Source organism: Tamandua tetradactyla, chromosome 6 (genome assembly GCF_023851605.1).
Source record: "Tamandua tetradactyla isolate mTamTet1 chromosome 6, mTamTet1.pri, whole genome shotgun sequence".
In the NCBI taxonomy this organism is placed as follows: Eukaryota; Metazoa; Chordata; class Mammalia; order Pilosa; family Myrmecophagidae; genus Tamandua; species Tamandua tetradactyla.
Window position 1 is genome coordinate 136,617,307 of NC_135332.1, and position 72,089 is coordinate 136,689,395.

At 39.5% G+C, this 72,089-nt stretch overlaps 1 long non-coding RNA gene across 2 annotated transcripts; it reads right to left on the reverse strand.

The window, feature by feature from the left end:
• Positions 1-4,866: 4,866 nt before the first annotated feature.
• On the reverse strand, positions 4,867-57,275 carry LOC143686379 (uncharacterized). 2 transcript variants are annotated; one of them, XR_013177104.1, is made up of 4 exons: positions 57,179-57,275; positions 55,325-55,401; positions 18,197-18,304; positions 4,867-4,951 (listed from the first exon to the last, which is right to left on the reverse strand). It is a non-coding gene; the product is annotated as an uncharacterized LOC143686379 (long non-coding RNA). The 2 variants fall into 2 exon arrangements; XR_013177105.1 differs by lacking the exons at positions 55,325-55,401; positions 57,179-57,275 and adding an exon at positions 19,586-19,796.
• Positions 57,276-72,089: the final 14,814 nt, after the last annotated feature.

The following is a 72,089-nucleotide window of genomic DNA, read 5'->3' on the forward strand; positions in this document are numbered from 1 at the left end:
AGAATCCAACTCCTGTGGCAATGATCATCCAACTTGCAAAAATGTAGGAGGAGTATTTTAGGGTAGAGACCACCATTCTGATTTCCTTAAATTAAGCTGCTCACTTCTGAGACATGGCTCAATTTTGACAATACAAAGAGCACAGTAAGAATGACAGCAGAGAATCCAGGCTGGCTGGAGAGAGATAGAAGCAACACTTGACCATGGTGAACTGAGTCCATTGACTTAGGCCCCTCATTCAGGGGATCCCTGGCCTATTGTGATAAATGGCAGGGAGACAGGGAATCTGGGAGGTGGAACAAGTCAGGAGGCCTTATGCAGCTGGGAGTATGAGTTAAAAAATAATAAGCATGTTTTCCATAAATCACATAAGGAATCACTTATCTTATAATGCATGTATCCATCATATATTAAATTATTCTTTGGTAGGATTATCCTAACTTCTACACACAAGAAACTTGTTAAACCTTTCAAAGTTTCCTCCTTGCAATTCATCTTAACCTGATTTTGATTTTGTAAAAACAAAAATATTACAGGGTTAAGTAAGAAATAGGTAGTTTCAGAACTACCCTATAAGTAAATCAGTGACCTTCAAACTTTATTAATCCTGGTCCATAATAAGAAACACATTTTACATCATGACATAGTATAAAAGTATATGTGTACACACACACAACCTTAGTGAAACAATATTAACTTTAATAAGTGTTGACTGAGGAATGAAGAAATGAATGAAGGGTTCAACCACACAATGATGTATTATACAGCCAGTGATTATATTTACCTAGAATATTCAATAACATGGTACAGTGCTCACAATAAAACAATATAGTGAAAGATAGGAAAACAATTGTGGATATAGTATGCACCCAATTTTTAATTCAACACTATCTTGATAAGTTGACACAATTAATGCAATTTTTCTTTGGAACTCAGGAGGAAAAGGGACATTCTTAAAGCAAACAGGGTCCAAATCCTATTTGCCCTCCACAAAATCAACAGAATGCAGCTTATCAAGGGAAAAGATTAGAACCTCCACACAATTATCTTTTTAAAAGCCACAAATTCCTGCTAAATTCATATTGTATACATAAAAAAATTCATTTTATTCAAAGCATAAAGAATTAACTCATTAGAATAGCAGTAGCAACTATTAAGAATCAGTATTCAGGAATACTCTTAGTGCCTACATTAAAAATGGAAAGGAAAAATATATTCAGAATTTCTGCCATGTAACTAATGAAAAATATTGAATTACTTTACTACCATTCATTCATTCATTTATCCAAGCATGCAGTATTTTTGAGCCAATGTGATATACCACATTCTTTAATAGGGTATAGCAATCCCAAAGACAGAGCCCTCGTCCTCAAGCTGCCCAAACCTAGTGGATGATCCAGGCAAGTAAAGCTTGACATTGAATGTGATGGCCAAGGCACATAAAGTACATAAAGTGCCATGGTCACAGTGAAGCTGTGGGCCTTGAACAAATGGGGGAAATGTTCACAGATTAGTTGACCTGGGCTGAATCTTAAAATTGTGGGGAGTTTGCCAAGGAGACAAAGGAAGAATAGCAGATCCAAAAAGTCCAGAGGTGGGAGAAGATGCTTCCAATCTGGATCTCCCATGTCTCTCAGTACAACTAAACCTCAGAATAATGAATGGATGGGTAGAGAAATGGTAAGAGATGAAGTTGGAGAAGTAAGCTGGAAAAAAAATGGGATGAGCTTTATGCTCTTCTAAAGAGTTTGGGTTGTTCAAGAGCCCATGAAATACTCTGGACCAAGAAGTAATATGAACTCATCTGTGTTTCATTGAAGAAAGAGTATTTTGGGGAAGCTGTATGCAGGGCTAGAGATGAGAAGACTGATTTAGAAGTTGGTTTTACACCTGCAGACTACTAAAGCAGCTCTGCAACAGAATCTGCTTAAAGAGACCCTGTTCTCAGTGAATCAAAGGCCAGTTTATAGGGCCCAATGTCGTAATTTAAAGAGAAATGTGGTTTCTTAAGGTAAATGTGCTCTGCCAGTATTTTGACAGAAAGAGAAGTACTGGCTTCATAGAAATATTTAATCCTCTTTTTCTGCCACTGGGATAAACAAAGAAGGAAAAAAGAAATAGATCTTATGAAAAATAAAATACTAGGCAGATCAAAGGGATGTGCAGAGGATTCAGCAACTGCCACCCTTAAGCAAAAAACAGTAATGAAGAAATGAGTTCTGGCAGCCCAGCCAATGGGATATTAAAGAAATTAATCCAGAAGGGATGTAATGACCCGAAAAAAAAATGATGAGCAAAGACCAGAAGGATTAGAAGAGAGAAAAAGGAAGCAAACAGGTAAGAAGCCATTTGCCTTTCTGCCCTGCCTATCTAAAGGTATCAGATTTAAGCCCTCAGCAAAGAAAGGAAATGTGAAAAAGCAAGCTAAAGAATTGATTCAGCCAAGTAATTTAAATTTCCTATTCTTCTTATTCATTTTTCTAGTTAAGGCAATGAATAGTATTTTAATTTACTATCATAACAGTGGAGCAGAAGCCTTGATCAATCACGATGAAGTTTCAGTAGACTCAGGACCTATTTTCCCATACTTTGTTTTTCCAGCTAAAGATTAGAGTTGCTTTTGAGACTCAGACCTTCAATATAATGTACGTTGATAGTTTTTATTTTTTCTTTCCTAAATGGACTGCAGTGCAATAGGGAATTAAACTGAAATCATTAAATTCTTTCTACTTAGCACTTTAGAGACCATTTCTATCCAGCTGGCCTATGGTTTGTGAATACTGTAATAATAAATTGTTAATACTAAAGTCTTGGGTATTTATCTGATTTTTAAATGATTTTTTCCACCTCAATGAGTCTTTTTTTTCTTTTTATTCTTTGAGTTAGAAATAGAGAAGATGATCTCGGTGGTCTGAGAATGTTTTCCTGACCAAAGACTCTCAAATAAACTTTGAAGTGGCATAGACATTCGTAAGGACAGGTGTAGGATTTGTAGACAGTTCTAAATAACAGCTCCAGAGACCCAAGTTCTCATTTATTAATTGGTTTGTACTTTTTACACACAATTTGATATCTGTTTATGGGGCCTAAAGTGACAATACTCATCATGGGAAATTCAAACTAGCCATTCTAGTTCATATTTTTAAAAGCATCCATTCTTACCCATTGTTTTATCAACCAGGAGAATAAGTTATCAGAAGTTTTGATTATTGAAAAAGCTACAGAATAAAAATCAAAATAAACCCTCATAAAATTTAATTTGATAGTCAATACAGTGCCAAAGAACATGATAAAAAGGTACGTAACAGTGTGACCATTTAGTTTTTTATTTTAATTAAAATATCCTTCCAGTATTCTGGAAATATCTTCCTAATATTCTCAACATTGGTTAAGACTGCAATCTGATTTCTAGAATTTTAGACGTCTCATTGTTGTGTGTCCATCACCCCTACTTGATCCACCTTCTGCACCCCAGTTACTGCCCAGACTGGAGAGAGAAAGAATTTCTACCCATAACCTGCAAATCAAGGTAGGGAAGCATTTGCCAAGGAACCTGCCCTTCTCTAGAAGGGGGCAAAGTGGCACCCTTCAGCAGACACCATCTCCCCGGCGCTTTGTCTCTTGGACTGGCTGTGGTGAAGATTTTCCCAGTTTCCTGGAGAGAGGGGCACTGACTGACCTCTCAGCCAGAGCATACTGCTGGGGAACTAATTATAAGTGCGAAAAAAAAAAGACTTGATTCAGGTCAGTGTTCCCTCAAACACTGTTTACATTTGATTTTAAATCCATACAATGGCCGAATTGACATTTGCAGCTTGCTACCACATTCATTTGCAAGGTTTTATGTTATTTCATTTTCAGGTTAGAAATGTTTGAGAAGGCATTTATCATTTAAGCTCTGGCCTTTGCTCCTAAAGCCTCATATCACAAATTCAATAACAAAAACTGATAATTAAAAGAGAAAAAACAACCAGGACTCAAACACAAAGGGCCACTCCTTCCTTATCAGCCTAGAATGACAGACCTGGTCCTTACAGTGCTCCAAGCCAGGTTCAGGAGTAGGAAGCCTGCTCTACCCATCTGGGTGCATCCACCTACACCTAATGCTTTTAGAACAGGAGGGAAGGAAAAGGCACTATTATCTCACGTAATAATAATCCAAGATAAACTGGGTTAGGCTGCAAAAACAAATAACCCCAATATCTGTGATTTAATCCAAGAAAAGTTCATTGCTCACAGTCATAAAATCCATGGTGGGTCCAGAAACACTCCACAGTAACATTGCCCCATATGGAGACTCAGTAATCCAGGCTGGAAGATGGGCCACCATTTTATAGCTGCACTACTGGAATACAGGACTTCTCTCTTCTATCCAGCAAAAGGAGATAGTGCCCACCAGTCCCACACCAGTAATTTAAAGCTACAACCAGGAAGTAATGTATAGCATGGCTCACCAGCCAGAACTGGTTTCATGACCCTACCTAATAGTAGGGCCCAGAGAGCATAATTTTCCCATGAACTTAGATAAGGAGAACCAAATAGGGATGGATATTAAAAGTCCATACTCAAAAACTTACATAGATATGGACCTTTCCAGTTCATATAATACTTCCAGTGTGGATGACTGTTTGTTTTCTAAAGAGGTATCATTTCTCTTTTTCAATAAATTTTAAACTTCCTCACAAATACTGTTTTAGTCTCCTATCTGATAAAACAAATACCACACAATGGGTTGTCTGAACAACAGGAATTTATTGACTAAGGGTTTCAGAGCCTAGGAGGCTTGTTCCCTCTGAGGGTGGGTATCTTCTGGCTGGTCGGCAATCTTTGGGGTCCCTGGCTGTTGTGTCACATGACAATGCACATGCTGCTGTCGTCTCCTTTCTCTTCCAGGCTCCATTGACTTCCAATTTCTGGCTGCTCCCTGTGGCTCCTTCATCCATGACTTTCTCTATAAGTAATAGGGTTGAGAACAAACCTAATTCAGTTGGGCCACACCTTGACTGAAGTAATATCTTGAAGAGATCTTATTTACGATAGGTTCACGCCTATCAGCAAAACCAAGAATATGTCCAAGCTGAGTTACGCAATTCAGCCCACCACAAATACCTCTCTTTTCCTTTTCTCACTTTCTTGTTATTTGTATTGATGTGCAATTTTTTGTCGTTATTCCTTTGTTGTTGTTGTTTCATTTTTTTTAATTAGGGAAGTTGTGGGCTTACAGAAAGATCATGAAGAAAAGTGGGTGTGAATTTTTCTTCCTACCAAATATTAAATAAATCAGTTGAGACATGAAACCCTGATTTATTTAAGGAAGCATATTTTGATATGTTTAACACTGCTCTGAAAAATGGATTTGGATATACTCCACCATCATGAACTATCACCAAACAAGCATTTTTATGAGAGTGCTATATTACATGCAAATAATAACAAGACTCTGAGACAACAATTATGTTTCCAGAGTTATCGGGAGTAGTAAAAGTTTGCATCAGGACCTTCTACAACCTTATCCAGTACTTTTTCCATCTCCCAAAGATGTCCCCCAAATGAAACATTGATGTGTTCCATTTTACAAATGGAAAACTTGAACCACAGAGAGATTTAAAAACTTGCCAAGATCACACAAATAGTAAGTGGCAGAGCCTGAAATTGAACTCTAGCATTCTGACTGTATATCCAACCCTTAACCACCATAGTATACACCCTGGGTATATATATTTTAAAACTCTATGTTTATTTTTATTAGAGAATTAAAGGACATGAATCTGACAGACAGAAGACACATGTTAGAGAGACTTTTGTTAAAAAGATGTGATTAATTTTCCAAACCAGGGGCCAGCAAACTTTTTCTATAAAGGACCAGGTACTAAATATTTTAGGCTATGCAGTCCCTATGATCTTTTTTGCAATCATACAACTCTGCCATTGCATGAAAGCATCCTTAAATAATATGTGAATTAATGATTGTGGCTAATGGTCCAATAAAACTTTATTTACAAAAACAGGCGGTAGGCCCAGATTTAGCCCATGGGCCTAGGTACTCCCTGCTCTAAGCAATGAGGGCCTTGAAGACTTTTGACTGAGCATTAACATGATCAACTTACAAGTTAGAAAGTTCATGGTGGATGGAAAGTGAGGGGGCAAGATGAGAAAATGGGAACCAGCGGAAATCATCCAGATAAATGATGAGCACCTGGATGGATACAGTGATAGTAAGGAAGTAGAAGAAATGGCTAAGAGTGTTCTTGGGCTGGTACAATTGATGAGATTTGTGATTCGATTGGCTCTGTGGGATGAAGGAGGGGAATAAATCTAGGAGGACCTTGGGTCAATAGTTAAACCAGGTACCTTCTGTAGGAATACAGTAGCAAGAGTAAGGTGATGACAGAGGAAGACATATGTACTTTGGGTTAGAGCAAGTTTGAGGAGTCTGTGGAGACCTTTCAATGGTATGAATGCTCATTAGCATTTAGATCTTCATGTCTGGAGCCTAGGAGAGAAGTCCAGGTAGGAAATGTGGGCTCAGAGTGAACAACATAAAAGTGAATTTTAAGCACAAGATTAAGTGGGGCAGTCCAGGAAGAACTAAAGAAGAGAAGTAAGGAAAGGTCTCAGTAGAGGAGTGGCTCAGAGAACCTTACTTTCCTGCCTTCCTTTGCCCTAAGTGTGATTTTGCTCATCCTTGACCAATGTTTAACATCAGCTCCATGTGAAGTTTTTCTGATCTTCCTCCTACCCTCCAACAGAATTCAGTGATTCCACCTCTGTGTTTCCATTAAATTTTGTTCATACATTTTTCTTAGCAATTCATTCTAGTCATTTGTGAAATTGTCTTCCTTCCTCATTGACTTATATCTTCCTTCCTCACTGTAAAGAAATGTCCACACTCTCCTCATGCATATCCATTCCCTCCATCCCTAAGGAAGTGCCAATAGCAAGAAGGAATGTAATAAATGTGTGTTGAGTGTAAATACATTTGGGAATTTGGCAAATCAAGAATGTTTTTGAAATTTCAATTTCTTGGCTAATTAGGCATGAAACTAGGAAAGTAGTTGAATGACAAATATTAAACTTTGAATCTTCTTCAAAATGTATAATAATGTACAGAGCAGCAGGAATCTTTATTCTCTCTGAACATATAATTATGGTGCTAGAAATGACTAGAAGAATCCTTTGCTCCATTTTCCTCTGCCTCCAGGTAGGTCATATTAAATTATTTCAGACAGATGAAAATCTTGTCTTCTTTTATTTCCAAAGAATCAGACTGTAATTCCTTCATTCTTGTGAAAAACTCAATTCTGACTTTTACTCTAAAGCCCACTGGCTGGATTTTAAGTAGACATAGAGTTAACTGGATGAGAGAGAGAGACAGAGAAACAGGAAGAAAGGGGAGGGGAGTAATTCTATTTAAATTTGACCTTTCTTAAATGATTAAATATGGATTTTTTTTTTTTTTTTGCCTAAAGCATCAAACTCTAGTAATTTATAGTCTTGACCATATCAGGTTTTAGATGATGAAACATGCTGATAAAGGGACTCAATAAGGCGGCTCTTTTAATAACGATAAATGTTCCTTCCAAATCACTCTTTCCTGTGGCTGAAGTTCCATGACATGGGAATTTATACATTCCCTTTCTGTAACCATGAGAATTTTAGATTCCCTAGTCATTTCTGTTGAGAAGAATTAAGAAAAAATAACATGGGCAATACCACTCCTAGATATATACCCAAGAGAAATGGAGACATATGTCCACACAAAAATTGCACACAAATGTTCATAATGGCATTATTCATAATAGCCGAACAAAAGAGTGGAAGCAACCCAAATGTCATCCATCACCTGAAACATTTTGTTTCCATACAATAGAATATTATTTGGCCATAAAAAGGAATGCAGTACTGATACATGCCACAATATGAATGAATCTTGAAAACATTATGTTAAGTGAAGGACACACAAAAGTCCACGTATTGGATGCTTCAATTTATATGAAATACAGATAGACAAATCTATTGAGAAAGAAGGTAGCCTAGCAATTGCAGGGGCTGGGGGTGAGGTGGAGGGACAGTTAGGAAAATGGGAGTGGGGTATCAGTTAAGGGGACCTGGTTTTTTTGTTTTAGGAAAATGAAAAATGTTCCGAAATTGATTGTGGTGATGGATGCACAACTCTGATTATACTAAAAGCCATTTAAACGAACAATTTAAATAGATGAATTATGTGGTATGTAAATTATATCTCAATAAAGCTGTTTTAGGAAAACAGAACATGGGATTGGGAGGCAAAGAGAATAGTGGATGGCTTGAAACTGCTGTGTACCCCAGAAAAGCTATGTCTTTAACCCTGATTCAGTACTGTTGGAAAAGAGCTTTTGATTAAGTTGTTTCCATAGAGATGTGACCCACCCAATTGTGGGTGGGACTTTTTGATTAGGTGGTTTCCATGGAGATGTGTCTCTACCCATTCAAGGTGGTATCTCTTACCGGAGCCCTTTTAGGGGAACCATTTTGGAAAAAATTACAGAACTTATGCAGCCAGAGACCTTTGGCAATGCAGAAGGAAAACAATGGAGAGGGAGAACCAAGATTCCAGAGGGAACCTCTGTCTCAGGTTGGATCTTAGGAAACAGACTCTGAGATGGAGATCAGCAGGCAGGAAGTCTAACCAGGAAGGGAGCTCGGGGTGGGGGAGTAAAGGAAGCAGGACTGGGCAGAGGGAGAACGTGACTGGTGCAGTCATGACAAAGCACCCAACTTTCCCAATGGGGAACCCTTCAGAATTATCCCAAACGTAGGCAAAGGGGCTGGGTCTTTGAATTCCCTCATCAGAGACTGGATAGAGGCAGGGTGCCTGGGGGAAAGGGCAAGATCTTGGTAAATGGCAGGTCCCACCTGGGGCAGAGCTCAGCTGGGAGCCCTTAGCTACTTAAACCCCAGCAGCTGGGGGAATGAATGTCTTTGTTCTAGAATGGGCAGGGATGCATCTGAGTGAGACACTCGGGCATTCACTACACCCTCATTTTAGGAGAATCCACATTTGAAGAAAACAAGACCTTATAGAGAAATGAAGGAGGCAAGTGAAATTGAGAAACATCATAACTACTTTTTACATATACTGAAATGTAACAACAAAAGAACACAAGTACCAATGGTATTTTACACACCTTAAATTAGCAATAATTAGTACTTTATAATTTATGTATTATTTATCCCTTTCAGGATTTCCCTTCTCTAAGTTTTATTTATTTATTTTTATCTATTTTTTAGTTTTATTGACAAACCAAAACAACATACAAATGTGAACATTCTTAACATACAAACATTCCATATATGGTATACAATCAATGGCTCACAATATCATCACATAGTAGTATATTCATCACTGTGATCATTTTTTATAACACCTGCATCACTCCAGAAAAAGAAATAAAAAGAAAAAAGCAAAAACTCAAACATATCATACCCCTACCCTTCCTTCCCATTGACCATTAATATTTCCATCCTCTAAGCTTTAATAAAATACTTTTATTTTCCTTTGTTAGAAGTAAGACAGTAAAAGCATTAATTGAGTACTGCTTAAATCTAGATATTTTGCATATATTTATTATCATTTTCAAGGTTTGTAAGACTCCTTAAGAAAGATACCAAGAGAAGGGATGACTTGCTCCATTCCCACATAAATGGCAAAAATAGGTTCCAAACCCAGCTGACCTTGGAAACGCTGCTTTTTCCAGTCTACTGTGTTGTACTTCATCCTAATGAGCATGGATTTCCTTTCGGTCTCCTTTTCAAATATCCGATGTGCCTCTGATTTTCGTTTACACTACAAGTTATGGAAATCCCTTCCCTAAATCTAACTACAGTCCCCTTAAAAAGAGACGTCAGGAAACTGTACTTAACCTCCTCAGGGTAGCTAGCTGGGTGGTCCTCAGGGAGCCCCTCCACCATTTGCCTGCCTGAGAACCATCTGTGTGCCCGGATGGCGTCTCCCTGACTCTTTCCTCCCTACACTGGTGCACGAAATTCTCAGTTGGCTTTTGATGCTTCATGGCAACAACCTCAATCTATATTTCAGTGTTTTAGTTTATTAAAGCTGCCGGAATGCAATATACCAGAAACAGAACAGCTTTTAAACAGGGAATTTATTAAATTGCAAGTTTACAGTTCCAAAGCTGTGAAAATGCCCAAATTAAGACACCAACAGAGGAAAAGAGCCTGGGGAGGTGCTTAATGCCCAGCCTGCTGGAGGGGAGTCACTGATTTTGCCTGGAAACATTGGGAGGAAATTGGAGGTGGGCATGGAAAAGAGCTGCTGAGGATGGAATGCAGGGTGGAAGGCATGGTGGATGAGCAGGAATGCGAAAGAGACCAGAATCAGGGAAGGCCCACACAATATTCAAGAGGAAACACAAATTGTGAGGCCAGGGGCTCCCCTCTGCCTAGCATAGCCCTGTTGGTATGACAAAATGTCAACCTGACATAAATTGTCACTATTCTACCACCTGATTTAATAAAAGCTTTCTTCTTTCGATGTTTATCCTCAACTCTAAAATAGAAATCAAAGAGAAGATGGAATTTCTCTGATTGAATTTCTCCTTACAGTTCTGTCGTCCTCTGGGCCAAAGCAATTCCATAACACCAATGCGTGGTCACCCTTCAGCTTTCTTTTCTTCAGAAAAGAAATAGAAGTGCTTTGTTTTGACCTCTGCAGCTTGTCAAACTATTTCTTTTTCATTTTAAACTTTTACATGATAGCAAAGGGTTATAAGGAGTTTATAAGCTCTTCCGACTCTGGTTTACAGCTTAGAGAGTCTAAGGGTGCTGTGTCACCAATTCTGTGCTATTTAAAGGGTCATATTTTATATTTTACTGTAAAAATATTTCCTAGGTATGCCTAGCATATGGCACAAACATGGGTGTTTGAGAGTTTCCTGACTGGGCCATCATAATTTTTGGTTTATTGAGCATTTTATTATCCTTAGCCAATAGGAGTTCTGTGTTTCTGGTTGTGCTTGAAGTGGTGGTGAATTTCATAAAACCGGGTTACTTTCTCCAGAAGGTGATGATCAGGTCTCTCCTGGCAGTTCAAGGGTTCCTTTGATGGATGATTTGAATGATGGCTTTTATTCCCCCTTTGCAGGAGGGAGGGGACGTGTTTTACTTCATTCTCCTCACTCCTTCAAAGGGCTTTTAAGTTATTAAGAAATCATCAACTTCTGCATAATTCAGCAGCTGTGACAGATCATTCTCCTGTTAATAAAAGTGACAAGTGTGAGTATTGGAAGGCATTGGGTGTGGGCGAGGAAACAGAAGGAGTCTCCTTGGAACCACTTTGGTCTGCATTCAAGAATAGACGAGGACCCCCATGAGCCATCTCCCTTCCCCAACCCCAGTGTCCATGGTAGAGCAGCAGGGGGTCCATCTGGGTCTTGAAGCCTGGGCAAGGGTGCAGTCTGGTCATGATTTCTGCAGGCCCTGCTCCTGGCACCAGCCGCAGTCAGGGATGGGAGTAGAAAGTATAACCGCCTACCCAGGAGCAAGGGCCCACCTGTTGAAATGGGCGAGTATGTGGAAACATTCTAGTTCTGTTCATTGGATGGTTGCCTTTCCATGGAGCAAATCCCTTCAATATTGAGATAAATCCGGAAAAGTCTTTAAAAAAAAAGCATAGCAGAGTGATCAGTTAAGAACCAAGTATGGTTCTCTATTATCGTTTTATTTCTTTTTCTGTTGTCTTTCTATTTCTTTTTCTAAATCGATGCAAATGTACTAAGAAACAATGAATATGCATCTATGTGATGATATTAAGAATTACTGATTGTATATCTAGAATGGAATGATTTCTAAATGTTGTGTTAGTTAATTTTTTTAATTAATAATAACAAAAAAAAAGAACCAAGTATGGTTATACTGGGGCCAGACAAAACAGACTGCAAATCACAGCTCTGCCAGCTTCTAGTAAGACCACCTTTCTGAGCCTCAACTTCCTCGCCTGTAAACTGGGGTGAATTCTGGTTTACATGTTCATAGGATAGTTGTGAAGATTGAGTGAGAAAATATAAATTAAGCTCTGGCTATTAAGCTCTGGGCACTTGTGCTAGATTCAATAAATGCATTAGCTATTTTCAAATGACTTGGTTTTTCCATTCCTCAGGAAAGAAAGAATTTCTCAGCACAGCTCTTTGGCATCACTTGCAGCACTGTCTGAAACTGAAGGAACATCCCAGCTCCTTGCAGACACCATTGCAAACATGAGGCGGAAATTGGGCAGATTTGAATCTTACTTTTCAGGCATCTAAAACCCATCATTTCCAAGTTCTTCCAAGTTTGTATTTTGCTAACAGACACAGCTCTTTTTCTCTTCCTTAAAAAAGAAAATAAGTCACTGACTGAGTCAATAGACTCTGTGGGTCATGGAAGCAAATTACAAAACAAATACAATGGATTTGAGAAAGTGCTAATATAGTCAGATTTTGAACAAGCTTTGGAAATAGTCCCTATTTCACAGCACCAAGGGTATTTTTCTGAACCATTTCATTGCTTTGAACAACTCCATTATAAAACCAACTAAAAGTGAGAAAATCAAGTTCAGCAGCAACCCCGTCTCGTCAGGACAAAGAAACCATCTTCACCAGGAAGCTGTTTTCAGAAAAATATTCAATATGGAATAATCCAATTTGAATTTTGCCACTCATAGAAGTCTTAGGAAGAGGAACTCGCATAAGAAATTGCAGTGCGCAGAAAGGAAGGTGAGGTGTAGAGGAGAGAAACACAAAAAGCTTTCATTACTTTCTAGCTAGGTAAAAAGTAAAGATTTCTGGAACTTTCATTGTGGGAAATAAAAATCATGAGATCCCATACTCCTGCCATTTTAACCTCTTAAAATAAAACCCACTGAAGAGTTTGCCTTCCCTACTGCCCCTGGTAACTTGTAATCTACTTTCTGCCACTATGAATCTGCATATTATAGTTATTTCATATAAGTGAAATCATACATATTTGTCCTTTTGTGTCAGGCTTATTTCATGTAACATGATGTCTCCAAGGTTCATCTATGTTGTAGCATATATCAAAACCTCATTCACTTTTACGACTGAATAATAATCCATTGTGAGTATGAACCACATTTTATTTATCCATTCATCTTTAGATGGATACTTTGGTTACTTCCATCTTTTAACTACTGTGAATTATGCTGTTATCACCATAAGTATACAAATTGTTGCCTCAACAAAAATATTTATAGTACCCCCTTTCACTCTCAAAAGTATTACAGTTTGGACAATAAATTATATGGCCATCCTATTAGGAAAAATTTGCAAATATCCCATCATTTAGGTTTCTTTTTATTTTTGGAAATACCACCTGAAATTGCATGTTACTTGAGATTTTACCTTCTTTTTTAATTTGATATTAGACTTAAACATTTTTTCCTAGAAGAGGGATTGCCGGACCATTTGGTAATTCTATACTTAATTCTCTGAGGCACCACCTAACTGTTTTTCATAGCAGCAAAAAAAAAAAATTTTAAAAAGACAAACTCAATTTAAAAATGGGCAACGGACTTGAATAGACATTTCTCCAAAAGAGAGAAATGGCCAATAAACACATGAAAAGATGCTCATCATTAGCCATTAGGGAAATGCAAGTTAGACTGGGCATTTGAAAGTTCTGGATTCTTTGTGAGACTTCTAATTAGCCATGGGACACTAGGAAAACTTCTTCCCCTCACTGGGTCCCAATTTCCTCATTCACAAAATGAGAGAGTCAGATTAGATCATCTCTAAGGCTCCTTTCGGCCCTAAAATTCTATGATCTGATGAACCATCTCTTTTCAATTGATTAAAATGAGTGTTAAGAGATTTCCTAAAGTAAACAAACCCGGCATGATTCCAATTTGTTTTGTTGTCCCATTTTTCTTTTCAATCAATTTTCCATCTCACAGCATAAGAGGGATGCAAATTTAACCACATTTGCCTATAATAATTCAGTGCTGTTAATTTTACTCACTTGTGCTACCTTCACCACCATCCATTTCCAAAATTTTACAATCAACCCAGACACAAAGTAAATGTTTCTGAATTGTCATTTAGAGATGATACCTGAAATCTTCCCCATTGAGAATGCCTAACATGTTAGCATTCATAAGTCATTTAGATATAGAAAGTGCAAAAGGAAACAGTCTGTTCGAAAAGTTGACTTAGGTTTAGCCATGTATGGATTCAGCCGCCTTTTGTATTTATTTTTTTATTGCATGGGCGGGTACAGGGAATCGAACCTGGGTCTCCGGCATGGCAGGCAAGAACTCTGCCTGCTGAACAACGAAGGCCCACCTGGATTCAACCACCTTTTATTTTGTTGTCTTGTAACTTGTAATTTAGAAGGATGAAAAAGCAAAGGGAGATTGATAGAAAAAATAAACCCTAGTATTCCCACAACCAATGAAGGGATGAGTCAGGCCCAAACCAGTTCACTGCTGCTGGTGAACGAGTCCCTTAGTGCATGTTCACAGTCTCTCAACATCAAATGACCTCATTTGTTGGCTCAGTGGTTTAAAAGAAGCGTTGTGTTTCCCGTGGTTGTGCTTCAATATGCTCTAATCCACAGGGATTACTGTAGCAGAATGTTTCAACCCAGTGTAAATTTCTGGCACAAGTAATTTTCATCAGAGCAAAACTCACGGTCAATTAATGACTGACAAAAATACTAAAATCTTAAAGTTATACAGTAGGAGCCAAAATCTAATTGTCTCAATGACTTAGTTTTTTTTCTTTTTTTTTAAATCACATTTTTGGAAGTATCTTAACAACAGCACTAAAAAAATTGGAATCCAAAAGAATTTGTGTTTTGATTTTATGTACAGCTGGTGGTCAATGGTAAAGAGAGGGGGCACATGGGGGATAAAAAGCGGTTAAGGTAAAAGAATGATCACAGTATGGAATTTTGATATAGATAAAAGAAAATGGATGGTGAATTGAAAATCTATACACTCCACAGGAAGCAGGTTTGGGAATAGAAGAAGGAACCACAGTTTACCTTCTGTGGAGAAGCAAAATGTAGACATCATCAACGCCCAACATTTATTCAAGGTGATCCCAAAGCTGCCCTTCTAATCTCAGGTTCAGAGTTTGGCAATCTTTCTTTCTGTTTTCTTTTTTTTTTGGTTTGTGATTGTTGTTTTTTTTTATTTTTTAATTAGAGAAATTGTAGATTTACATTAAAATCATGTAAAAATATAGCACTCCCATATATTCACCCACTTCCCCTTTGTTAAAATTGATGAAAGAATATCATAATTGTATAATTAATTATTGTCCATAGTTTACATTAGGATGTAATTTTTTTCCCAATATATTACCCTATTATTAACATCTTGCATTAATGTGGAATATTTGTTATAATTCATGAAAGAACATTTTTATAATTATACTATTAGCTATAGTCCATTGCTTACAATAGGGTTCATTGTGTTGGACAGTCTTATGTTTTATCTTTTAATTTTATTCTAATAACATATACATGACCTAAAATTTCTCCCTTTTAACAACATTTGCCTATAACAATTCAGTGCTGCTAATTTTACTCACAATGTTGTGCTACCATCACCACCATCCATTTCCAAAAATTTTACAATCAACCCAAACACAAATTCTGTACACATGAATCATTGACTCTCCATTCTGTTCTCCAAACCATCCGTTCATTGCCTATATTCTAGATTCTTAACGGTTTGTATTTGCTTATTCTAATTACATAATATCAGGGAGATCATACAATATGGTCCTTTTGTGTCTGGCTTATTCCACCCAACATTATGTCTCCAAGGTTCATCCATGTTGTCACATGAACCAGAAATTCATTCCTTTTTAATGAGAGTTTAGCAATCTTTTGAGAACACTATTATGCATCTATTGTGTGCCAGGAAGGACCAGAACAAAATGAAAACACAAGTCCCCTTGTTCAACAATTATTAAAAATTTCAAGATGAAAAGAGCAGAGCATTTATCAAGGGCAAGCCCTCCTAAGCACAGGGCCCTATGCAACTGCACAGCTTTCATGCCCTGAAGCCAACCCTGTTGCCAGGTATGTCCCCATCAGTGTTAGCTCCTGTACTCTAAAATGAATTAATTGCACATCACCAGAGGCTTGTACCATAATCTCAGCTTTACAGATGGGGACCCTGAAACTCAAGAGAGATGTTGTACTCAAAGTCAATCAACTAATTAGAGCTCAGATCTCCTACCAAGAAACCTAGTGCTTTCCACCACCAAAAACTTAACATGTAGAGGCTAGCAAAACACTCAAAACTACACCTGAACTTCTTTCTAGTCCTCCAAAGATCTGGAGTTCAACAAGATGTCTCCTAAATATGCCCTATGTATTCTAATTGTGCTTTGATTACAGTCTTTTGCTAGATAAGTGATGAACTAAATGAATTAAGAAATAAGTAGATGAAAATGGTATTCATATAAAAACATATTTCAGAAAATTATTTTTATCTTTTTGAAAGCATTGTATCACACTCTGTTTATTCGAGGGGTCTTTATTGCTGGGTGTTTTGAGTTATGCTTGTGGTTTATAAATCTCTGACAAGTTTGAGCCTGATATAGGACAAGAGAAATATCTACAAACATTCATTCAAAGCTATTTTTCTATAAAGGAATGAAGTTCTGAGACGTGCTACAACATGGATGAACCTTGAAGACATCAGGTTGAGTGAAATAAGCCAGGCACTAAAGAAAAAATAGTGTAAGATCTCACTTATATGAAATACCTAGAGTAAGCAAATACATTGCGACAGAGAATGGATTACAAATTACCAGGGGCTGGGAGCAGCAGGTGGGGAAGCAAATGGGGATTACCAAAAGTTTGATGGATACAGAGTTTGTTTACGGTAATGAAAAATTTTGGTAATGCATAGTAGTATTGGTAGCACAATTTTGTGAATATAAATAATATCACTGAATTATACATATGATAGTAGTTAAAATGGGAAGTTGTGTGTTATGAATATATTATCATCATAAATTTTCTTAAAGATATGTGCCAGGCTGGCCACGGTGGCTCAGTGGCAGGGTTCTCGCCTGCCATGTCCAAGACCTGGATTCAATTCCTGGTGCCTGCCCATGTTAAAAAAAATCATATGTAAAGGTCATTGGAAACACTCACATATATATACAGACACACATGGTCCTTTCTCTTCCTTAAAGACCAAACTATCTAATGGGGCACTCCTGGTGCAGTAAGTGCAAGAACAGGGTACAAACAGAGTCAGCATGGAAACAGGGCAATAAATTAATCTGGGAACCTTGGAAAGGTTTCCAAAGGACAAGATGCCTTTGAAAGCGAGTAAAAGGTATTCAGATGAAGGATGATAAGGGAAAATTTTAGAAGTAGGAATGACATTTGCAAAGGTCTGTGAAGCATTAAATGGCAAGTCATGGAGGAAAGAACTTCCTAAATTGCATCATCATTATCATTTATGAGTCTCTCCCTTCTGGACTATGAATTCCTTAAGGACTCTAACCATACTCATTTATCCCAAGGATCTCACAGGTCTACACCCACTGGTGTGTAGGTGTGTATATGCCATGGCCTTCTAAGTCGGAGTACCAGATGGAAAGGAAGAAGTAGTATATGTAGAAATTGGCCCTAGAACAAATAAATTTCCCTTCATTTCTTTCCCTTCCTACTTAGATCCAGAATACTTCTTAGTAAAGATAGGCCATAGATATCTTGGAGAAGGAAAAGAAGGTGATCCTTGTTCTACCTTGAATTCCCTACAGAACAGCTTGGAATAATGATTAACCCCTCACACAAGCCTGAAAGCATCAGTAGGTCTCCAATTTCCCCTGATAAGATAGTCCACATGAAGCAACTTTATTAAAACAAAATTGACAAGGTATTAGTAGTGCTAACGCTTTTTCCTATCTGTTCCTAGATAAATCCTTCAAAGGCAACCCTCCATTTTGAGATGGCAAGACAGTCTCAACTGAGGTGGCAGGACAGCTGAGAAAGCGAACTTTTTTTTTTTTTTCCTGGAATATAGCTCAGGACTAATTTGAGGAAGAGAAACAATTCTAGTGCCTTGTAAATTGTGATCCACATTGCAACTAGTAGCAGCCACAGTTCAGCACAGTTAGAAGTCAATTAAGGGAGGCCCAGGATTAAGACATCATGGGGACTGAATTACCTGACGCCAGCAGGAAAGAGTTGTTTCTTCAGTTCAGGTTCACAGTCTTTGAAACAGAAGTGGTTTCGAAAAGGAAAGAAAATCCAGGCAATTGTGGGCTATTGCTTTCTGCAAGACAAGGAAATAAAGAAGATTTCATTTCAATCTAAACACGTAGCCAGCTCTTCAATATTCCTTAGCTAATGAATTTATTTTTTTAATGCATATTGGGTACAAATTTCAGTCCTGTGGGCTCACTGGGAACAAATTTGAGAAAAAATACCAAAACATGGAATAAACCAAATCATCCTGCAGTTTTCCCCTCCATATGTTTTATTTTCTTTCTCTGTTTATGGGATAAAATAGGTGAAATAAAAGTAAAAGTTTAATTACAAGAAATAAATTATCAGCAGTGAAATTCACAGCCAGTTTCTATACTTGGAGTCATGTAACACGTTTCTGTGATACAATCGTAGGTTTTTGATTGTGCAATAAAATAATTCCAACAATAAAAACCATTAGTATGCAGGTGTTCTACGATGTTCGCAGGGATTTTTGCAGGAGTTGGCATGCATTTAATAAATGCATTTCCAAACCCCAAGCTCTATGCAGAGGCATGTAGTTTCACCTGGAAAAGGCTTTTGCACACCTGCAGTAATCAAACAAAAATATAATCAGAGGCATGGGGATTATGAGGACGCGCACCCTTCTCTCTTTAGATGAATGTTGAAGTATTAATGAGGCCTCATACACAAAAGGCAGTGTTGTTATTTGCTCATTTTTGCCTACTCATATTTTCAGTAACTTTCACTTTAGAAATTCATGTGTGACTCTTGAAATAAATATAAAAGGAACAAATTACATTCTGACTTTATTCCAAAATCAAAAGTCATATGGTATCCTTTAGAGAAACTCCATGGTATTATAGTAAGGAGACATTCATTCAGCCAATCAACACACCTTTACTGAGCAAGTTCTGATGGTAAGTTCTTGTACCAGTCTTTAAGAATGAAGAGGATATGATGTTACGTATAAGACTGACTTTGGGTACTCCAGGTTACAGGAATCCTTATACCAGGGTCATCTTATGCATCACCCCACATTTAAAGCTGATTGGAGCAGAGCTCTCTGGTGGGCGTAGGGGCAGGCACCCAGAGGCAGCTCTGCAGACAGCTGCTGCTGTAAGGTATACACGGCAAGAGAAAATACCTTATATAATTCAAATAATTTGATGAGCAAAATACAGTATCAGTATTTTTCAAATGTTCATATTTCCTTTTCTCTGGCTATCCAGCCTTGACTTATGTCAACTACCTCCAAGACTTTATCATCACGAGGAATACAGCAGCAGCCACAAAGCCAGTCCCCATGACATCCTCATTAACCCCTCACAGAATAAATAAGACAGACCTGGAAGGGATACTCCTTCCTTCAGGACTAGAACAGCTCTTGGGAAGCAGAGTTAAAAGGTGGATTTAAAAAGAAAAGTCCTCTTCTGGTTGTATACCATTTCAGCTCCAAGAATTTTCCCATGAGGTGATTTCCCTGGAGTCCTAGGTCAGTAGGGTGATGACCTATCAGAGCACTCAAGTGAGAAGAGCCTTCCTAACCCTTCCTTGTTTTATCTCATGTCCTTTATGCAATGCCACCGTTACCCCCCACTGTTTTGTCTGTAAAAATGACTGGCAGCTTGAATCCCTCTTTGCTGGGGAAAATCCAGGACAGGAAGTCCATGAGGAACTGAAATAGGCTGACGGTATCACATCTAAGCTAACCATGAATGGAAAGATCTAGAGGGTGAGTCTAAGCCAACATTCCTAGGGATTGCTAAGGGTCCAAACTGAGAAAACACATGAGCATGCCAAGTTCAATGGGAAGGAGGTAGTGGCAAGTGGGAAATGAGGCCAGAGGTCAGAACACAGGAGGAAACAGGAGCAGAGCAGAATCAGGTCAGAAAGGAAGCAAAATCATTCCAGACAATTGCTCTGACCACATGAGTCAGACCTGCTCCTGACTCATGTGCTTTGGTTATTAGGCCCAGCGATGGGTATGGGCACCAGCCAAAAGGTCCCAAGGCGGGACAAACACTGTCCTCTTCCAAGCACTTTTGGTTCTTGTCTTTATTTTCTTTTTAAGTTTTATTTCTTTAAAAGTTACTGACCATTGAGTGTCTAACAGTAATATAGGTGAAAAATCTGGTTCCCTCTAATCCTGAAAACAAGCGTTTTTTTTCTCCCCTCTTCTACCTGTTTCAACAAGTTGGAGAAAAGAGAAGGTATGGGGAGAAATAGACCATACAATATACCTGAGCTAGCTGAACCTCTTCTTTCTGATATTTCACTTTTCAAACTTTGTATTTTCAAACACAAGAGTAAGAGCTTCGAGAACATTAAAAAGCATTCATAAAGTACCACTCCATGCTCAGCCCTGTGCTGTTTTATAGAAGTCACAAGAGTTGTAAAATACAGTCACTACCCTCTAAGTTTTTGTATCAATAGAAAGGCAGAAGAACTATATGTGAAACTGCAAATGCAGGTGTTTCAACTGATTTTGCTAGGTAACAAACCACTCGAAAGCTTCATGGCTTAAAATAATCACTTATTGGTTCACAATCCTGTGGGTTGGGAATTTGGGTAGGGATCAGTTGAGACAGCTTCTCTCTGCCCTATGTGATACATGCTGAGATCACTTCGAAATCCGGACCTTCAATGGGAAAGCTGACAAGTCTTGGATCTTTGGGCCATTCTTCTCCACAGAAAAGAGTACAGGCTTTTTCACATGGTAACAGAGTTACAAAAGTGCAACTGAAAAAAATGCAAGGCCTCTGGGGGTCTACATTCAGAACTTGTACACTGTCACTTCTATCACATTTTGCTGGTCAAGTCAAGTTATGATACAGCCTTGATTCAAGGGACTGGAGAAACGGATTCCATCTCTTTATGGGACAAACTGCAAAGAATCTGTCACCAGTTTTTAATCCATCACAGTGTGCCTCTGGTCAGAATTATTTACATTCCTCCCACATGCAAAATACATTAACCCCCTTTCAAGGCTGCTCAAAAGTCTCATGCAATTACTTCATCAAGCTCAAATTCCAGTATCTCATGAACTGCATCTGTTACAAGTATGGATGAGGCTTGGGTATAGCTCCTTGCATGTGGCTCTTCTTGATCCAGAAATCTTTAACCTAAACAGAAAAATTTATCTTAGGCACACCCACACAGCCAACATTCAATGGTGAGATAACAACAGGATAATCATAATAGACATTTCGACTCAAAATGGGGATGAATGGGAAGCACATAGGAGTTTTTGGTTGATAGCAATTCTGGAATACAGTCATGTACATGTTGCCAGGTATACCCTCAGTAGCAGGAAGGAAGAATTACTGATAGGGCTCAATTCTTTTCATGGAAGTTGGAATTTCTTATGCCTATGGCTCACCCTCTGACCTGACTCGACCTCCTAAGGCTTCCTAAGAAAGACTTCTTATTTACAAATGAATAGGTCTTCTCATCGTGCCTCCAGCCCAAAGTAAGTAGGGAGCCCAAAGTCAGCTTTTCATTTAGAACTGTCTGGGTCCTTCTTAATGCAAGCTTATACAACCTCTTTTAAAACTGTGGGTTCCCACATATCACATTATAGTCCATTTCGCTAGATAAAGAACATACACACAATTATTTTCCAGCCAGGCGTCTCTTTTTGGGCACTATATCAGGATGCTGCAAGTTAATGCTCTGGTCTCTTTATACATTATTTTTTCTAGTTGAGACAATCTACAGCCATTCATTTTTCTCGGGTCTTAACAAGAACCTTAAATTTACCCCATTGATTTTTACAGGAATCTTTTGCCAACTAGAAAGACTGGAAATGAAAACCAATTTTATTTTTTAATCTAAAAAGCTTGGGCCTTCTGAATTTCCTCTATTTTCTGTTGGCAATCTAAATAGTTCTTTCATTCATTCAGCTCGTTAGTCCTATACATTATTAACACCCTTCCTGGAATTTTCCTTAGCCAGACTCACAATTTTATTAGGTACATTTTCTGTGTTTCAAGATATCACATGCAATAGTTTGGCCCATTGTTTTGGTCCAAAGCCAATACCATATGCTTTAGGTTATTGTTATGGCAGCACCCCACTTCTAAGTACCAATTTCTGTTTTAGTTATCTTTTGCTACACAAAAATCCACCTCAAAAATTAGTGGCTTAAAGCATTTATTTGCTTATAGTTCTGTGGGTCAACAATTTGGGTTAAGTCCAACAGCCTCCTGATCCAGCTAATCTGGGTATCATCACAGCTGAGTATACAACCTGGCAACAGCAATACTGAGACCCTAATGTGGCACCATTCCCTGGGGAATCAGCCAGCCATCTAATGCCCAGTTGATTTCATTGAACCACTTCCATGTAATGGAAAAAATAACACTTTGTTCTCTCTGGAATAGACACTGTGGTTATGAATTTGACTTCTCTTTCAACAATACTTCTGCCATAACCACCATCTGTGGACTTACTGAATGCCTTATTCACTATAGTAGTGTCTGCCCGACATTTCTCTTGACCAGAAAACTTATTTTTCAGGAAATAAAGTGGGTCAATGGGCTTATATTCATGGAATTCAGTGGACCAACCATGGTCCACATAACAGTGAGCCTAGGAGAATGTTAGAAAGGTCTTTTGAAGACTCAATTATGATGCTTGCTGGGAGCAAACACTTTGCAGGGCTGGTGGACTGTCCTCCAGGATACGGTAAATGTTTTAAATTAGCAACTGATATATGGCGCCATTTCTCTGATAGAGAGGATTCAGGAGATTGGAAATCAAGGGGCAGATATAGAAGGGGCTCTTCTCATATTAGCTGTAATCATCTACTAATGACATTGTGTCTTTTATCTTCGCAGCTTTGGGTTATGCTGGTTTAGAAGTTTGTGTGTTTGTTTTCCCCCAAGGAGGAAAAATAGTTTAATTAAACTGGAAGCTGAGAGGGTCACCAAGCCACTTGGGCTCCCCTTGCCAGTGAATTACTAGGCAAAGAAAGGAGATACTACATTGATTAGGGTTATTGGTTCTGACTATCAAGGGGGGAAGTTGGTTTACTAATACAGAATAGGGGCAGAGACCTTTTAATACGCGCCTGTCCTGTGATAAAAGTAAATAGAAAACTACAATGACCCAGCACAGATGGTACTGCAAATAGTGCAGATCCATCAGGAGTGAAAGTTTGTGACACCAGCCTCCATACTAGGCAAGAGGTCTCAGGCAGTTGAAGTGCCTAGTGGGACAAAGGGATATGGAATGGGTACTGAAAGAAGGAAGTTATAATGACCACATGACCAACTGCAGAAAGAGGAATGTACTACTTACTATTATTCTTCCATACACTGATATAAAATTATGCATACATGTGTGTGTGAAATATATATATATATATATACACACACATATATTTCTTTTTTTTCCTTCTCTTTTACTCTACTGTCTACCATAAGCTCTGTGCATAGTAGTTATGGGATATCAGATAAGTGTGATTGAACTAGATGAGGAATGAGCATTATCCAAAGATATGTAAATTGACATATAAGACTTCATGAATCTTCTTTTGGGGAATGGGTTAGAGTATTGTTTTATATTGCATTACATGAAGCAGAAGCATGATTTTTCTCTTGTCTTTATTTTTAAGTTAAACATGATTTTAAAAGGTGTATAACAGAGGCCAAGTTATCAAGATATTTACTGTGCTAGATTGCTTCATCATCAACTTGCTTAAGCTGGGGACTACTTTTACTGGAATTCCTTTCTTTGTATGATCCCAGACAAGAGTTGACCAAGAGAGGAAAAACAGCATCAATTACTCCCTGAAGTTTTCCACAGGTAGATAAGGTGACAAACTGATCAGAGGTGCTATTAGGGTTCCACCTTTCCTAGCTTTTCTCTGCCTCAGGTCCGATGCTTCTCCTTGACTATCGGCCCATCTGCCCACACGGCCCCAGGTCCACCACCAGATGATGGTGACAGAGCCACAAAGGCAGTAGCTACACAGAAACAACAGCATCCCAGAGATCTTTCCATGTTCCCCCACCCTTTTGCAGTCCTATAGAAGTTAGATGTGCTTGGTATCTCAGATTTCCTTCTCAGACTTGTCCACCCACCACAGAACTTCAGCATGAATACTGAGTGATTCTTTTCCCATCTTCCATCTCTCCCATGGAGACTTCACTTCCTCACCTCCTCCCACAACTGCATAAGATCTAAGTCCTAGAGTAAAACCCTTACCCCATAACACTCACAGTGATTACCTTCCCCAATGAACCCCAACTGAATCAAAGCCTATAAAAATATGATGTCATAGAACAAACCCCTGAAGAAAAATTTTTTAAATGGGTTGATGTTGAGGGGGTAATACTTTTCCCCGCTCCTGTTCTTCCTTTCCATGTAGAGGGCAGTCCACTGGTGAGACCTTCCTAACCTCTCTCCATTCCCAGTTTCACTCATCAATTGATGAGTTTGGGGTGAGGACGTGGGTCTGCATAGGCCTGTCTTCCTCCTCCTCTTGGGAGTGAGCCTGCCCACAGGAATCACATATTTTGCTGTAAGTTTAATAGGCACAGATCCCTGCAGCAGGCTAGCTCTGCCTGTGACTAGGTGAGGATGTCCTTCCAATTCTGGATTATGAAGGTCACTTGCCATATGTCCTTCATCAGAATAAAGATCACATTCTGGCCTTTGCTTGTCCTATTTCTGTCTATTTCTCAACTGGTTAAGAACGCAGGGAGGGAAGAAAAGTTTGACTACTCAAGAAGAGCTCAAGGAGAACTAGCAAGGAAAACTTTCCACCAGTTCTTAAAGGATGTAATGGAACAGACTGAAATAGAAATGAGAAGGTAAGCAAAGGAAATAGCACAAACAAAGAAAATGATGGTGTGGGCAGAAAAAAAGACCAGTGTGAAGAAGGTAAGTTCATTAAGTTTTTCAAGAAAATGGAAAATAATGAGACAGAGTTTGAAGAGGGGCAGGATAGTGGGGCAGCTGAAAAAGGGCCTTGAAGACCAAATTTAAATGTTTAAAAATAATTCCTCTGATTTTTCTCCAATTATTCTGTTTCTTCCTAATATTAAATTTCATTATCAGTTACACTCCCAATTTAAGGAAATATGCAATCAGGCTTTTTATAGATCCCTTTTATTGCTAATACATGCTTCTTACTATGTAAGTCAGAGAAAAAAGCTATCAGTGGTAATCATGGTTTCATTTTCTTCTTTTGTTCTGTCTCTGTCAGCACCCTTTCTTTATTTGGCTTTACTTAGAATATATTTTTCAATACTATAACATTAAAAATACTTATCAGGAGTAGAATCCCTTTCCTATGCTATGAAAGTTATTTCAGGGTGCTTTACTGTGAGAAACAGAGATAGGATGATGGGATGATAGAAACATTTTACCCTGGCTCAGTATCTGTCGGGAATTTAACCGATGAATTGGATCACGATGTCTGAGTTCATCCGTGTGCTATGAATCACACTGTTGGAAAATGTACAGATATTTCCCTTTGGTCCCCTTCTTAGCCTTCCCCTCCCCAGCACCACATTTTAAATTCATTTTTGTTTCTGTTCCAGGCCTAATGAGACTGTGATCAATGTCTCCCGAGTTGACCCTGCCTTCATGTCTTCAATCATACCTTCTCTGTCTAATCCACTACACTCTTCTCTTCCTCAGCCGATGGATTTATTTAGTTAAGAAAACTGAAAGTACAATCATGCCTCCACTCAGCAAACAGACCTCTGGTTTGATTATCTTCATTTCATGAAATTCAGCCAACACTAAACAATGCCTTTACAGAATCTTTCTCTGGACTTATAATATTTTCTCCTTTATGAAGACATTTTAAAGCCCTCCCCCTCCTCCTCAAGTCTCTTCATGGTGGTATGCTCCACCAGGTCACCTACCTAAGGTTAAAGCTCTGAGGTTAAATCTCAAGCTTTAATTGCAAGCGTCATTTCTGCAGGATTTGAGTCCTGACCCTTTCTACCTACTTCCTTACCGAATGAGGGCTCGGGGACATAAAGAGAGCTGTGTGTTTTGCACATTATTTGGTGATTTAGACAAAATGCTCTTACAAACACTATCCCATTTACTACTTCCAGTTGTCTTGAAGATCTTCCTTTTTTCTCTTAAACTCCCCTTTTAGAGATAAAGACCCTGCCGAGTTTACTACTCACCTTGATTAGTTAGTATGAGTGCCAAGTGAGTCATGAGATCAGGCCACCCTCATGCCCCTCTCTTCTGAGCCAATCTCCTCAACTTCTTGACTTCCGCTCTAACCTCTGACACTACCAAAGCCTGGTCTTCATCCTGAGCCACGGAATGCTAACTCCACACCCACTGCCTCCATTTCTTGCTATTCCCCCCACTCTACTCTGTTCTCTCTGGACTACAGAGCACACTTTTACATCCTTGCATACTCCAGCCATGGCAGTTTCTCAGACCTTCTGCTCTGAATACTTTCAAGGCCGATCTAGGGACATTAAACCCGCTAAGACACAAGAATAAGCCTCAATGCCTTGGATTGATCCCTACATGTTAACACCTAGAAATGATAGATGCTCATGGCATATGAGTCTGGTTTTTTTGTTTTTTTATTTTTGTCTTGCTTTGCTTTTGTTTTTGTGGTCTTTTCTCTCTTCTAGGATAGAGGAATTCATTTAAAACAGATTTTTAACTAAATGGAATTAAGAGAATATACTGTAATTTACGCTACCCTCTATTACTTTGCCTAATAATCTTCTTATATCCTAGCATCCTTACAATAATTTATACCCACGTACTTACAATATTCATCATCAAGATGATCCCAGGTACCTTGGGACATCAATCTCTTCAGGTAACCTTGATTCAAATCTACTTTCCAAGGATGGTCTGCAACTCATGGAGAGAAAATGGGTGTCTCATCTTACTGATATAATTTAAGTGAGATATTCACCAAAGTAACAGATCTCAATGAAACTGATCTTTTTTTTGGTCATCTGTTTATCCACTGTTTTGATAAATAATCTTTTGCATCTGGAAAGAGGAAGAATCAAATGAAGAATAGCTGGATTCTGACAGCACTTGGAAAATAGGGTCTTAAATGTGAGAATATCAAGATGGTGCCAGGGACACTATGAAAATCATTTGTGCAGCTAGCACACTGTATATTTTATCTGCAGATGCCTGAACAAGGTTCATGAAAATAAACACTCTGATCATGGGTCGTGCATAGTCTCTTTGTGAAAAGTATCTTCCATTTGAGGGTACTTTTCAGGCACAAAGTGTTAAGAGAATTGTTTATCTCAGAGTTACCTCAGTATTCAACCAGGATCACAACTCAAATGTGATGATTTTTTTTTAAATGCTGGATAAGAAGCAATGGGGGAGAACAGAGTGTCTTTACTCTTTAAATCATTTGTAATATATTTTTAATGCATCCGCAATTAGTCAAAGAGGAAAGTTTGGCACCATCTCATCCCATTTTCAAAACTTACGTGCAAATAATGCTTTATATTATTCCACATACTTTCACACATTCCTCAGTTTTATTCCCTTGACAATCCTGGGATGCAGTGGGAGAATACATTGCTTTTGCAGGTGAGGAAATTGGGGAAGGTTAAGTTGCATGGCACGGATGACACAGCAGTTAGTGAGAGTGCTGGATTAGAATCTGGGTTTGTAGAACACCCTCCACCACATCATCTTATGATGCTTGCTCCTTTCTGGCCATGAGTTTCAGGCATTTCTGGAATCCATGAAAATCGCATTCTTGATTAATTGTGTTCCATGCCCGAGCCAAGGAATGTCATGTTTAATTTAGAAAAATGGGGCTTACATGTGAATGTAGCCAACCTCTCTCATGAAAGGCCCCTGCCTTGAATTTTTTGCAGCACTTCTCTTTCAAAGAGCAAAGGAAAGTTTGCAGTCTCCTGTTAATCCTCCCAATATGCCTATGAAAGGCCCACTGGGCAGTTTTAATTATGCCTGGTTTACAAATAGAAAAACTGAAACACAGATGGTGAAAATGAAGCTGAGTAAGGGATTTTCCCAGAACCACCCAGCATTTCAGACCCAGGCCACTGCTTGCCAGGCCTGCACAATCTCTATTGACCACATTTTCTAAGTAAGATGCCTCAAATGGTAGACGTTGTTAAAGGCTCATGTGTGCTTCAGCTGTGACACACACATAATGTCAGAGGTAGCACAACAAAGGGCTCAGAGAATGGGCAGACCTGAGTTTGAGACCTACCCCTGGAGATGGTAATGGGGCTTTTACCTTGAGAGGTAAATGACATGTATGGCAAGTGCTTGGCACCAATTGGCTGGCAGGTAACAGAGGCTCAGTCAGGGGTAACAGAGAAATGAGACTGCAGATTTAGGTCATAAATATTTATAGAATGAACGAAGGAAGGAAGAAAGAAAAGAAGTGAGGGAGGGAGAAAACACTTTAAATGGAAAATTTGGCTGACTATTCTTTTTCTCATACACTGGAGTCTTGAAATATGTTTTATACTTTCTGCAATTTGATGGGTTTGGTTTCCTAGGTATCATTTGAAAACATATATTTGGGCCATAACAGTTCTTAACATTGCCTTTACTATAAGCCAACAACAACCTCAGTGTGTGGGGTTCTTTGCTTGAACTACCAATAGGCACCTCAGCCTACTTAATACATTTTATGCAGACACTTTCTATTATGATTTGTTTCAAACTGTGTAGAAACATTACAAGCCTTTTTGAAAGTAGCTAAACGTATTTGACTATATTGCAATAGTTCATATGGTGCTCATCATAAAATCAATCCTTTTCTTTCCTTTGATTATCTCCAAAAATAAAACATCTTTCTTTCCTATATGCCAGCTGCAGTAGGTAGGGTGTATTAAGATTCTGTAAACTTTGCTTAGCAATTTGAGGGAAAGATGTTAGAAAAGTTCATGTGACTCACTGGCTGTTTGGCTTTCTTGATGGCTAAATCCAATCTGCCACCCCTCAATCCTAACGCAGAGCTCCCCAATCATTGAGAAGGTTTGGAAATGGCTGGCTGTCGTCAGGTTTGTCAGACTCAGTTGCTTAGCTGAGTGTGATGTTATTAACTATAGCTACATTAAAAAGTTATGAGCGAACATGCTTTATGGCTTAGAAGGAAGGATTGCTCAATAAGGAAAAACTGAATTACTTTTAACCTTGCCCAGGTAGTGTATACAACTATCCTTTCAATGTTTAATCCTACTATTTAATGTGTGAAAATAAATAAAAATGGATTGACAGAAGTGGCAATATAATATCCTTCAAAGTACAGTTCACAGTGCATTTAAAAATAATAATTTTGAAAGGAGCATTTGAAAACATTTGATCTTAAAAATGCATATTTTGCTTATTCTAGTGTTTGTTGATTTGAAGGCTTTGAGGTCAGCCCAGTAAATATTCAGTTTGCTTGGCACAAACTGTGCAGGAATCTAATAGAAAGCAATATTGTTGAAAATGGATATCAATTGAAAACAGAGAGCAGTGTCAACTATTCCCCACTGGGAACAGACAACAATAAAACCAGTCAAGCATTACACAGCCGAGCCTGCCAAATGTCATTAGAGTGGAGAAAAAAGGAAAGGAACATGGTAGGGAAAGGAGCACTTTGCTTTATTTTTTTTCCCTCCAATTTAAAATTACAAAAATAAAAAATAAAAAATAAAGAAAATACGCTGAGGGGTAGGAGGAGAGCATTTTGGGAATAAGATGAATAAAACCTAAAATTGTCCGATCCTGTGTCACCTCTCTCATAGGACTCGCTTCTAGTCTTTTCCCAAAGCGATAATATTAAAAAGATTTTAAAATATTTTTTCTGTTCTTTCAGCTGATCATTTCCCCTCCTAATCAAAACTCTTCAAATCAGGCGCATTTGTAATGAAAAAATTTCCAGTTTTTAAGCCAGCATTGCAATAGTTTTGATAGCAATCTAGTCTCTATCATTATTGAATTCATTAATCTGAGTTCAGGATGAAAGAAAGGGCTTTTGAAAATGCATACTTTTTTCATTGTTACCATCAAGCTTCAGTGGAGAACCTTTCAGAAGGAACAGACTGCAGAGAAGCCCTATCTCTGGGTGAAAAGAAATATTGACAGTAGCTCTGCAATCTGTTAACTTATGGGGATGCAGAAAAAAAAAAAAAAAAAACAATTGCAGGGCAAGCGGACTAAGGAGGAGAACACAACATATTCCCCCACCTGAAGGCAGGACAACTGGGAGCCAGTGGCTTGCCCCAAAACTTCTGCCATATCTGTGGCATTTTCATTGATGATTTGTAAATTTTCAAACAAAGAAAAATTGTCTCCCATAGACAATGGTAAGCCACTGAACAGCCAGCCAAGAGCTCCCCCTAGCGAGGTTGAGCGCGCATTAGCTTGAGCTCCCGACTGCGCGCGCGCACATAACGGCGGCTTAGACCTTTTCGTCCAAAATGTTGCCTGCCCAATTCTCCTTTAAAACAAGGAGCTCCCCCCCCCTCCAACCTAACAACAACAACAGAAATCCCTCCAGAATTTTTACTACTATTCACTGTTAAACTCCACACGCAGCGTAAAGAGCCTAGAGAAGACTCCCTTGGAAGGCGAAACTGTCATTCTGATAATAGCATTTGGAGATAGTAACAATCGTACATTTGCTCCAAATCTGCATCTCCAAGTAGATGCTATCAACGAAGAAACTCCTCAGGGGCAACATATTACTATGTAATTAGCGCAATAATTTTGTTGTGTAAACAAAATAAAAGACAGGCTTGAACACAAGAAATAGATCATATATTGTACAGACTACAGTTTCTACAGAAAAATCTATTGTCCTTGACCAATGTTGTATTTTTGTAGCAGCATTACTGATACTTGCAAGCAGCTTTCTGTACAAGTGTACCGAATCTGTAGACATTCACACACGGCCATATATTTTACTGTGGAACAGTATACAGAACACTCATCTTACTCATATTTAAGAGAACTAATTTGCTGTAACACCAGAACTGCATTTCCCAAATCAACCCTAATTCCTTCAAATACATTTTAGCTTCCTCCAAAAAGATATTTTATTGGGTTTATGAGCCTTGATAGGGCTCTGAAGGGAGAATAGGCATTCTTCAGGGGAAAGAAGGTAGCAAATGCAGAAATCAGATGCAGAGATGAAGGGGTTTAATGTCTTTCTAAAAATTCTTAAAGAACCATATCAACATTTCTAGTAAAGTACAAATGGCTGCCATTTTGTAATTAACAGCTGCTTGTGTTAAGCACTGAATGCTCCCTGGCACCTGCTAACATACTTTTTCTTAAATAGATCCACAGGACAAGTGATAATAGTTCTAAGATGCTAAAGGTAACTCCATTTTCCTGGGAATTTCTCACCCTAGAATGCAGTTTGTGAGATACCATAAATCCCACTCAAAACTTGTAACCTACAAACATGAAAATGACATTGGTTATTTTTAATCAAGTATTGCTTTTATCACCCAGCTCCTTTGAGTTAAACTCATAGGCAGATGAAAACCTAAATTTAAATCAACCCATTGGCTTACAGCAACCTACTTAACTATAGGAGAATGGTGACAATTAAGGCTAAAGTCTTTGCAAAGCTTTGGTGAGATATACTGCCACATAAATATAAACAATGACACTTCATTTTTATTATATTTTCCAAAGAATATTTTAACAGTCTCACTTGGCATAGTCAGATCTTTGTATTGTCTTTTCCATAATTCTTATACCCTCTACAAAACAAAAAAGACAATGGGAGGGGTATTGGAGTGGGACACGGGAAAGATGACCTAACTAAGCTATTCCATGGGTCTAGCATGGATGCCACTGATTCTACACCAGTAGCCACATTGTTAGAGCAGAAACTTTACTTTCCTAAAACCCACGCCTGTGATGAACGTGTCATTGTAAGGCCGTGGGTATAAAACTTAGCCTACAAAGGCTGATTTTCTTCCCTTACAAAAGGGGAAATTATAATGCTTAATACCTCCCTGAATCGAAAGGAAGCCACTATACGAAGAACTGAAATGAAACCTATTACGTTAATTAAAATTCTGTGGGCATCTCTGAAAGTGTAATTTGGCCCAATGTATTTAAAAAAAAAAAAAAAAACATCATGAAAATTAGCTAATGAATATTGTGCAGTCACTTCCCTAACATAAAATAACTCAACCATTTAAATTGCACAAATTCCAAAATGGTCTAATTTACAACACATCGTTGTTTGCTTGTTTGTTTTAGAAGGTGCTTAACCTAATAACACAGTAAAATTCTTTTAAAAATCTCAATTGTTTTATGAATTAACAAGGGACTTGTGGATGAATTTTCATATGAGTTTAGCTACTACAATCCAAAATACTGAACTCAGACAATACTCACTGATATTTAAATTCATTAGAATTTAACTCGATCAGTTTCTCCTAGGTCAGGAGTCAGGAGTCTCAAGCTTTTGAACTATCACTGACAATTGCCAACTGCTTGATCTTGGGTAAGCCATGGTGTCATTTGATTCTTAATTTCTTCATCAGTAAATTATGGACGGCAACATCTGCCCTGCTGACCTTTGTGCTCACCTGCTGTGAGAATTAAATGAGATAGCATGAGTGGTAAGTGTTGCAAATATTAGACAGTGGTAGATAAATATATGGCACTAGTATTTTGAAAAGTAGCATCTTAATAATTTTTAAGACTTTCTCCTACCCTCAAAACGGTTCTTCATCTTTTTCCAAGAAAAAAAAAACTTGAATTGTTATCTGCACAAGTAAAGTCATTTAAACTTTCCATCCCAGTTATCACTGGAACTTTAGGATGGTGTTTACATCAGTTCCGGCCACTCTTCGCTCATGAGAATTATCCCTAAATTCTCTGCTTAACTTCAGCCCACCAACATATGACAGGACAGGCCGTGCATATAACCATCTTACCCTTTGATTTGGGTTCTCCTAGGCTAAAAGGTGTGGTTCAGGGCTTTTTCTTTGGAAAATTTGCAGAGCAGTTCCAAATGTCTCCAGAGATAGAAGCTCTGTGTGCCTTCCATCGTAACCAAATAGCAAGACTGACTAACAGATTTATTTGTACCTAAAAAAGTGGAGTCATATGGAATGCTACTTTGCCGCAGAAGAAAAAACTAGGATACACTGAACAATATAGAGGAAGCTGAAATACATTTTATTAAAAGAAAGAAGCCAGCCAGACTCAAAAGACTATACAGTGTATGATTGCACTAATATGACATTCTGGTGAAGGCAAACAGAAAATAGATTAGCAGTTGCCAGAGACTGAGGGTGGTGGGAAGGGATTAACTACAACGAGGATAAAAAATATTTTGCACATGAGGGCATTGTGCCGTATTTTGATTATGGTAGTGGTTACGTGGCTGCATGTGTTTGTCAAAGCATATACTCAAAAGGGGGGAATTTTACTGCAAGCAAATTATAGCTCAATAAACCTGCCCCCCACCAAAGAAAGTGGAATCAGAAATGTCAACATAAGTTTTTACCTGCATAGATTGTAATTCTTCCTTCAATATCAAATTGGATTTCAATGGCTATTCAAACTGTTCTCTGGGAAGATGAAGCCATATCAAGCTAATCAGTTTTCAGTACATATCTCCCATATCAGTGATTAATTACCAGAGTCTAAATATTGTAACTGTCTTACAATGATCACCATTTCACTTGTTTTGTTTCCAAATGATAGCAAAAGATCTTGTCTTGAGAATATAAATAAAAATTTTCCTCTCCCTCATTTTAATCTAGCTCTTAAGAGTATTTGTTTATGATTTTGTTTTACAGGTTTTGCCCAAAGGAATGGGAATATGTCCCCTCACATGGGGTTGTCAGTCAAGAGGACTTCCCTTGAATTTTAATAAAATAAACACCCAGAAATAACTGATCAAGAGCCTAAAGAGAAAATAAAATGAATAAATCAAAGTCAGCCCCTAAAATTCTGCCAAGAATTGTGATCCATATACTGTACAGAAAAAATGTTGTTAAATGTTAGTACTAGAAATCTTCTTTGTTTCTAAAGATTGGGAAACAGCTTCCAGCTTCAATAATTTTAATATCTTACCAACAGAACTGTAGAATTTTAAAAGTCAGGCAAAGTGATCAGTAGACAGCTTCTTTCTCAGACATGCATTGGAATGGGAGCTTATAGGGAACCTCATATTTAGAGTGGGGAGGGACTGGAAAAAACCTGATATCACCTCTTTCCAAATCTCCACTCTTTCCTCTCTGTTGTAAAATGCTCTATAAAACAGAGCCCAAACAATCTATTGTTGGAAATGATTATTTGCAGGTGTCTAAAAGTCATTTAGGTTCATTCACTCTTCTTTTCTTTTCGCTGACATTAGTTTAATCTGTGAAAATCAGATCACAATCATGCCAGACTTTTTACCTCATTAGTTTTCTATTGTCTTTCTGAGGCATCTCATACATTTCTGTCTCCAGGCAAGACTGGTTCTTGGTTGTGTTTGGTTTCTGTCCCTTCCCCCTTTTCATCCTTACTGAGTAAAAAGCACTTTAATTCACCTTTATTTTATTTTATTGTATTTTACAAAAAAACAGGCAACTTTGGGATCTGAACATTTTTCTGGTTATTGGAATCTGGCATGAGCTACATAGGAAATGCCCACATCCTTCGGTTTTGCTTTCTAGTCACACAGTAATTCTCTGTAGCTGGTAAGTTATATTAAGTAGTTAATTAACGCTGTACTTAAGCACTGAAATTTTATTGAAATTGGTCTTAAGCATTGAAATTTTGACGTCGTCTTGGAATCCTCCCTATTTTCATCTATTTACATTATATCAAAGAAAAGGAAGCAGGGAACAGAATTGGGTCAGGAGAGATGCTGTTTGATGTCACTGTGATTTAAAATCACAGTGACATCATTTTCTTGGTAAATTTGTGTCTCCTGTGTGTCTTTATCACTATGATGAGAGAAGCATTACCTAGCATTATTTTGGACTATATTTGGAATGCGGCTGGGACACCACTCTACAGACTCAGTTCCATGGCACTGAACCAGGGATGTTGGAAAAAGGATGGGGCTATTTTTCTGCAAAGCCTTGAACAGTAAGATGACGATGATATATTTCTCATGCAGTTCCATACACAAGGTAGGCAAAATGTTGCAATTCCTTGTCAACTAATTCTACAGCAAGAAAATGTGTCTCTTTTGTATTTTAGCCGCTAAATGGTTTCTAAATAGTTTTGATACGTATTTGACACTCTTAAGTCTAATTTTCTGATTTGGGGCTTAGGGTCAGTTACTATAGACCTCAGAAATCGAGGTCAATAAAAAAATGCTTACAGCTCTTTAAAAGATATATATTTCCATGTGAGATATGTTATTAACTTTTCAAGAACTCAGTATTTAAAGAATGTCATGAACTGTTCCATTCATTGTTTTATTTCCTCATTCAATATCAGCAGAAATCATCTGCCATATCAAAAAGCATCCACTCTCCTAACTAAACAAGTTTTACTTCCGTTGGGAAAAAAATAATAATAACCTTTGATTGTATAAGAACATCATAATCCACATTGTCATTCCTGATTCAGCCATGCCAAGAACACAGGATGATTTACATATGCTCTAATCAAATATTTGGGGGCTGGGGATTCTCACTGCATATCTCTAGATCAGGATTATGTGACATGCCTTGGATTCTAGCCAGGTTTGAGGCTCTTCATTTTTAAAACAATAACCACCTGCTAACAGAAGAAAGAAAGCCATTTTCTTCTTGACATTCGTTAGCTTAGGATCAGCAGAATCTTCCTGCTGCCTCAGATTGAAATGTAATAGCTGCAAGGTTGAAAACTGAAATCTTGCACTAAGCACTTCATTGCTGCTGGCTTGTAATTTTTTTCTTTTCAAAAATTACATACACAAAGCAGTTTTAGACTCTGGAATCAGATATTTTGCCTCATACAACTGTGTAATTTGAGATTTTTTTTTTCTTTTGAAGAACTAAATCTGCACAATCAATGCTTTCAGGGTATACAAAAATGCTACACAGAACACTGGACTCCTATGGCTCCTATATGACATTTGCAAAATTTTGACCAATGTAAATGAGGAAGATGAACTCAAATGATTAGCTTCCACGGCGCCAAACACCTTCACCTTAAATGGCTCAACTCATTTTCATTCGCTTAGTGTCTCACTGCACCAGACAATAGGTGCATGCGTTTGGGGGAAGGAGTGCCTTGGCAGGGAAGAGGCAAAGAACACCAAGAAGCCAAATGATAAAGGAAAAGAAGATCTGATCATGGCCTTGTAGTGCAAAACCAGGAATGAGGCTGCAAGCCTCCAGGAACATTACGCAAAACACCAGAAGATCCAGGATAGAGGCTCCGAAGTTTCAGGAAGCAAGCTCTATCAGTTTGTTTGCACAGGGCTCAGCCGAGTCCCCTCAGCCCCGAACAGCGGCAGGCACAAGATTTGATAGGCAGAATGGCTCGTTTGGCACAGGGTTTTCCTAATACCGTAACTAGCGATTCTCGAGGGAGACCACTGGCTGCATGTCGATGGTCAGACCCGGAAGGATTGCAGAGCTGAGTATACAGATGAGCCGTCATGGGGCAGACAGCTCCTGCAGAGACCTCTTATCTTGCCTATGCGCACTTTCAACCTTCCCTGGGGCCTGGGAGACTTTCCAAAGGGGAAGTGACTTGGGAAAACATGGGATGTGCTTGCCACCAGGGGCCTGCCTGCTACAATCCTCCCTTTGATGCTTGTCCACTGGTTATTTTTCTGGTTATTGGAATCCGGCATGAGCTACATATGAAATGCCCACACCCCTAGGTTTTGCTTTTTAGCCACACAGTAATTCTCTGTAGCTGGCAAGTTATATTAAGTAAAGTTATTAAAGCTGTACTGAAGCATTGGAATTTTGAAGTCAACCTGGAATCCTCCCTATTTTCATCTATTTACATTATATCAAAGAATAAAGGAAGCAGGGAACAGAATTGGGTCAGGAGAGATGATGTTGCATCACTTATACCTCATTTTCTCCTTGTTGTAGGTGTTGGCCTGGTATTTCCATACAGCCAGGACCTTTGCCGTGGTTTGTTTCTCCATGAGGGCCTCGATGGAGCATCACAAACTGCCTATCAGGAGTGGCAGGAGACATGGGACGAGAAGGCATATACCTAGCAGGCTTAGGACACTAACAGTCAGGGTCTTAAATCCCCCAAACACAGAGAACTATCCTCCAAATAGATCACCTGGACTTTACCCTTTCCACATCTGTACAGGGACATGGGCCAGTTTTCTCATTTGGCTGCTTATTTCTCTGATAGGCTTTCCTGGTTCATCTATTTGGAGGCAGCAGTCAGTCCAGTTAAACTTTCCACAGACCCCTCCTTCATCTGTCAGGATATAGTCCAGAGCCAGCCTGTTCTGAAAAATGGCTGCTCGGATCCTGTCCTGGTTATCAGCTAGGGCCTCTAGTGCCCATGAAGTTCTATTAGTTATTAGCTCCAGAACTGCTTGGAGGCAGATGATATGGTTGAGCATGCAGATGGGTGTTCGGTATCCCCACGACCCATTCTGAGCCCAGGTGGCGGGCCCCTAATACTGGATTATTCATCCTGGGGGCCTCTCATTATCCTCCCAATTCCCTATTTGGATGTTGTCCACCATTCTCCGTTTTATCTCTGATGAGTGACCTCAGGGGGTACCCGAGCTGGCTGCTCCAGGACAGGGGGGCCAAGAAGAAAGCTGGACGAATGGTCCCGATGGTGCAGGGTCTTGTCCACCCAGCAGGGAGCTGATTGCAGGCTGTTTTCCCGCATACCCAGTAAAATCCACTCAGGGCTTGCCAAAGGCCAGGGTACTTACATTGTCCCAATACCTGGTCAGATTACATATTTCGTAAGGGGTGGCCTGGCTGGCATTTTTATCTCCCTCCCAGACCATCTGGTTGGCACCTTCATGAAGCACTCATCTTCCTAAGCACACAAGTTCTCCCACGGGGACGGGGAATGATCGGCCCCACCGCGCCACACAGTGCTTTCCTACTCTTGCTGTTGCCAGGCTCCACCCGCTGCCCTGGGGCTCAGCAAGGGCAGGAAGAGTAGGGTTCAGAGATTTGGGGTCCCCCCACTCTTGGACTATCCAAGGCCATTGACCCCCAATGCCCGTGCCCCCACTAATACAGCATGATGTTATATCAAGAGAGGAAGCAATTTGCTTGGCCAGTTCAACAAAGGGGTTTTCTGTGGGCCTAGCCCTGGGGTAGCTGGGGGGAGTTGGAGCCTTTGGGCCCTGCCCTGTGGCCTGCGTGCCCTGTTTTGACTGACAATAGACAATAGGGGGCCTTCATCCAGGTTTCGGTGAAGGTGTTTGTTTGTGTAGCATAATGTGGCTCAGCGCTCTTAATGTGTAAGACTTTCCATGGGAGTTACATTGGTATACTGCAAGGGCCACGCCGGGACTCCCAGGGTACTTGGTAGGGTTGAAGGAGTAGCTTAGTAACTACAAGGGGAACAGTCTTGGCGAAGTTTGGCTGTGACCGGAGGTGCTCTTCTAAACCTAGAGGCATGATACTGATAATGAGATGGTACCCCACGGACATGCACGTGTTAAAGTTTAGGGTGACCCTTGCACGGGGTGAGGTGGTAGACCATACAAGCATTCCCAGCCAATGTAGGGAATACTCTACTGCTGTGCTTGGCGACTGGGGGTCCAGACACTTTGAGGTGCCTGGGCAGAGAGTGTATTTTGTGGTGTTAAACAAGCATGCTGAAGTCTGACCCAGACAGGAAGCATGGTGGTAGTACCACGGTGGTTTTTACCTCCTCCCCAGAGTAAACAGTTGGAGACATGCCTGACCCACATCGCCCCTCTTGAAGGGGCCATGAGGACAACAAGCAAGCTCATGAGGGTGAGGAAGATGATGGCAGTTACAGAGTACCTGGGTTAAAATGATCCCACCAGATTAGAGTGAAACTGGTCTCAGGAGAGAACTCCAGGTGTCCTGCTTCTAGGAGGACCAATACTGCTAAATGAAAAATGCAAAGAGCAAGAAAAAGACAATAAGTCCACAGACCCAGCAGGCTGGGATGTCCATGCTTCGATTCCTCAATTTTCGGCCATACGTAGATCAGTCAGCTTCCGGGGTGACAAAGGCAGGGATCGGAGGTCTCCCAGGCTTCAGCCGTGTGTTGACTAGCTGCTTCCACTCAGCTAGAGCAGGGCAACAATGGTCATTCGGGCCTCAGCTGCAGGCTGGTCAGTGATCAAGATCTCCATCACTGATCTCGGCTGTGATGGACCAGGGTGCAGTGGCCCCCGAGAATGATGAGCATCAGGTGTTCAGAATCAGGAGTGTACTCCCAGGGGTCGTCTATGGTGGCCCTCTTGACCCAAGAGTGGGGAATCCATGGAATGATTTCTGCGACTCTGACAGCTGTTGGGATTGCTGAAACAATATGGTAAGAAGCGACCTTTGGAGATGAAGAAGGAAAACGCTTCTCGGGGAGCTTCATGAAACTGGAAGCCAGGAGAGAAAGCTAACAGATGACACCATGTTCGCAATGTGCTCTTCCAGTCAAGAGAGAAACTGTGACTGTGTTCACCATGTGCCTTCTCACTTGAGAGGGAAACCTTGAACTTCATCAGCCTTCTTGAACCAAGGTATCATTCCCTGGATACCTTTGATTGGACATTTCTATAGACTTGCTTTAATTGAGACATTATCTTAGCCTTAGAACTGTAAACTAGCAACTTATTAAATTCCCCTATTTAAAAGCGAAAAAAAAAAAAAAGCAATATGGTAAGGGATTCTCCATTGAGGCTGGAGGGAGCCTTTTTTCCAGTCCTTTACCCATACTAAGGCCCCAGATTCATACTCATGTATGGGAGGTGGCAAATGCTGAAAGGCTTAGGCACTGCTTCTAATGCTTTCCCTCTCAACTCACTTAGAACCCATCCCAGATGAACCAAGTGCTGGAGTTCCCAATTTCTCTGAAGTTTCCCTGCAAGGCTCTGGTAAGTGTGGTGGCCTTCCATATACTAGTTCAAAGGGGGAGAAAACCTATATTCTTTGTCGGGGAAGATCTAATTCCAAACAAAGCTATAGAGAATGTCTGCACCCAGGCCAGTTCTGTTTCTTGGCAGATTTTCTTCAATTGTCCCTTTAGAGTTTGATTCATCTGTTCCACCTTTCCCCTGCTTTGAGGCCGGTAGGCAGTGTGGAGCTTCCAAGTTATCTGTTCATACCTGCAAATCCGTCTAGTTTCTGGAGCTTATGCCGAATGTCAGGGCACATTTACCAACATCTGGCTCTCTGGGGCCTCAGGATCGAATGGTATGTATTGGCAGAAAGTTTCCATCAATCGCTCAAGGAGCTCACTCATGTGGCTCATCTGGCTTCCGCAAGGCCTCATTGACTTTGGTCATTGTGGTAGTTAGGTTCAGGTGTCAACTTGGCCAGGTGAAGGCACCTAATTCTGTTGCTGTGGCCATGAGCCAATGGTACATGAACCTCATCTGTTGCTCATTACATCTGCAGTTGGCTAGGAGGCGTACCTGCTGCAATGAATGATGTTTGATTTAACTTGCTGGTGCTTAAATGAGAGAGCGCAGCGTAGCACACCCCAAGCAGTTTGGCATACCTCATCTCGGCACTCACAGCTCAGCCCAGGCCTTTGGAGATGCAGAAAGGAATCACCCTGGGGAAAGCTGTTGGAACCCAGAGGCCTGGAGCAAAGGTCAGCAGAGATCATCCTGAGCTTTGCCACATAAGAAAGAACCTCCGATGAAAGTTAGCTGCCTTTCCTCTGAAGAACAAAATAAATCCCCTTTTATTGAAAGCCAATCCATCTCTGGTGTGTTGCATTCCAGCAGCTGGCAAACTAGACCAGGGGGAAAATTCAACTTCCCCATGTGGAGAACTAGAACAGTCATATTGGTGGTTTTTCAGCTTCTATTCCTGAGGCTTTGGAGCAGGGCCTTGTGGAACCATAAAAGGGACTGTAACCCCTCTTCAGTGTTGGGGTCCCACTTTGGATCAAACCCCGGGAAATTATGAGTGGCATATTGGGCTGGGTCTAAGGTGCCCTCAGGGGCACTCTCCTCCAGGTGCTTCAATGCCACTGCTACCACACAGTGTTCTTCAGTGCTGAGGAGAGTTACAAGCAACTGGCTGCAGTCAGGCCATGGTGGGCTGGTGAATCTGGACAATGGACTGCAACAGGTCAATCATCACTTGGGGCCTTTCCGTATAAGACGATGCATGATTTTTCCAGTTCAGCAGAGCAGTGGAAATGAATGGAATATGCACAAAGGTTCTTTCCCCTTCTTGGAAGTCTCCCTGGACATCCACATAGGGTGGCCCTCAGGTTTCTCTCAGGGGCATTACCTGAGAGAATGGCCACCTGGCTGCAGATGGAGTGGTCACACCCGGCTGGGGCCACAGCTGCTGCAGCTTAGGGAGTTCAGGGACGGCTGGGCTCAGTGGGGCCTCAGGTGATGTCTCTGGACTGCTGGGGGTGTCTGGGCTTGCTGTAGAGGAGCTTGGCAGGGCCACAGGTATTGGTGGCACACAATAAGGTGGGGGGTTCTTCTTCTTCTGGTGCACTGAGTAAAACCAGGACCTTGGGCTTGGTCTCTTGTGAGACTCTTCCATCACTTGGGTGAGAAGCACCTGGCACTGTCCATTTAAACACATCTTTATCCACCCTGGCTTCTTCTTTGCGACATCCAGCCAGGTGGCCATGTAGGGAAACTGATCTGGGTATCCAGGCATCCCTGTCACGACACTATAAACTGCCTTCACCTTTTCTAACTCAAAAGTTTCTTCAGACAGCCAATCTGCCCCAAAGGTGGTCCACTCCAGCTCACACAGCTTCCTAAGTTGCCCGGGGGTCAGCTCGAATCCCCAGTCATCAGTAAAAGCCTTCTTGAAGTTGGACATCATGCACTGTAATGGTGTCTTACTACCTCCTCCCATCTTGGTTTTGCAACGATTAGGGAGAGGACTCACAGACAAACAACAAAGGATTTTGAACAAACTATCACTTTGTTTGGTCTGGCCTGGCCTTTAGCAGAGTCACAGGAACTGCAGGGTCTGAACTCAATCACGGCCTGGTGCACGGCTCCTGTGGCCCAGGATTTCCTCTCACTTACACAATCGCACATACTCAACTGACACTGCCCTTTCCAGAACCGGACCTGAAGACTTCTGTTTGGTTTGGTCATCCAAGTGGAGACCAAGAGTACTTGAGTAATCTTGGGAAGTGATCAGGTTCCCCTTCCACTCAGGCTCCCGTAGCCTTTTACAAGTGGGCTGACACCTAATGCACCGGGTACTTACTAGACAGGCGGTGCTCCCAGGAACCTGGTTCCAGAAACTGTCCTGACCACCTAGGGAGGTCAAGAATCTGAAAGAAGGGGAAAATCCCAGTGCCAGCACTGGATTCCTTTGGATCTCCAGTCCAGGTGATGCTGCTGCCACCACCACCGGTGAGGGAAGTGAGAATATCACTGGCCTCTTGATCCCAGACGAGCCCCCAGAAATGTAGCACAAAACCAGGAATGAGGCTGCAAACCTCCAGGAACATTATACAAAACACTGGAAGAACCAAGATCGAGGTTCCAAAGTTTCAGGAAGCAAGCTTCATTAGTCTGTGCGCACAGGGCTCAGCCGAGTCACCTTTGAAAGTCTGAGCCCTGAATAGGGGCTGGCACAAGATTTGGTAGGCAGAATGTTTCGTTTGGGACAGAGTTTTCCTAATATGGTAACTAGGGATTCTTGAGGGAGACTTTTGGCTGTGTGCCGACGATCAGACCCAGAAGGATTTCATAGCTGAATTTACAGAAGCAGATGAGCGGTCATGGAGGACGGGGCCCCTACAGAGACCTATTATCTTGCCTACATGCACTTTCAACCATCCCAGGGGCCTGGGAGACTTTCCCAAGAGGAACTGACTTGGGAAAACAGAGGGCGTGCTTGCCACCATGGGCCTGCCTGCTACAGCCTCAGTGTGTAATTTTGTAGTGTGCTCAGCTCTTACAGGGTCATGAAATACATCCAACTTCACTTGAGATGGTGACTCACACAGGACATCACCGGTATTTGTCCATGCTGAGCTGATGATAGCATTATAATTTTATATTCTCACCAGTCCAAGGACCTCTGATGAAGAAACACTCTAAAATTTTCCATCTTAAAAATTCATAAACAAGCAAGAAACATTTTTTAAAATGCTGTATTTTATTTGCAAACTGTACAGTTACAAGGAGCTATTGTCTATACTACTTTATGCATCGCCACTTTGAAACCGACACTGTTCCCTTAAAAGGTATTATTTACAAATATACTCAAATATCTTTTTTTTTTTTTTTTTTTTTTTTTTTTTTTGCATGGGCAGGCTCCAGAAATCAACCCAGGTCTTCAGCATGGCAGGCAAGAATTCTGCCACTGAGCCACCGTTGCCCGTCCTATCTTTATTTTTAAAAAGCACAATATAGTGATGGTTTCAGAACACTATGGCAATACATTTCCATTTAGAGAAATTTGAATTTGCAAAGCCATTATTTCAAGTTCTTTGATATAGAGTATATATCTTTAAGTATATGTCTTGATATATACACTCTTGTATATAGATATGTGCATGTGTATGTACATCATGCAGGCTTTTCTTACATGCCTTCTTCTGAACTTAGATTCAAAGCCAACATCATCCACCCTTTAATTCCTGACTTCCCACATCACAACTCAGCCAGTCACTCAGCACTGAAATTTTAAAGTCATCTTGGAATCTTCCCCTTTTTCATCTATTTATATTATATCAAAGGATAAAGGAAGCAGGGAACAGCATTGGGTCAGGAGAGATGTTGTTTGAACTACTTTTCTCAGAACATATAGAGTGGGACCATATAGTAAAGCAAATCTGAGATAAGTTGTGAATGTGAATTCATATTTCTAATGTCTTCTTGATAATTAGAAAGAAAATTTGGCTAACTTTTTTTTCACACCTGAGTGTCAAATCATTCATCTTTCCCTTGAAATAGAGGTGAAGAAGCACTTACGCTGGGAGAATGAGAAACATCTGCTCTACCATTTTCTTTGTTCGTTTGTATTTGCATCATTAGCATTCACTTCAACCTGTGCATTCTTTGCAAAGATCTTCTAAAACCATTTGTCCACTGTATGGATGTTAACTCAGCTAAAATTCAATATTACCCACCAATACATTTAAGCCTCCACAGGTAAACTGCAAAGTGTCTGAACAGGCTTAAAGCCAATGAATGTGAGAGCACCACTGGCAAGCCCTTTGCTTAGTGGAATCCCCCTCTTACTCAAGAATGTTTGAGCCCTGTATGTCATATGTGACCAGCTGATATATGGATCCAGGAGGGTGCTGGTGTCAATCTGCATATAAAACATTAGTGAAGACTAATGTGTTTTGTTGTTGTTGTTTAATTTGAATTAAAAAAAAAAACTATAGGTAGAAGTTCTAATATTTTTCACAGCACTCAGTGAATCATCATGCACCTCTCCTGGGTGTATGTACCCCATTTTGGGGGATCATTATTATCTATTGTAATTGATAATTACATAATCCACAAATGGGGGAGAGGTTCCTCACCACACACTGCCAGGCAAAACGACATTCTACTTTCATCTTCTTTCCTTTCCTAACCCCAAAAGCCTCAATGCAGAGAAGAGGGAAGGGAGAGCAAGAGAGAAGATAATCCCCAACTGTGTTCTAACTCATGCTGGGAATTCTTCCCTGCCCTGAGAGAGAAGAGTTTTCAATCAAATCAAAATTGAAGGTTTGACATCAGCATGACAGAATCTTAACTATCAAAATGAAACGTGTTAATCACTGAAGGGGACTGGAAATTTGTGGAACTGGACCGAGATGTCATTGAGACAAATGCAAAACGGGGAAAAGAAATTCCACACTGCACAATGGTAACCACCTTAGGACAAACAAAGTCATTTCACTTGTCAGATTCTGAGACTTCAGAGGCATCCAGCTGTGTACATATACAATGAACAGAGAGTAAGGACACCACGGAGAAAACTAGGTAGGGCTGATGGAGGAAGGCAGGGAAGTGGGGTCACTGTGGGCTGTAACACAGACCTTCCAGATGATCCTTGCAGGTAGGCTTGCTGAGAGCCATGATCCACCTGGTATAGACAAGTGATGGGGTCACCAGTCACTGAGGGCAAAACATCAAAGTCAAGGACATGTTGGTTTATATCTGGGCTCTGTCTCTTTCAGGACTATAACTTTGAGCATGTTGCTCTTTAAGCCTCATTTTCCCCAACTATAAAATGGGAATTATAATAGAACTTGTCTTGTTGGGGTGCCATAAGGGGTCAATAGGATAATGCATGTAAAGTTTGACACAACGTAAGTACTCCAAGAATTGTAGCTAGAGTCATCATCACCATCGCCATCATTACCTTCATCCTTAGACAATGGAAGTTGCTTCTCCTTCTGCTAAAAGTGAAATATCTGGTAAATTCTTGACTTTGCAGAAAATTTTACATTTTAAAAGAAGATATTGGCTGACTTTTTACAGAATTCCTATATCACAGCAATACTGTGCTAAGAGCATTTCTCATGTAAATGTCTCAGTAGCCCTGCAAGATAGATATTGTTGGCATTTTGCAGAGGAGAAACATCACTGAGGCTTACAGAAGTTGACCAACTTGCCCAAAGTTAGGCAGATTGTTAGAGGAAAAGCCTTGTTATTTCCACCATATTACCCTGACTCCCACTGAGTATGGGCATAATTCTAGAGAATTTGTTGGTAATATGGAAATGTCATTAAAACTGTGTCAACAATTAGTCTGAATTATAATGAAAATAAGTAAAGCATAATCATAAAGGCATCCTTGATTTTAGGTGAGCAGATTTCAAAATGTCCCAGCAGGAAATGATGGGTATGTTACAAAAGACATTAGACTCTATGGGTAAGAAGCTATCATCAAATAAATTTCTCACACTCAAGATAAATACAGTCATGGGGGCAACAGGAGAAGAAAGGCACTCAAAGAGGCAGGTGTGGCTAAAAAAGGATTTCCCTGCTAAAGTGGGATTCTAAAAGATCTTGATCAAAATGTGTAAGTCATCAAATATGAAGGGACAACACAAACCAGAAGGATTAGTGTCTGCTTGTCTAAGAATGGAACAAGCTGAGGCTTGAAGAAAATGCCAAGGACAACAAAAATATTTTTAAGCTTTTATCAGAGCAAGAAATACATGGAAGCAATTGAGCCACTGCTTGGAGTAGGTGATATAATACTGAGATGACAACAGAGAAAAGATAGAATTACTCATCTCCTACTTTGCTTATTTATTTTTCCCTCCCCTCAAAACTTCAAACTGCAAAGTATTATTGGAACTCATGGTAAATAAAAATTAAGAGAATATATAGCTTTAAAATAAAGTCTCTGATTCTAGATATATTTCATTCCCAATAACTTGATGATGAAATTGTAGAATCACTGCTAATAATCCAGGAGAAATAAGAATTAGAAAAAAAAAAGCAGTCAGGCAATAGTTTCCCCCCAATTCGAAAGAAGTATACCAAGGTGATGACTCACCAGAAACACTGAATGTATATTCTAGATTCTAAGGCTAAAGGATGAGTAAATCTTGGCATCCATTTCCAGCAAGATAACATGCAGCCCTTTTCAATTCCATGCAGTACCAGTTACCAGAAAATGAGATGTAATGTTGAACCAAAGTCTCCCTCTCTATAATGTGCTCTCCCTCTCATGGAGCTGCTCCTGCCTCTAGAAAAGAGAGTATCAACTGGGAGCTCATGCAGTGAAGATAGCCTGCAAGTCTGCTTTGCTGTGTTTAGGGTTGTGTGATTTTTTTTAGTATTTTAAGTGGGTCATATACTCCCACAATCCCCAGAACACCCTACAGGTTTTCACTCTACTATTTCATCATATACACATGAGTTTACAGTCTTTCTCTGGAGCCACATAAGATCAATCTAATTCTTCTCCTTTTGGAGCCCTTCACCCTGAAAACATGAAACATTTCAAATAAGATTATGCCAAATCCTTAGCTCTTCTCCAGGCCACTACAGAGGCCTTTTGTCAGTGACTCTCAAATGTTTTTAATTCCAGCCTCCTGTCTCAGGGCCAAAGAGCCTGTGACCCATATAACCAACCCCTTCCCACTTCCCAGAGCTTAAGTAATAAAAAATAATTATATGGAATAAAATTTTAAAGTTGCAATAAACTTATTGCTACTAGCACAGTTTAATTGCTCATTGTTCATTCCACAGAGAAAAACACGATCTTACTCAAAAGTTTTCCACCCACCTGTTTCTGAGTGTTAATTTCATTTCTGAAAAATGGGAATTCTTGTCTTTCAAAATCATTATTAAAATTAAATAAGGTTAAATATATTTTAAATGCCCTATTAGTTCAAAGTAGCCCGGTCATCCTGTCTCATTTGTAATTATTTAACTTATATTTTAAGCTCTTTAAGTAGCACAAATTTATAGGGAGTATATCACCAATGAAATGTTACTAAGCAAGTAAATTTTGGATGAAGTATATATGGATTTTCTTTAGGAAGATTATTTACATTTGACCTATAACACCAATATGTCTTAAAGTCAAGTTAGAAAATTACAGAACAGAAATACTGTTGAAACATGTATTCAATGTAAATATGCATCCTACACACTATGATAAAACAATTAAATTGTTTTAAATTTTTATGTAAATTAAATTGATATTAAGAAACTAGGTTAATTATATCTGATCAGTAAAGAATAAGATTCACAGTAACTGAAAGCAACAACTAACTCAGTCAACACTGGCAATATAGGATTCTTTCTACACTTTAAGCATTCCAACTAGCTGGATGTAAGCTTGCATAGTGGAAACTCTCTAGTGTCTCTACCAATGAAACCATCCACCGGAAGAGTGAATTGCCTCTCTTAACTCTAGGGAGGTGTTGATATTAATTCATGTATACCAAATCTAGTAACCCTTTATAACTCACCTTGTCATCAAAATGAAAGGCTGTGAACCTGCACATATTTGTCCCTGAGTCAAGGACACAGATGGATCAAGCAACCATTCTCTGGAACTTTTTGTCAGGGAGTGCTCTAGAGTCTTGAACCAGCAATTAAAAACTTGGCCTAGAAGTGATACACATCACTTCTGCTCACAAATCGTTGGCCAGAGCTAGTCACCGAGCCCCGCCAACCCCAGGAAGCAGGGAGGACAATCCTATCATGTGCCCCGAAGGCAGAGTTTTCAGTATATTCAGTAAACAGAATTCATTGTATTAGCACTAAAAAGACCTATTTAAGGATTCTCCACATTTTGTTTTTAAGCCATAACATACCAAAAGTTTTTTTTTTTCTTTTTTTTTTACATGGGCAGGTACTGAGAATCGAACCTAGGTCTCTGGTATGGCAGGCAAGAACTCTGCCACTGAGCCACCATGACCCATACCCAAAGTTTTCACCTACCTGAAACTGACTTTACAGTTTTGTGCTTTTCATTTGTAGTCATCATTGTTAATACTGACTTTTGTCTTTATTCTACGTTCATGAAGGGTAACACAGCCAAGAATATGGAGAGTTTACAATATGCCCGTCACTGTGCTATTATAAGTCATTCTCTCAGTTTATCCCAACAACAGCCCTAAATTGCAAGTATTTTTATTACTGCTATTTAGGACTCTTTTAGTTACAGTTAGAATATGACTTAGATAGAACAAGAGTTGTGAGGCTAGAATTTCAAGAACCAAATACATATGGTTAAAGTCTGGAGGGTAGAAAAATTTGTTCGAGGAAAGTATGTGTCGGAGGATAAAGAGAGGTCAAGAGCAGAGAGCCAAGGACACTTGGACCAACAGCAGCACAGGGAGCTAGAAAGTACTGAAAAAGGTTGAGGAAAAACAAGCCAGAGAGGTAGGAAGAAAACGAGGAGAAAATTTCAAGAAGTGGGAGACCAGATGATCAACAGTTTTCAATATTGCTAAGAGGCCAAGATCCAGTTGTATGAGGATTTTAAAGGGATTTTGGATTTGGAAAAGACCTTGGCCAGAGAAGATTCAGTGGAGTGACAGAGCTAGAAGTTGGGTTGCAGGGGGATAGAAATTGTAGAGGTGATAAGTAAACAGAAAATGCACTGGACTTTCAAGAACTGTGGTAGAGATGAGAAAGAGAAAAATTAATAGCTTCCAGGGAAACTGCAGAAATCTGCTGATTTTGGTGTGGGGGGGTATAAAAATTTTAAAGGAGCCACTGGAGTGGGAAAGACTGAAAATGCAGAATGACAGGGTTAGGAGCAAAGCTTCCAAGGAGACAGAGAGAGCTGAGATTCTAGGCAAAGTGAGACTCCAGGCTTTGGGCATGTCTTCATTTATTTATTAACCATGTGTGTTTCCTCTGAGGAGAAGTTCTTGTTCATCCTTTTACCCACTTTCCTGTTGGACTAGTGTCCTTTCTTATTGATTATAGCAAAATTAACTCCAAAGATCTCAGACACCTTTCCCCTGAGAAGGAAGGACTAAAGGAAGTAAAAGAAAAAACAATGGTACAGAAGGACAGGAATTTAAGGAAATTCATCTCTGTTATGGGGTGGAGTACAAGGCAAGGATTGAGAGGATAGATGGCTTAATGAGAATGAAATATTTTTAACTGCTCTGGGGGATTGAGAAATTGAGCCATTCAGAGATGAATATAAGATTTTCTGAACTTTGATTCCCAGCTTAGACAACGAATGGAAGAGTTAAATTATTTTCTCCACAAACCAAGGTGAAGTAAAGAAGAGAGGTGATCAGTTCCAGATACATGATGGGTGCTAAGTAAATTCAGAATGAATGAATGAATGATTTTGAAGATTCTTAGCAAAGCTGTATCTGCTCTGTTACTCCCTGAATCTTCTCTGCCTCTGGAACAAGACTCAGAGTTTTTCCCTATAAAGGCTGCCAACTCCTCACCCTCCCTCTCCCTATGTTGCTGCAGTTCCAAAATATGGAGACAGCTGGTCTTTTCATTCCCCAAGGTGGTGCTAACAGAAGGCCAAGTGGGGGCAATAATAGTGAACCAATTGAACTGAAGACTCGAGGAAAGCACACATCAATTGCAATTCCGAAAAGGCAAACTTAAAACTAGCTATTGGATTATCACTCAAGACACAACCTATGCCTGTCACAGAGAATCCCAAATGGTTCTGTTTTTATCCCTGGCTTACCACCATATTACCAGGAGGTCAGGATACTCTCCTCTCTCATATCCTCGTGGCCCGTTTTACTGGATTCTCCCTTCCCCAGAGAGGAGACCAACAAACGAACATGCAAACAAACAAAAAAGGTAACATCATTTAGCAATCTCTTCTCTCAAAGAAGACACCCTTATGCTTTATTATAAAGATCCGTTTCACTCCTGTTTGCTCCAACTCTCTCATCCAGACTATGCCTTTAAATTGTTCCCCCAGAGAGAAACATCATATTCCCCAAAGTTGAATTTATTTGCCAACCTTAGAATATGGAGAGCAAACAGCTCTGCAAAAAGGCAGTTTATTTTCATCTCTGCCAGAAGTGCTATTGAGGATGCAGGATAAGGAGTTTGTTAGACAGAGAAAGACTAGAAGGGCATTTACAAGGAAACATCCTCAGCATGAAAAGGCCCTCTGAGTGCCAGGCATAGTGAGAATTTTAGATTGTCTGGATTTTGAGATTCATAGGGGGGAAGTGGTTGGAAGTGAATTTCAAGAGCAAGGCAGAGCCAGCATATAAAGGGCCTCAAGACCTCATTAAGAACTATCCTCCGCAACAGTAGAGCTTGACAATTGGTAGGAGATAGGATCGGATTTGTTTAGTATGGAGTCCTCTCTGGCAGCACTAAACAGGATGATTAGAATAGAGACTGGTGAGAAACGATGAGAACTTCAACATGGACAGGGAAGTGGGGAAACAACATAGCAAGCTTTCCTGGTGTGGGGCTTCAAAATACACACTTTTCCTGTCTTACCTGCATTCCCTTTTCATTTGCATCAGTGATTCTCAAGTTTAGTATAGAAAGTTTCCTGTAGAGTTTGTTAAAAATGCCTATTCCTAGGGCTCACTCTAGAGATTCTAATTCAGCAAGGAGGGAGCAAGGTGAGGGAGAGTGGCGGGAATCAGCATTCTAAATACTTTAATAGAAGTGACACTTTAGAACACACTGCTCCAAGATCCTATGCTCCTTCCAAGAACTCCCTAAGGCCTTTCCCCACAACTCCTGTCTAAACTGATCTCATGCCGGGCTAGCTCCCGGAGGCACCCTCTGATTATAGGGGTGTTTCTTAAACTTCAATGGGCAGAACTTGTTAAAACACAGATTGCATTTCTAGCCATCACCCAGGAGACCAGATCTCCATACTTTGAGAATGAAGGTCACTATATCATGTATATTGGCACCACGTTACACTGATGCCTTGTATGTCCCTATGGCTGTTTAATGTATGTGAGTCTCGCCTCCCCAGCTTTACTGTAAATTACCAAACATAGACCAAGTTCCTTTGGGAACTCTTCAAATGCAAGAACTGGATATACCGTGAGTACTTTACTTTATAAATACAAGTTGAATTGAATAATTCGAAGTAAAATAGCAATAAACTTCCAGATTTGGGGCTGGGAATAAAGGATAAATGGAGAACCCCAGCCTTATTCTTAATTAATATAGTTTTTAGCAGGCTCTTTCATAAAACCTCCTAGAATATTCAGAAAAAAATATCTCAATGGGGCATTCAAAACCAATAATCTTTGACTACATAAGAAATGCAATATGAAAAAAGTATAGCTTCGATGACTTATAAAGGAGATGTGCTTTTCTACAAGTACGTGGAACAACTTCTCAAAGGGGTTAATAGTTATATAATTGTAGTCTGAAATTCTCAGGCCTGCCACAGTTTATAGGGTTAAGAGACATGTAAATCAAGTCCCAATCTCAGGATAAGGTGTCTTTTTTTTTTCTCTCTCTCTCTTCATTTAGAATTAGGGAATTATATAAAACCAAATGGAAATCCCAGACTTCCATATGTAGTTACATTCTGATTAAATGAAACACTGGCCTGAATCTGCTTTTTGCTGCCTAGTCTTTAATATTTTTATTCAGACTCAGGTATAGAATTGGATAGTAGCATCAATGTTAAGTAAATTTCCAAAGCATGCTAAAGCCAAAGCAACAAAGATCCAGAAAGATTTTATAATCAAGAAAGTATGAGAGACAGCTTTTGGGCTAGAAAAGGTATAGACAAGTATAAGAAAGTGTAGACACATTTTTCACATTTTGGATGTTCTGACATTCAAACCAAACACTAGGCTCATAACAGAAAACAGGAACATGATTTACTGTCCCAAATTATATGCTAAAACCATAGCACACAGAGAATCAGTCAAGGCCAGGCTGAGTACTTTATCTCATACCAAATTATTCCCTTCGAGTTCCCTTCTAAGAAGACACCTGAGACATTGAAATATAATAGATGCCCCATGCCCAAAAGAAGAGTGAAATTCTAAGTACAAGAAGAGTGAAATTTTATCTTCAAAGATGATTTTTATTGCTACCTATAAATGAAAGAAAACAATTAAAATCCCTAAGAAAGTATTCCAGAACATTACATATTTCAGTATAACAAATATATTAAGGCAAGACATTTAAACCATAGCGAAAGGATGATTAATTTTAGCAATTGCTTATAGGACATGGTGAGAAAATAAATCTATTGCTATATCATTAAATTATACTTTGTTTCATAATATCAATTTTGCCATTAAGATTTGAAACAGGAATTTTCCCAGAGACCTGCATTTTTACATGACATCAAGGTCATTTATATATATTATAATATAACCATAACTGTGATAATTATTCTTTTGTGCAAAAAAACAAAAGCAGTCCTTCGAGAAGAATGTTAGACTATTAGATGGTTATAATGTATATGTGTGATTATGTGTAAATGTGGAGGAGTGAGAGGAGAAGAATTCACTAACAATATTAAACCCATTAAGTTAGCTTGAGAATCTTAGAAGTCAGTGATTTGTCATGGGAATATCATGTCTAACACAATGGGAAGAGGACAAGTTTGGAAGGCAAAGCAAAGCCTGAACGAGCTAGATGCTTGTCTTGCTTCTTTTCATTAGATGGCATCATAATCAACATGCGCCTATTACTCCAAGAAAGTGGCTTAGTTTGGAAAACCCAGTTATGCATGTGCTATTTGTAATTTTCCCAGATTATCTGGCTGTATTTCCATTAGCGTTACATGCAGAAAGGCAGTATGATAAAGAAAGGAGGGGTGGTCTACTACCAAGTCTCTTGGAACAACCCCACACTGGTGCCCGGCTGTTGGGAAGCTGTTGGCGGAGTGTCTTTTCATCAATACTGACAGCAAATTACAACATATTTATAGCAGTGAGGTGCAGCATCTGCATGGGGAAGGTTGCTTCTCTAAAGTTGATATTGATTTCTGCTAATCTAGTAAACTTGAAATTTTAAAATAACCAACATATTTTAAATAGTATATGGTAGCTATATAGAGGGAGAGATTTGGGATGGGGGTAGTTAGAAAAATAGGACTTTCCTGGAAGATCTATTCACATGGCTCTAATCAGTTGAGTAAATGTAGTCACATGCATTGCAAAGCAGAAGCCAATCTTGTGTATGGCACTTTGGATGAGTAGGGTTTGCCCTGGATTGAATGCATTCAGGGCATTAGAAGGCTCCCATCCATCCTAATCAACTTGGCACAGACATGATTCAACATCCAGTGTTGGCTTCAATCAGCACAAGTGTCAGTCACTGAGCAGAGTCTTGCCCACAGCCCTCTGTCCTCATTTCCTCATGGTGCAATGCATGTGATTCTTTCAGGACAATTCCCTTTCGCCTGCATTCCCTGTGTGCCTGCCTCTGACAGGCTTGCCGGGCTATGGCACTCACCATATGGTTAGACTCAACTCCGCCCTCTCTTAGTAATCCCACTCCCTTCATATCCAGTGTATTCTATTTTCACTGAGGGCATTTATTTATAGACTCTCCCCTTAACTATCCATTCTCACTAGTGTATCCATGATTCCAGTTACATAAAAGGCCCCTTTGCATTCAATTACTCACTGGGATGTATCTTGATGGCCATGATTTATGTAGTTTAACCCTGAAGGGGATTAATCCAGAACTGATATGAGTACTGTTGCTTTTAATGTCACAGCTTAAATTCAATTCCATTAATTCTTTATATAGTGGTATATAATTGGCTTTATACTTGAAATTGTCTAATACTATTGATCTTGTTCTGGCATATAATATAATAAGTCAGGCTTCTTCTAAATATCTTATTTTAAAGGAGTTTTAAAAATCATTTTAAAACTTTTCCTTTTACTTGGTATTTACCTTTTCAGAAACGTAAATATGTGCTGAAAAGAAAGAAAGAAAAAAACATAAATACAATATTTGAAGAATTCCATGCCTCTGAATGGCTCTGGGAAGTTCTGCAATTAAATAATCTCTTTAACATTGTTGATCACACCACGATATTTCTCAAACTTAGTTTTACATAGAACCTTCACCCAGTATTGTGATGATTAAATTCATGAATCACCTTGGCCAGGTTACGGTATGCAGTTCTTTAGTCAAGTAAATAGTAGCCCACTACTACTGTGAAGATACTTCGTAGATTTATATCATTAGTCAATTGATTGCATCTATAGCTGATTACATCTACAATCAACTAAGGAAATCACCTTCAGCAATGAGAGACATCTTCTTCAACCATTTGAAGGCTTTAAAGAGAGAAAGGTGATTTCAGTAGTCAGAAAGAAGCATTTCCGTCTCTTCTTCAACTAAGCAGCTTCTTCTGGGTAGTTTGTCGAAACTTTCACTGGATTTTCTGAGTTGTTCTAAAGAATTTGGACTTACCAATCCTCATGGCAGCCTGACAAATGCAACAAATCTTATAATATTTTGGTTCTACTTCTCTGGAGAACTCTGACAAATACAAATATCTATTAAGAAGATAGGATCATTGATCCCTCAATGAAAAGCAAAAGAAACTATTTCCAAACACACTGCTAGTGGGGAAAAAAATCTTCTCATACTCTGTTGGACGCTTACCTCACTGCTTTCAGAATAAACTGGTCCAGTTTCAGTAGCTAGGTGACCACTGTGTACAGCCAGGATGGGATCCGTACCTGCAGAAGAAACCAAACCCTGTGAGTCTCTGCTTTTCTCCCTGCATCTCCACTTTTGGAAAGTCAAAGTTTGCCTTGAATTGTAGCATAAATGGCACATGTAGGATGTGTTAACATACAGCTCCATGAGAACACAAAGGCTGTCATCTTCCTTGCAGCTCTCATTCCCTGCATGCTCTTCCTGGAAGCTCAAGTATTTTGGTCAGATTATAATTATTCTTTTGGATTCACTTCAACATTTTACTGAAGTGATAAGAAAATCAGTTGTTTGAGAAAAGACTGCCCTGTGTTGCTACAGTAGGAATCAGAGTGTCATTGTGATTAAGAATATATCATAGGATCTTTAAACATTTCAAGCACATTATCTCATCCTCAGAGATGACTTCTGCAAGCTATTAAGAATGGCTGTCAATTTACTCTTTGTAACATTCAACTAGAGCCAAAATTCACTGCTCTGTCATATTGGAAAAAAAAAAAAGAATGTGATTTTTTTGGGGGGTTGGATGGGCTTTGCCATTTAATAGCTTTGTGAGTTTAGGGTTTGTTCATTAATCTCTCTGAGTGTCAGTCCCACCATTTATAAAATAAATATTAGTATAAGTATTTACTCTATAGTATTATTATATCTATGATTGAATAAAATGATTTTTAAGAATTAGTCACTATAATACCTGAGAATATAGTAAGTACTCTACAGTGTTTTTTATTTGAAGTATACTTAGGAGCAGATGGAAAAAAAATGTGGGTCTCTTTTACCTGGCACTGTTACAGGAGCTGTTAAACTACACTTTGGTCCCAAGTCACCCTTGATTATAGTATTGCAGGTTTTCCATGGATAAAATGGGGTAATACTGCCCACCTCACAGGGTTGTTGTGAGAATTAAATGAGCCAGCATAGACAAGTCACCCAGGCTAATGCCTTGCATGGAAAAGGTGCTCAATATATTCTTGTCTGCTTTTTCTTGCATTCACAAAATAGACTATGCTACATGAATTAGAGCTAAGTGGATTTGTACATGAAGGAAGTAGCACAGGATGACATGGAATATTTCTGAATTAAAAAAAAGATCAGACCACTGAGAATTCTCAACCCCTACATTGAGCCAACACTCATGGTGTAATGATCACTAAAGTGATAAACTGGCTGGATTACGCCCAAATTAATTACGCCCCATGATGGAGAGAATAGGATAGGGACTATGTCTGTGGAAGGGTCTAGTCTAGGTCAGCAGAAGATGTCCTCCTTTGATGAACTGATGATTCCATGGGGCCTCTGAGAGACCAAAGCCAGCTTAAGAATAGTGCATCTGCTCTTCCCAGAGTCAGACTTTTCACTCCTTTATTGACAATATTTTTAAAGTGTCTCCTTTTTGCCAGATGCTATGCAAGGCTGAGGATACAGTGGTGAATAAGAGAGACATGTGACTCTTGACCTGGGGATCTTAGAGTCTAAAGAGGGAGACAGACAATAAATAAGAAAACAAATCAGCCTATGATTGTAAATTGGGATAAGTGTTATCTATGATTGTAAATTGGGATAAGTGTTATAAAAGGGAAGAGCAGAACTCAAAGAATAATAGGAAAGCTTGGGATGGTAAGGAAAGTCTCTCGGTGGAGCTGGCAGCTAAGCTTGAAGAAACCAGTGCAAAACACAAAAAGAAGAATGTTCTAGCCTGAGAGAACAGCAAATGTGAATCTTTGAGGGAGAAAAGAGTTTGGCATGCATTAGGTCCTAGAGAAAGACTGGTGGGTCATTTTATTAACTATGAATGCTGACCTCCTTGAGTAGGGAGCCTCAACTTAGGTTTTCTTTACTTCTATTACTCCTTCACTCTCTGTTGATTTGCATATTCTTTCTGCAGCCCAGCAAATCTAGAAAGGAAGGACATTTTGTATTTAGAAGTTCCTTACTTTTTTCTATGATGAAACTGAGGTCAAAGGCAGCATCCCCAAAGGAGTATCCTGATGTATCCTCTACACTGAACAAATGATCAAGCCAAGGACACCATCATACCCTTCAATGATCACTTCAAATATATTCTAAGAAAAAAAATCACCGGATTTTCTTTCCTTTCTTCAAATCACCACGAATGTATTGGGAAGACATGAACTCTAAAGAGAGACATTCTCCCTAAGATGAAACCTAGCATTGCCTCTGCCATGAAAGTGTTTCCCACTGGAAGGGGCAGAGACAGGTTTCTAGCCCTTTGTAGATATGCTCTTTATGTTATGATTTCTCTATGTAGTTGAAGAGTTAAGGATTTCTACATGGACTATACTCAGTATGGATCTCAAATAGATTCTAAATCTAAATTACATTGTTTTTATTTATCTACATTTTGAATTGTTATGCTATCACTCCCTTCCATTAGCAGTGATCCTTTCTTTTCCAAAGCACGGCTTGCTTCCAAGTTTACTGCCAGCATCCACTCTATTTAAGAGCCTGTTTTGTTGACATCTGGGAGAGTCGCTATCAACAGCAGATGATTTGCCTAATTACACCTGTGTTGACTTCTCAACTCCCTCTATTTACCCCTTTGTATGGGTAAACCATTTGAAACATAAACACTTCATCAGCTCTTGGCCAAAATGAACAGTACAAGAGAGAAAACAAATGATCCATCATTTTAAGAGAACCTAGAGGAAGGTTCTAGAATCAGCCTTGATCTGAACCTCTTTCACTAGGTGTATGAACCTTGGCAAGTTGCTTAAGCCCTCTGAGGCTCATTTTCTTTACTGTGCAGAAGGGATAATAATGGTACTTACCTAACAGGGAGGTTAAGAAAATACAATAATCTAATATTTTAAAAAAATCTGTAGAAGTATTGTCATATTAAATTGCATAGTTATATAACAATTATTGAAGATTTAGTACAAAACTAGCCAGCAGATGACATATTTTACATCTGTCATATTATTTTACACCTGCTATATCATTTCAAACCTGTTTTATATACATATATATATATATATATATACATGTATATATAAGGAACTCCCAAATATAATCTCTAATTTTATGGATTAGAGATTACTAATTTTCATTTTAAGGGAAAAAAATTGAGGCTTGGAAAAGTTTCCATTTTAAGCATATGAAGCTGAGGCTTAGCAAAGTTAAGGGATGTAATTTAGATAATAAAGCTACAAAGTGGGAAGGTTGGCATTTGAACCCAGGCAGTCTGATTCCGGAGACCTGCTTCTCTGTATAATAGGTGAATTCACTGAAGGGCGTGACTGTGCAAAAAGCCACCATGTTGGCTGGGGGTGGGGGTGCAGAGGGAGTAGTTTAAACACAGATGTGTTTAATGTGCTGGCAGTGAAGTCTGGGCACCCAGACAGAGGGCAAGGCATGAGTTATCAGGGAAAAATGGAGCAGATGAACCACAACATGGCAGGCAGTAAGCAAGTGAGGATCCAAGGGAGGGACAGCTCCACAGAGCTGGAGAGGGCTGAACCCAGGAAGGCTCTCCAGGGTGGGCAAATTCTGGGGCTGAGATTGGAAAAGTAGAGGACGGCAAGAGGTCAAAGCAATATGGAGGAACAGGGCATCAACTGTGGCTGATTATGCGGCAAACAAAAGCCGGTTTGGGTGTTCCTACTGCCATCTCTCTGACACCAGGTAGCAGAAGGTTTGGAGGTCCCTGGGAATAGGTAGGCAAGTAGGGAAGGTGTGCTGGGAGACGTGCACTGATCTTGCTCCCAGAGCATATGGGCCTTTTGTCCCTTACAGACTAGTTTCCTCAGTCCCAGTCTGGGCTCTGCACTCTTTCCTCCACCCAAGTTTAAAACCAGTCATTGACGTGGAGGATGTTAAGTGTCTCAAATACTCGCGAACAGTTTAAACAAGACACAGTTATAACATGGGGAGATTGCTGCGTTGAAGGGTAAATAAAGAATAATTGTTAACAATTATTTTTAAATGTCTCCCCTTTCACAGAAAGGAAAACTGTGCCAGATCCTGCTAACAGAGGACGTGGTCCCAGATCCTGTTCATTTTTTTAAAAAAGGAAAAAGAAAACTAAGTATAAAATTGTGCTTCAAAACCTCTGATTTACCTCTTTTAACTTAACACTTGGGTTAAGCAAGAGGCTGCAGGAGACCATGTTATTACTAAATTATGCTTTTATTTTCCTTTGATGTGCCTGATGCAGCTTGCTTGCACATATTGGGGTATTTAGTAAATGAACCCTGGGCCCTGGTTATTTATTTATTTACCAATTTCCCTGGTATTATCGAAAGCGAAGAGCAGCTGTGATTTCCCCAGTTCACGCACACAGCTGAATGTTTAAACGGCCTGCCTTTGCCCAGGTCCCTGCATACTGTAGAATTACATTCACTAATGCATTAAAACTGAAGAAAGGATGTCAGAGCAAAATCTGGGCTTCCAGCTGTGAGAGGGTATGTTCTCTAAAACCTTTGGGCTTATAATAGGCTACTTGCCGATAAGCAAATGGAAAAGGCAGCTGGCTGCGGTCTTTTGGAGCTGTGGAACCCATGACTGTCTCTTCAGTAAGTCAGAGGGAAGAACAAAGAAGGATCTTCACCTTCTTACTGGTGAATTTTTTAAAGGCAAAATTCCTGTGTAGTTAAGATTTCCTTGTGGTTAGCTATCTATTGCTATGTAACAAAATACCCCGAAGTATAATGTCTTACGGCAAGAGCGCTTATTATCTCACAGTTTCTGTGGGTCAGCAATCAAGGTGCCGGCTGCAGTCATCTCAAGGCACAACTTGAAAAGGATTTGCTTCCACACTCATGTTGTTTGCGGTATTTTGTTTCTCACGGGTTTCTGGGCCAAGGGCCTCAGTTACTCCCTGGCTGTTTTGCCAGAGGCCACCCTCAGTTCCTTGCCATGTAGGCCTCTCCATAGGGAAGTTCTCAGAACATGACAGCTGGCTTCATAGCATGAACAAGCAAGAAATGAATGCCAGAGAATGCAAGCAAGATGGAAGCCACCGTTCTTTTAGATCAGACATCTCTTCCCTTCTGTATTCTATTCATTAGAAGTAAGTCACTAGATCCAGTCCCCACACTGGGGCATGATATAAAGGAGTGAATGCCCAGAGGCAGTGATCATTGGAAGACACTTTGGAAACACCCTACCTCACCTGATGATGTTAATTGTTGTCTCCCACTATTATGTCCCAGGAACATGTGAAAGAAAGGACTTGACATAAAACTTTCTTGACGTCAGTGATGCAAGTTTGCAGGTAATCAGCCCTGGCCACAAGATACTTTCAAAACTGCCCTCTTTCTCTCCTGAATATACCCTGAATTATAACTCTCTTCATTAGGACTCTGACATGGGGAAGCAGGGCCAATGAAAACTCAGCAGAGTGGAATATCTACTAGGTCTAGGACTGACTGACAAACTGACCACTCCTAACAGCTTCATCAACTGTTCTACGAGATCCCAGATACCCCATAATAGTAGCAGGATGCAAGGGTAATGTAGCTGCATTAAAGCTGAGAATAAAGTACATTGGGGTGGAAGTTTTGCAGAATTGCAATGTTCCCATTCCCAGAAACCCCGTGCAAAGACTCATAACAGCATTGAAAGGGACCAAGATGAAGTGGGCAGAGGTGAGTATGAATTCCAGGATTAGGGCCACCTAATAGGGGAATTATATGTATCCATTCTCTCCTAACTCCACTGTCCCCTTAGAAGGTCACAGACACAGAGAGACTTGTCTTGTGCTTAAATCAGAGGAATTCAGAAAATATCCTATAAAGATCATTTAGTTCTAACTACCCTTATTCCAGGGGACTCAAATTATTGGCCACAATAGGCCAAGAAAGAGCATCTCTTACAGATTATATCAAAGTTGAAAGCGATCCCTCATACAAAAGCAAAAAGCTTTCTAATTCCATTTACCTAATCCTGAAAATTGTTACTTTCCTACCAGGCTGGAAACATGAGAGTATTTGTGCTTTTTAATTTAGAACAAATAAGCTAATGCCATCAGAGCTGGTAATGGGAAAATGATGGGCCATCTTTAGGAAACCCATGTATTACTGAGTAAAGAGCTTACATGGAGCTTTCTTCTCCCCTTTTACTCTACTTTCACCTCTTCCTTCTCCTCACTAGCACAACCCAAGCACACATTATCCCCACTTCATGCACTGCCCCCTGCCATCCCAGGGAGCAAGGAATTGGAAATGAGACACAGCACTATATGCAGATTGGTTTTAATCACCTGGAACAGATGGTGCAGAAAGTGTCAGGAAAGTGCAATTTAGAACTTTCTTTGGATGTTTCTTAAAATGCAGAAACAACAAAGGAATTAAATTGACTGTCAAATGTCAGCCTTGGTTTTGGCTTTGAACAGCCAGGCTTTGCCATGTCTGTACATAACCCTAATACTATCTCAATCTATTTCTCCACTTCCCTGTTAATTAACTAACATTTAATGGCTACATGAATGCAGATCTACATAGAAACAAAGCAGACATGTTTTACTCCTTGGCTGTGGAAGAATGGAAGTGAGCCCAGTAAATGCATCTGAGCCCAGCTCACCTGAGCTCTGCACTATAACAGGTAATTGCAATAAATCATTCTTTGCCCCATGATCCCAGCCTAGTGAAGATTAATGGCAGTAGACACTAAAGCTGCCAACTTGGAAGATTTCCGTGGTGGTGGAGAGGAGGCTATGCGTAAGGAATGTGTGATAAAATACTACGCTGGGACCATAATAAACGTGTTGGAAAGCAGCCGAGGTCTTCCTCTGTAATGCACAGACATTAAGACATGTCTGATTGTGATGACAGACAGGTATTTGACTGAGCACACTGGCAGCTATAAAAAAAATAGCTAAAAGCTAACGTCAAGATGTGATGTAGACCTGCCACCTGCCATCAGGAGTAATTATGGCTCTGACCACTTGCTTGTAGACAGGGCAGAGGAAACAATATTGTATCTGACCGCAAGGAATCAGCTACATTTGATTTGTGGGCCTGATGGCTCCACCATCACCTTCCATGATGAAGCAGCAGAGCCAGAAATTGGCAACTGTCCTCACTGGAGGGGATTTAGGGCTGGCTTACTTTCACTTAGATGAAAGCCAGTGAAGAGAGGAAGAGATCATATGAAAAGAGTAACTGAATACTTAATATTCAGAGAGAAGAACAATTTGGACATACAACTAGAGTTGTGTACATCACTCAAGGAGCTCTTTCAGAAATATGTATCTGCAGAAAGCAAAGAGACCTGCAAGCGACAGGTCAAACACCTTTCAGAAAGTTGTGTGCTTGGGACATAGCAGCAAACCTTCCCATGTTGATGGCAACACCTTCTAAGGCTGGAAGGGTTGTCTTCACTACACTGACTTTGAACCTTTTAACTTCATGGAAACTCCAAGAAAAAGAATTGAAAGCTTTCCTGGAAGAAGCCTACTAAAGGAATGCAGCAGGCCAAGTATGTTTAGGAATAAAAAGTCCTAACAGGTCGGAAGGGAACCCTCCAGGTGTCAGTGCAGTGGAGGTAGCCAAATCAGAAGAGTGTGTAAGCAGGTGTTAGTAAGACACCCACAGTTAGGATACAGCTATAGTCAGACATGCAGAGAGGAAGACAAGTACACTGGCAGAGCTCAAGTGAAAGTGGTCAGCAGAAAGAGGGACCACCAGCCAGGAAGACAGATGGCTGAGTCATTTTGGAGTTCTAGACAACATCGGTGGATAACTGGAGACTAGGATCTGAAGTGACACAGATAGACAGGGGAAATCTTTTTAGATGGACAGCAGAGCAATATAATGTCTTTTGGCCTGGCCCAACTATAGTCTTCCTTATAATTCCCCTAAGAGGATGTCGGGTTGGTCATCTAGGCCCTCAGTCTGATGGAAGCAGCAAGTCTTCATCTACCCAGAGTCTTGGGGTTAAGGTCTCTGGGGGTTAGGCACTTAGCTAGGAGGATTGATCCTCCATAAACTGAATAGGAAGTGCCTTCAAAATCCTCCAGATTAACTTCCTGGAAGTATATGGATTCCTAACCAGCTTTTGGCAGTACCATTATAACTAGGGATGATCTCACTATTAAAACATATGACTCTGATTATGGAGACACTTTAAAAACATTAAACTGCCTCCACTCCACCCGCACACACACACAGAGAAAGAAAGAGAAGAAAACAACTCTGCAATGCAATGAAAGAAAATACAATTACCTCATAGCATTCCCCCCTTTGATCTCTAATAATTAAATTTGAATAAAATAAAATTATTTTGTCTGAAACATTATATCTAGATAACTCACAAGAGAAATGAAGATAGAACAGACACCTTCACCTTCAAATCATGTAACTATGCCCTCTCAACAGCTTTTTTTTCCAGGTAGGTAAAATACATCAAAGGAACTCTTTTCTCCAGAAAATGAATGGTCCTGTTTTATTAACTCATAACTTTTAAAAATATCATTTAGGACTTAAAGGCTTTTATGGTTGTCTCTTTCCAAAGGTGTTTTCGGGATTTGAAGAGGAGATTTCAGCTTAAATAGTTTCAGCTGCTAGATATTGAAGAGAAATATACAATTTCTGCTTTTCACATAAAACATTCTTTTCAATAGCTTAAGTAATTAAAGACTTGGAAACTTGCTTGCCTACGGTACTCTGTGTAAAAGAAATTCTACTCAAGTTTGAAAATATTGGCATGAACTTTTTTTATTGCGAATATTATAAGGTGAATGACTAAGCATGTAAGTTAAACAATCCTCTAAATTTCATATATTTTCCACCCAGGGATAGAATCATGGCACACACATGGGCTAAAACCAAGCTCTTATTTCTTTGAACAGGATATTAATAGAGACCTATTAATCTGAAAACGAATATTGAGGGTAAAAGTAAGATTACTTGGCAAGATAGTTTCCCCATGGGGGGAAAATCTCATAAAATAAATTCCCTAAATAAATTCTCATATATACTATGAATTCAACTTTCTAATACTACCTTTCAATATCATTATTTATTAAGCATATAATATGGGCCACATACTGTCACATAAAACCTTTTCATGTTTTCTTTATAACTACCCTACAAGGGAAGCGGCATTATTCCCAATTGAAAGATATTATTGAGACTCAGAGGGGCTAGGTATGATGGTCAGTGTTGCTTCATAGGTACATAATATATAGCAGCCACACAAGGCCCCATGCTAGGAAGAGCCCCACATTTAATTTAATGCTTAGCTGCCAACATCTTGAAATTCTTACTGTGAATTCATTTTGTGTGGGCCCCACACATTATGTAACTGACCTTGATCAGTATCACACAGGTCTTAGGGGAGTGAAATCGGGATTCAAAACAAAATCAGCCTGATGTCAAAGCATTCCACCACTCTGCTTTTATCCAGATTTATTGGATCTTCTTAACATTATCCTTTTTCCAAGCAGTGGAAGCATGATTTTCTGGAAATAAGAATTCATCTATATGTTCAAACCAATTGAGTACCAAATTATAAAAGTATTGTGACAAATTGTATTTTCCAATGATAACAGTATCTCCCATTCCATGTATTCTTCTGCAACATGACATTTGTAGTCCCCCATCAAGAGCTGAAATCTAACTTCCCTCCAAACTTACTAACTTGTCTGAACAATATAATGCAGCAGAAGTGACATTCTGGTACTTAAGAGGAAAGGTCAGCTTCTGTCTCTTGGGGATGCTCCCTTTGAGAGTCCAGCTTCCATGCTGTGAGAAACTCAAGCCACATGGAGAGGTCAAGCATAGGTGCTCCAGTTGACAGACCCAGCCGAACTTCCCATCAGTAGCCATTATCATAGTTAGGCTGAGGTATCAATTTGGCCAGGTGATGATTCCTCATTTTTCTGTTGCGATGGACTGAAATCATCAGTATGAGAAATTCATTTATGGTTGATTGACATTTGTGGTAGGCTAAGGGGAGTACCTTCCACAGTGAGTGAGGCTTAATTTAATTAGCTGGAGGCTTAAAAGAGAAAGGTCAGAAAAGAGATCAGCATCTCAGCATACCTCATCTTAGCATTCACAGCTCAGCCCAGATGTTTGTACGTGCAGAAAGGAATCGCCCCCGGGAAAGCCATTGGGACTCAGAAGCCAGGAGAGAAGGCCAGCAGACATGGCTGTGCACCCTCCCATTGACAGAGAAACTCAGATGAAAGCTAGCTGCCTTTCCTCTGAAGAACTATAAATATGTAACTAAAATCCTCTTATTAAGAGGTGATCCATCTCTTGTGTGCTGCATTCTGGCAGCTTTTTTTTTTTTTTTTTTTTTTTATTAATTAAAAAAAGAATTAACAAAACAATTAGAAATCATTCCAATCTACACGTACAATCAGTAATTCTTAATAACATCACATAGTTGCATATTCATCATTTCTTAGTACATTTGCATCGATTTAGAAAAAGAAATAAAAAGACAACAGAATAAGAATTAAAACAATAATAGAAAGAAAAAAAACAAAAAAAACAAAAACAAAAAACCTATACCTCACATGCAGCTTCATTCAGTGTTTTAACATAATTGCATTACAATTGGGTAGTATTGTGCTGTCCATTTCTGAGTTTTTATATCCAGTCCCGTTGTACAGTCTGTATCCCTTCATCTCCAATTATCCCTTCTCTCTTTTTTTTTTTTTTTAATTAACGGAAAAAAAGAAATTAACCCAACATTTAGAGATCATACCATTCTACACATGCAATCATTAATTCTTAACATCATCACATAGATGCATGATCATCATTTCTTAGTACATTTGCATTGGTTTAGAAGAACTAGCAACATAACCGAAAAAGATATAGAATGTTAATATAGAGAAAAAAATAAAAGTAATAATAGTAAAATCAAAACAAAACAACACAAAACAAAACAAAAACCTATAGCTCAGATGCAGCTTCATTCAGTGTTTTAACATGATTACTTTACAATTAGGTATTATTGTGCTGTCCATTTTTGAGTTTTTGTATCTAGTCCTGTTGCACAGTCTGTATCCCTTCAGCTTCAATTACCCATTGTCTTACCCTGTTTCTAACTCCTGCTGAACTCTGTTACCAATGACATATTTCAAGTTTATTCTCGAATGTCCGTTCACATCAGTGGGACCATACAGTATTTGTCCTTTAGTTTTTGGCTGGATTCAATCAGCATAATATTCTCTAGGTCCATCCATGTTATTACATGGTTCATAAGTTTATCTTGTCTTAAAGCTGCATAATATTCCATCGTATGTATATACCACAGTTTGTTTAGCCACTCTTCTGTTGATGGAGATTTTGGCTGTTTCCATCTCTTTGCAATTGTAAATAATGCTGCTATAAACATTGGTGTGCAAATGTCCGTTTGTGTCTTTGCCCTTAAGTCCTTTGAGTAGATACCTAGCAATGGTATTGCTGGGTCGTATGGCAGTTCTATATTCAGCTTTTTGAGGAACCGCCAAACTGCCTTCCACAGTGGTTGCACCCTTTGACATTCCCACCAACAGTGGATAAGTGTGTCTCTTTCTCCGCATCCTCTCCAGCACTTGTCATTTTCTGTTTTGTTGATAATGGCCATTCTGGTGGGTGTGAGATGATATCTCATTGTGGTTTTGATTTGCATTTCTCTAATGGCCAGGGACATTGAGCATCTCTTCATGTGCCTCTTGGCCATCCGTATTTCTTCTTCTGGTAGGTGTCTGTTCAAGTCTTTTTCCCATTTTGTAATCGGGTTGGCTGTCTTTTTGTTGTTGAGTTGAACAATCTCTTTATAAATTCTGGATACTAGACCTTTATCTGATATGTCGTTTCCAAATATTGTCTCCCATTGTGTAGGCTGTCTTTCTACTTTCTTGATGAAGTTCTTTGATGCACAAAAGTGTTTAATTTTGAGGAGCTCCCATTTATTTATTTCTTTCTTCAGTGCTCTTGCTTTAGGTTTAAGGTCCATAAAACCGCCTCCAGTTGTAAGATTTGTAAGATATCTCCCTACATTTTCCTCTAACTGTTTTATGGTCTTATACCTAATGTTTAGATCTTTGATCCATTTTTAGTTAATTTTTGTATAAGGTGTGAGATACGGGTCTTCTTTCATTCTTTTACTTATGGATATCCAGTTCTCTAGGCACCATTTATTGAAGAGACTGCTCTGTCCCAGGTGAGTTGGCTTGACTGCCTTATCAAAGATCAAATGTCCATAGATGAGAGGGTCTATATCTGAGCACTCTATTCGATTCCATTGGTTGATATATCTATCTTTATGACAATACCATGCTGTTTTGACCACTGTGGCTTCATAATATGCCTTAAAGTCAGGCAGCGCGAGACCTCCAGCTTCGTTTTTTTTCCTCAAGATGTTTTTAGCAATTCGGGGCACCCTGCCCTTCCAGATAAATTTGCTTATTGGTTTTTCTATTTCTGAAAAATAAGTTGTTGGGATTTTGATTGGTATTGCATTGAATCTGTAAATCAATTTAGGTAGGATTGACATCTTAACTATATTTAGTCTTCCAATCCATGAACACGGTATGCCCTTCCATCTATTTAGGTCTTCTGTGATTTCTTTTAGCAGTTTTTTGTAGTTTTCTTTATATAGGTTTTTTGTCTCTTTAGTTAAATTTATTCCTAGGTATTTTATTCTTTTAGTTGCAATTGTGAATGGCATTCGTTTCTTGATTTCCCCCTCAGCTTGTTCCTTACTAGTGTATAGAAATGCTACAGATTTTTGAATGTTGATCTTGTAACCTGCTACTTTGCTGTACTCATTTATTAGCTCTAGTAGTTTTGTTGTGGATTTTTCCGGGTTTTCGACGTATAGTATCATATCGTCTGCAAACAGTGATAGTTTTACTTCTTCCTTTCCAATTTTGATGCCTTGTATTTCTTTTTCTTGTCTAATTGCTCTGGCTAGAACCTCCAACACAATGTTGAATAATAGTGGTGATAGTGGACATCCTTGTCTTGTTCCTGATCTTAGGGGGAAAGTTTTCAATTTTTCCCCATTGAGGATGATATTAGCTGTGGGTTTTTCATATATTCCCTCTATCATTTTAAGGAAGTTCCCTTGTATTCCTATCTTTTGAAGTGTTTTCAACAGGAAAGGATGTTGAATCTTGTCAAATGCCTTCTCTGCATCAATTGAGATGATCATGTGATTTTTCTGCTTTGATTTGTTGATATGGTGTATTACATTAATTGATTTTCTTATGTTGAACCATCCTTGCATACCTGGGATGAATCCTACTTGGTCATGATGTATAATTCTTTTAATGTGCTGTTGGATACGATTTGCTAGAATTTTATTGAGGATTTTTGCATCTTTATTCATTAGAGAGATTGGTCTGTAGTTTTCTTTTTTTGTAATATCTTTGCCTGGTTTTGGTATGAGGGTGATGTTGGCTTCATAGAATGAATTAGGTAGTTTTCCCTCCACTTCGATTTTTTTGAAGAGTTTGAAGAGAATTGGTACTAATTCTTTCTGGAACGTTTTTTAGAATTCACATGTGAAGCCATCTGGTCCTGGACTTTTCTTTTTAGGAAGCTTTTGAATGACTAATTCAATTTCTTTACTTGTGATTGGTTTGTTGAGGTCATCTATGTCTTCTTGAGTCAAAGTTGGTTGTTCATGTCTTTCCAGGAACCCGTCCATTTCCTCTAAATTGTTGTATTTATTAGCGTAAAGTTGTTCATAGTATCCTGTTATTACCTCCTTTATTTCTGTGAGGTCAGTAGTTATGTCTCCTCTTCCATTTCTGATCTTATTTATTTGCATCCTCTCTCTTCTTCTTTTTGTCAATCTTGCTAAGGGCCCATCAATCTTATTGATTTTCTCATAGAACCAACTTCTGGCCTTATTGATTTTCTCTATTGTTTTCATGTTTTCAATTTCATTTATTTGTGCTCTAATCTTTGTTATTTCTTTCCTTTTGCTTGCTTTGGGGTTAGCTTGCTGTTCTTTCTCCAGTTCTTCCAAATGGATAGTTAATTCCTGAATTTTTGCCTTTTCTTCTTTTCTGATATAGGCATTTAGAGCAATAAATTTCCCTCTTAGCACTGCCTTTGCTGTGTCCCATAAGTTTTGATATGTTGTGTTTTCATTTTCATTCGCCTCGAGGTATTTGCTAATTTCCCTTGCAATTTCTTCTTTGACCCAGTCGTTGTTTAGGAGTGTGTTGTTGAGCCTCCACATATTTGTGAATTTTCTGGCACTCTGCCTATTATTGATTTCCAACATCATTCCTTTATGGTCCGAGAAAGTGTTGTGTAAGATTTCAATCTTTTTAAATTTGTTAAGACTTGCTTTGTGACCCAGCATATGGTCTATCTTTGAGAATGATCCATGAGCACTTGAGAAAAAGGTGTATCCTGCTGTTGTGGGATGTAATGTCCTATAAATGTCTATTAAGTCTAGTTCATTTATAGTAATATTCAGATTCTCTATTTCTTTGTTGATCCTCTGTCTAGATGTTCTGTCCCTTGATGAGAGTGGTGAGTTGAAGTCTCCAACTATTATGGTATATGAGTCTATTTCCCTTTTCAATGTTTGCAGTATATTCCTCAGGTATTTTGGGGCATTCTGATTCGGTGCGTAAATATTTATGATTGTTATGTCTTCTTGTTTAATTGTTCCTTTTATTAGTATATAGTGTCCTTCTTTGTCTCTTTTAACTGTTTTACATTTGAAGTCTAATTTGTTGGATATTAGTATAGCCACTCCTGCTCTTTTCTGGTTGTTATTTGCATGAACTATCTTTTCCCAACCTTTCACTTTCAACCTATGTTTATCTTTGGGTCTAAGATGTGTTTCCTGTAGACAGCATATAGAAGGATCCTGTTTTTTAATCCATTCTGCCAATCTATGTCTTTTGATTGGGGAATTCAGTCCATTGACATTTAGTGTTATTACTGTTTGGATAATATTTTCCTCTACCATTTTGCCTTTTGTATTATATATATCATATCTGATTTTCCTTCTTTCTACACTCTTTTCCATATCTCTCTCTTCTGTCTTTTTGTATCTGACTCTAGTGCTCCCTTTAGTATTTCTTGCAGAGCTGGTCTCTTGGTCACAAATTCTTTCAGTGACTTTTTGTCTGAGAATGTTTTAATTTCTCCCTCATTTTTGAAGGATAATTTTGCTGGATATAGGAGTCTTGGTTGGCAGTTTTTCTCTTTTAGTATTTTAAATATATCATCCCACTGTCTTCTAGCTTCCATGGTTTCTGCTGAGAAATCTACACAAAGTCTTATTGGGTTTCCCTTGCATGTAATGGATTGTTTTTCTCTTGCTGCTTTCAAGATCTTCTCTTTCTCTTTGACCTCTGACATTCTAACTAGTAAGTGTCTTGGAGAACGCCTATTTGGGTCTAATCTCTTTGGGGTGCGCTGCACTTCTTGGATCTGTAATTTTAGGTCTTTCATAAGAGTTGGGAAATTTTCAGTGATAATTTCTTCCATTAGTTTTTCTCCTCCTTTTCCCTTCTCTTCTCCTTCTGGGACACCCACAACACGTATATTTGTGCGGTTCATATTGTCCTTGAGTTCCCTGATACCCTGTTCAAATTTTTCCATTCTTTTCCCTATAGTTTCTGTTTCTTTTTGGAATTCAGATGTTCCATCCTCCAAATCACTAATTCTATCTTCTGTCTCTTTAAATCTATCATTGTAGCTATCCATTATTTTTTCTATGTTTGCTACTTTATCCTTCACTTCCATAAGTTCTGCGATTTGTTTTTTCAGTTTTTCTATTTCTTCTTTATGTTCAGCCCATGTCCTCTTCATGTCCTCCCTCAATTTATCGATTTCATTTTTGAAGAGGTTTTCCATTTCTGTTCGTATATTCAGCATTAGTTGTCTCAGCTCTTGTGTCTCATTTGAGCTATTGGTTTGTTCCTTTGACTGAGCCATATTCTCAATCTTTTGAGCGTGGACAGTTATCTTCTGCTGCTGGCGTCTGGGCATTTATTCAGATTTCTCTTGGTGTTGGACCCAGCAAGGTTGTAATATTTTTCTGTGAAATCTCTGGGTTCTGTTTTTCTTATCATGCCCAGTAGGTGGCGCTCGTGGCACCCGTTTGTCTGCGGGTCCCACCAGTAAAAGGTGCTGTGGGACCTTAAACTTTGGAAAACTCTCGCCGTCCTGGGGGTTCGCTAGCCGAAACCGCTTGAGCCGGCCCGGGGTCCGAACGCAGGGAGGGTTGCTGGTCGCCGCAGCCAGGGAAAGAGCCCGTCCGAATTTCCTAGTCGGCCCTGGGCAACAAGCGTGGCGGGAGGGCGCCAGCGGCAGCGGCCTGCCCGAGAGAGTGCACGTTCCCCGGGAGTCACGGGTTTGGAAGGGGCCTCCCCCACCCGTCACCGTTCTCCGCGGCCTGGGGGTTTCCGATCCAATTCTCTCAGTTGGTCCGGGGGCTGCGCGTGGTGTGGGCGCCAGCCGTCTTTGTTTCAGGGGACCGCCTCTCCAATTCTCCCAGCCGGCCCGGGAAGGGGGAAGGGAGTAACTCCGGCCGCTTGCCACCCCGCCCGGTAAGGCCCGCGCGCCTCGGCGATCTCACCCGAGCTGCTTCTCTCAGCCAGCCAGCCGTTCCAGGATGGGGTACGCTGTCTTTTTTATCTCTGTTGTGGCTTTGGGCGCTTTCTGTATCGTTTCTACTCCCCTAGTAGTGTAAAAGGGAATTTTATAAAGCTTAACAGTAGCTAATTTTTCCTGCTTAATTTAGCTATTTACATATATTTTAGCTTCTGAAATAT